At 32.3% G+C, this 72,089-nt stretch overlaps 1 protein-coding gene and 1 pseudogene across 1 annotated transcript; one reads left to right on the top strand and one right to left on the bottom strand.

Moving 5' to 3' along the window:
* Positions 1-23,073: 23,073 nt before the first annotated feature.
* Positions 23,074-62,488, bottom strand: LOC119611653 (dynein heavy chain 7, axonemal-like; the record flags this gene model as incomplete). The annotated part of the gene is given in 12 exon segments (XM_037967307.1): positions 23,074-23,650; positions 25,107-25,258; positions 35,170-35,199; positions 35,202-35,255; positions 35,258-35,417; positions 35,852-36,565; positions 36,567-36,620; positions 36,622-36,680; positions 36,683-37,229; positions 58,474-58,652; positions 61,715-62,130; positions 62,201-62,488. Coding segments are annotated over 12 exon segments (3,160 nt in total), but the record flags the coding sequence as incomplete, so codon positions are not given.
* LOC119611654 lies at positions 33,105-35,151 on the top strand (annotated as a pseudogene).
* Positions 62,489-72,089: the final 9,601 nt, after the last annotated feature.

Here is a 72,089-nt window from a genome sequence, read left to right as displayed (position 1 = left end):
TTTTTTATGCATTTAATTTTTTATAACTTTGTTTTATAACAATCTATATCCCTTTTATAAATATTGAAGAAAAGTGAAAATAAATATTTATCAACATTTTATTCTTTTTATTTTTGAAACACAAATAATGGGAAAACGTATGTATGTAAAAGGGTGGTTTAAGAAATTTTCTATTTTTAATATAATTTTCATCATCATCTTTTGAAACTACATTATTATCGACATTGTAACTTTGGGATACAGTTTGTAATTTATATAGAACAATATGACAAAACTAATTCCACTCTGAAGGCGTAAATATGTCACATGTGATATTATGGAATTGTTTAAACTGTTCCTCTTGTGTACCTGCACAAGAGGATTCTAAGGATTCTAATGAGAGGTAGATAAAATTCGTTATTGCCAATTAAAAATATAATTTTATATTATCTCTTCTTGCATATTTTACTTTAAACTGCATATTAAAAGCTTATATTTTCTTTTTATACATACCCTCCACCACCATCAGTGGTGATAGAGGGTATATATAACTTTCTCATTTCGTGTGCAACACCAAGAAATATTCATCTGAGACCCGTCTGTCTGTGTAAAACACGCTCACGATAAAACGAAGCAATAGAGTTTAACCAAATTGCATAACCAAACGTGCATAACTCTTTACTAAATTAAGATATCCATATAAAAGTTGGTACAGGTATTGCCCATATGTATAGAAATATTACTGTGAAAGTTTTTTCGGATCGGTCAATAATTGGTCTTAGCTCCCATACAAGGTCTCCTCCCGAAAATCACTTAAACACGCATAACTCATTACAAAATTAAGATATCCATATAAAATTTGGTACAAGTATTGCTCACATATACGAAAATATTACTATGAAAATTTTTTTTTGGAACGGTCCATAATTGGTCATAGCTCCCATACAAGGTCCCCTCACGAAAATCATTTAAACGAGCATAACTCATTACTAAATTAAGATATCCATATAAAATTTGGTACAAGTATTGCTTATATGCACAGAAATATTACTGAGAAATTCCGATCGGTCCATAACTGGTCATATCTCCCATACAAGGTCCCCTCCTGAAAATCACCTAAACGCATATAACTCATTACTAAATTAAGATATCCATATAAAGTTTGGCAGAAGTATTGGTCATATACAGAGAAATATTACTGTGAAATTGTTTTCCTATCCATAATTGGTCAAAGCTCCCATACAAGGTCCTTTTACGAAAATCTCTTAAACGCACATTACTTACTCATTACCAAATAAAGCTATTGATACAAAATTTGCCACAAATATTAGTTTTGTATACAAAAATTATATTTCAAGACTTTTCCACGATCGGTTCATAACATGGGTTCGGCCGATCCCATACAAGGTTCCCTTCAGAAAATCACTTAAACACACAGTACTTATTACAAAATTACGATATAGATACAAAATTTGACTGAAATATAGCTTTTATGTACAGAAATTTAGCTTAAAGAATTTTTTACGATCGGTCTATATTACATAACCGTATTTAACTAGCTGCATTATCATTTTGTGTAGAACAAAATTATATATATGTATTTTGAAAATCCTTAATCTTTCATACACATGTATACATGCAAATTACTAAATATTGCTAAGCGCTATAAAAATTAAAAAAAAAATGTCGTTTGTAATGTCCAATAAATCTTGGAATTGTAATAGATTTAAGTTGTTTAAATCTTGAGATTTTTCTATTTAAGATATGAGAAAACTTATTTCTACAAATATTTGATCAATTAGAAAAGTATTAATATAAAAGTAGCTGGTGGAGGGTATTTAAGATTCGGCTCAGCCGAATATAGCACTCTAACTTGTTATTAATTAAATCCCCAAGCATTTTGGTAATTCCTGTGATAACAACACCCTTCTTAAATGCAGATCTTGTGAATTTTTTCATAATTTTGCATATTCATGAATTAAAATAAACTGAACTAATTTATCACTTTAAAAAATTTGTAAATGTGTCAGATTTTAAAATTAGTAGTTAAAAATTATTTCTGAAGTCTTAACAGTTACTGAAAATTCGTTACTGTCCGAAATCATTTAATTTAAATAATATTTAAGTACATTCATTAATATCCATATAAAATATACTACGATGTATCTACTATGTTGTTTTATTATGTAAGACTTTATATATTTTAATAACCTTAAAATAATCCCACTGCTTAATAAAGTATTAATTTTATATACATTATTTAAATTTTAATTTTTCGAAAATAATTATGCCATATGGTTATTTTATATTGAATTAAAATACCAAAAATATTTGCTGCTTAAAACCACGAAAAATGCTATTTTTGTGAAAATTAATACAGGTTTCAAAATTAATCTCGTTCAGTTCTAGTTCAGTTCTAGTTCAGTTCTAGTTCAGTTCTAGTTCAGTTCAGTTCTAGTTCAGTTCTAGTTCAGTTCTAGTTCAGTTCTAGTTCAGTTCTAGTTCAGTTCTAGTTCAGTTCTAGTTCAGTTCTAGTTCAGTTCTAGTTCAGTTCTAGTTCAGTTCTAGTTCAGTTCTAGTTCAATTCTAGTTCAGTTCTAGTTCAGTTCTAGTTCAGTTCTAGTTCAGTTCTAGTTCAGTTCTAGTTCAGTTGTAGTTCAGTTGTAGTTCAGTTGTAGTTCAGTTGTAGTTCAGTTCTAGTTCAGTTCTAGTTCAGTTCTAGTCAGTTCGAGTTCAGTTTTAGTTCAGTTCTAGTTCAGTTCTAGTTCAGTTCAGTTCAGTTCTAGTTCAGTTCTAGTTCAGTCTAGTTCAGTTCTAGTTCAGTTCTAGTTCAGTTCTAGTCAGTCAGTTCTAGTTCAGTTCTAGTTCAGTTCTAGTTCAGTTCTAGTTCAGTTCTAGTTCAGTTCTAGTTCAGTTCTAGTTCAGTTCTAGTTCAGTTCTAGTCAGTTCTAGTTCAGTTCTAGTTCAGTTGTAGTTCAGTTCTAGTTCAGTTCTAGTTCAGTTCTAGTTCAGTTCTAGTTCAGTTCTAGTTCAGTTCTAGTTCAGTTCTAGTTCAGTTCTAGTTCAGTTCTAGTTCAGTTCTAGTTCAGTTCTAGTTCAGTTTAGTTCAGTTCTAGTTCTAGTTCATTCTAGCTCAGTTCTAGTTCAGTTCTAGTTCAGTTCTAGTTCAGTTCTAGTTCAGTTCTAGTTCAGTTCTAGTTCAGTTCTAGTTCAGTTCTAGTTCAGTTCTAGTTCAGTTCTAGTCAGTTCAGTTCTAGTTCAGTTCTAGTTCAGTTCTAGTTCAGTTCTAGTTCAGTTCTAGTTCAGTTCTAGTTCTAGTTCAGTTCTAGTTCAGTTCTAGTTCAGTTCTAGTTCAGTTCTAGTTCAGTTCTAGTTCAGTTCTAGTTCAGTTCTAGTTCAGTTCTAGTTCAGTTCTAGTTCAGTTCTAGCTCAGTTCTAGTTCAGTTCTAGTTCAGTTCTAGTTCAGTTCTAGTTCAGTTCTAGTTCAATTCTAGTTCAGTTCTAGTTCAGTTCTAGTCAGTTCTAGTTCAGTTAGTTCAGTTCTAGTTCAGTTCTAGTTCAGTTCTAGTTCAGTTCTAGTTCAGTTCTAGTTCAGTTCTAGTTCAGTTCTAGTTCAGTTCTAGTTCAGTTCTAGTTCAGTTCTAGTTCTAGTTCAGTTCTAGTTCAGTTCTAGTTCAGTTCTAGTTCAGTTTAGTTCAGTTCTAGTCAGTTCTAGTTCAGTTCTAGTTCTAGTTCAGTTCTAGTTCAGTTCTAGTTCTAGTTCAGTTCTAGTTCAGTTCTAGTTCAGTTCTAGTTCAGTTCTAGTTCAGTTCTAGTTCAGTTCTAGTTCAGTTCTAGTTCAGTTCTCAGTTCTAGTTCAGTTCTAGTTCATTCTAGTTCAGTTCTAGTTCAGTTCTAGTTCAGTTCTAGTTCAGTTCTAGTTCAGTTCTAGTTCAGTTCTAGTTCAGTTCAGTTCTAGTTCAGTTCTAGTTCAGTTCTAGTTCATTTATAGTCAGTTCTAGTTCAGTTTCTAGTTCAGTTCTAAGTTCAGTTCTAGTTCAGTTCTAGTTCAGTTTCTAGTTCCCTAGTTCAGTTTTCTAGTTCGTTTAGTTCAGTTAGTCTAGTTCAGTTCTAGTTCAAGTTCTAGTTCAGTATAGTTCAGTCTAGTAGTTCAGTTCTAGTTCAATTCTGTTCTAGTTCAGTTCTAGTTCAGTTTCTAGTTCCGTTCTAGTCAGTTCTAGTTCAGTTCTAAGTTCAGTTCTAGTTCAGTTCTAGTTCAGTTCTAGTTCAGTTCTAGTTCAGTTCTAGTTCAGTTCTCGTTCAGTTCTAGTTCAGTTCTAGTTCAAGTTCTAGTTCAGTTCTAGTTCAGTTCTAGTTCAGTTCTAGTTTCAGTTCTAGTTCAGTTCTAGTTTCAGTTCTAGTCAGTTCTAGTTCAGTTCTAAGTTCAGTTCTAGTTCAGTTCTATTCAGTTCTAGTTCAGTTCTAGTTCATTCTAGCTTCAGTTCTAGTTCAGTTCTTAGTTCAGTTCTAGTCATTCTAGTTCAGTTCTAGTTCAGTCTAAGTTCAGTTCTAGTTCAGTTCTAGTTCAGTTCTAGTTCAGTTCTAGTTCAGTTCTAGTTCAGTTCTAGTTCAGTTCTAGTTCAGTTCTAGTTCAGTTCTAGTTCAGTTCTAGTTCAGTTCTAGTTCAGTTCAGGTTAGCTAGTTCAGTTCTGTTCAGTTCTAGTTCAGTTTTAGTTCAGTTCTCGTTAGTTCTAGTTCAGTTCTAGTTCAGTTCTAGTTCAGTTCTAGTTCAGTTCTAGTTCAGTTCTAGTTCAGTTCTAGTTCAGTTCTAGTTCAGTTCTAGTTCAGTTCTAGTTCAGTTCTAGTTCCGTTCTAGTTCAGTTATAGTTCAGTTTCTAGTTCAGTTCTAGTTCAGTTCTAGTTCAGTTCTAGTTCAGTTCTAGTTCAGTTTCTAGTTCAGTTCTAGTTCAGTTCTAGTTCAGTTCTAGTTCAGTTCTAGTTCAGTTCTAGTTCAGTTCTAGTTCGTTCTAGTCAGTTCTAGTTCAGTTCTAGTTTCAGTTCAGTTAGTTCCGTTCTAGTTCAGTTCTAGTTCAGTTCTAGTTCAGTTCTAGTTCAGTTCTAGTCAGTTCTAGTTCAGTTCTAGTTCAGTTCTAGTTCAGTTCTAGTTCAGTTCTAGTTCAGTTCTAGTTCAGTTCTAGTTCAGTTCTAGTTCAGTTCTAGTTCAGTTCTAGTTCAGTTCTAGTTCAGTTCTAGTTCAGTTCTCGTTCAGTTCTAGTTCAGTTCTAGTTCACTTCTAGTTCAGTTCTAGTTCATTTCTATAATCAAATTATAATTTAATTTCTTTAAATTGTGTTTCTATACATAGAATTGATAAAGTTTCTAAAACTGGCAAAATTCATAATATTTAATTAAAGTCCTTATTGTTGTTGACTAAATTAAGTAAACATAGAGATATGTTTAATAATGAAATTTGTTTAATTATGTAGAAATATATTCTCTTTAAATTCATTTATTTATTTCTCGTTTTCATTTAACTTTCCTCTAGCATTCATTAACATGTTTTTGAACTTTAATTAAGTTTGTTTGTCTGTTTATGTTTGTAAAAACCACTTGGTTTTATTAAATCTAAATGAATAATAATACTCTTTATTAAATTTTTCTTTCGTAAAAGTTTTATGTACAATATGTTTATATAAAAATTTTATTTACACAAGTGTGTGTATATTACACATATAGTTATACACATACAAAATTGGTAATATCTATATCCATATATTGTAAGGATACCATGTATGTAAATACTTTGAAATACATTTATTCTTCTTCTTTTTTTTTGGTAGCTAAGTATACTCGAACAATAATTCAATGTAATCTCAAATATTTGTTTGTTAAATAATCGAATTTAATGGAAATTTGCATATAAATACTTTGTAATAACACCCACAATCGCAAAAATGTGAAATGATGTGGTTGCGAAAGATGTATGATGATATCGGAGGAAAAAAAATACAATAATAAAACCAATAACAAAATTTTCTTTTGTGAATGGTTATTCAAAATAAATTAACTTTAATATTTGCATAATACTTAATAGCGTCCATACAAGGTCCTCATCTAAAATTGTCTATAATGTTCATAATTGACCTATAAATATCTATATACCCACTATCAACCATTTCGTCTAAGAAGAGGAACAACAATTAATCAATTCGAAAACACAATCGTGTGAAATATATATCACCACTAGTTCTTGAAATGCTCTCTCTCTCTCGATCTCGAAATCCGAGATATGCTACAAAATGAACATGATTCAATCCGGCTGGATTTATATCGATCTCAGTTAAGTGCTCTAGTAATCGTCAAATTCTGCGCCTGTATCAAACACATTCTGTGTACTTATTCTACTCTGGAAACTGAAGAACACCAGATATTGAAACCAGACGTTTTATTTTATTATATGTTTATCGTTTTAGATTTCTTTACTAATCTTCTTGTTAAACTATTTGTCTTGACTTCCTTTCTATTACATTTTTATTTATTTTACTTCTCAAATTCTTCTCTTATGTACTTCAATATTCTTTAAATTCTCCTCTTACAGAAGGTCACAAACAGACAGTGAAGCGGTCAAACAGTGGTATAGAAATAAAAAAGAGGGAAATAATTCTGTAGCTTCTAAACGGATTGTCCAATTCAAATAACATGCGTCAAGAGGAAAATTGAATCCAAAGTTTCTAGGAAAGGTCGTAAAAAAATTGAAGATGGTTGCTTTTGTTTCTATACCCCTCATATGTAGATCAGTTCGTACACATAGACTAAAAGGACACAGACTAATCCAGGATAAAGGCTTTGAGAAGTTTAGAATGATCTAAACTTTCATTTTCGGTAGGACCATATTTCTTCAAGTACATATCGCTTATTAACTACAAGACTGGCACAATCCAAAATTGTCTTTCATATAGATTTATCAAAATTCAAAAATGTCTATTATTTTAGGTGTGAGATCGATTTTTTGTTATGAACTCATATTTTCACGAATATTATTAATTAATAATAATTAAATTTTAATTTAGATTAGAAACGTATTAACCTCTACTATCTGAATCTGGTTTAATTTTTCAAATTCCTTGAATTGTTTAAAAATTATTTAAAAATAGTAAAAGGCCATTAAACATTCAAAGCCATTTTTCTCGAAACATTTTTTTTTATAGCCTCCACCACCATCAGTGGTGATAGAGGGTATACATAACTTTGTCATTCCGTGTGTAACACCAAGAAATATTAATCTGAGACCCAGCAAAGTATATATATTCTGGGTCCTTAACAAATACTGAGTCGATTTAACTATGTCCGTCTGTCTGTGTAAAACACGCTCACGATAAAACGAAGCAATAGAGTTTAACCAAATTCACCCAAAATATTCTTCATTTTCCTAAGTTGTTTCGTATTGAAAATGGGCAAAATCGGTTTACACCGAGAAAAGTTATGAATCAAAATTTAAAACAACCTCGAAAAAAATAAGCATTTTTTACACATTCTGATGTAATTTTCTCGAAAACAAGATAATTCCATGAAAATCACCATACTTTCGTTTCTGCACAGGAGCTTGATCCCCGCTGAAAATTTTCTGAATCGTTCCACAATTTCATATAGCTCTCATACAAAAGTACATATTCCCGGAAAATGGGTTTTTTGTTAATAACTTCCGTCACAATGTCGATATCTTCACAAAATTTTACAAATTAAAATCTTATGTCAATAGAATTCATACAGAGAAAAATTTTCTGGATCGGTCCATAATTGGACATAGCTCCCATACAAGGTCCCCTCCCGAAAATAACTTAAACGCGCATAACTCATTACTAAATTAATATATCCATATAAAATTTGGTAAAGTATTGGCCATATGCATAGAAATATAACTGTGAAATTTTTTTCCGATCGGTCCATAATTGGTCATAGCTCCCATACAAAGTCCCCTCCCGAAAATCACTTAAACGTGCATAACTCATTCCTAATTTAAGATATACATATACTATTTGGTACAAATATTACTCATATGCACAGAAATATTACTGTGACATTTTTTTTTCCGATCGGTCCATAATTGGTCATAGCTCCCATACAAGGTCCCCTCCCGAAAATCACTTAAACGCTCATAACTTATTACTTAAATAAGATATCCATATAAAATTTGGTACAAGTATTGCCCATATGAATAGAAATATTACTGTGAAAGTTTTTTACGATCGGTCCATAATTGGTCATAGCTGCCATACAGGACCCCCTCCCGAAAATCACTTAAACGCGCATAACTCATTACTAAATGTTTATATCCATATAAAATTTCGTACAAGGATTACCGATATGCACAGAAATATTAATGTGAAAGCCTTTTCCGATCGGTCCATAATTGGTCATAGCTCCCATACAAGATCCCCTCCCGAAAATCTTTTAAATGCACATAACTCATTACAAAATTAAAATATCCATATAAAATTTGGCACATATACAGAGAAATATTACTGTGAAATTTTTTTCCGATCGGTCCATAATTGGTCATAGCTCCCATACAAAATCCCCTCCCGAAAATCACTTAAACGTGCATAACTCATTCCTAATTTAAGATATCCATATACTATTTGGTACAAATATTATTCATATGCACAGAAACATTACTGTGATATTTTTTTCCCGATCGGTCCATAATTGGTCATAGCTTCCAATCAAGGTCCCCTCCCGAAAAACACTTAAACGCGCATAACTCATTACTAAATTAAGATATCCATATAAAATTTGACACAAATATTACTCATATGCACAGAAATATTACAGAGAATTTTTTTTCCGCTCGGTCCATAATTGGTCATAGCTCCCATATAAGGTCCCCTCCCGAAAATCACTTAAACGCGCATAACTCATTACTTAAATAATATATCCATATAAAATTTGGTACAAGTATTGCTCATATACAGAGAAATATTACTGTGAAATTTTTTTTCGATCGGTTCATAATTGGTCATAGCTCCCATACAAAATCCCCTCCCGAAAATCACTTAAACGTGCATAACTCATTCCTAATTTAAGATATCCATATACTATTTGGTACAAATATTATTCATATGCACAGAAATATTACTGTGATATTTTTTTCCCGATCGGTCCATAATTGGTCATAGCTTCCAATCAAGGTCCCCTCCCGAAAAACACTTAAACGCGCATAACTCATTACTAAATTAAGATATCCATATAAAATTTGACACAAATATTACTCATATGCACAGAAATATTACAGAGAATTTTTTTTCCGCTCGGTCCATAATTGGTCATAGCTCCCATATAAGGTCCCCTCCCGAAAATCACTTAAACGCGCATAACTCATTACTTAAATAATATATCCATATAAAATTTGGTACAAGTATTGCTCATATACAGAGAAATATTACTGTGAAATTTTTTTTCGATCGGTTCATAATAGGTCATAGCTCCCATACAAGTTCCTCTCCCGAAATTTACTTAAACGCACATAACTCATTACTAAATTAAGATATCCATATAAAGTTTGGTACAGGTATTGCATATTTACACAGAAATATTACTGAGAAATTTATTTTCGATCGGTCCATAACTGGTCATAGCTCCCATGCAAGGTCCCCTCCCGAAAATCTGTTAAACGCATATAACTCATTACTAATTTAAGATATCCATATAAAGTTTGACAGAAGTATTGCTCATATACAGAGAAATATTACTGTGAAATTGTCTTCCTATCGGTCCATAATTTATCATAGCTGCTATACAAGGTCCCTTTCAGAAAAACACTTAAAGGCACATAACTCATTTTACGATCGGTCCATATTTGGTCATAGCTCTCATACTAGGTCCCTTTCAGAAAATCACTTAAATGCACAATATTCATTACCAAATAATGATATAGATACAGAATTTTGAAATTTTGTCTTTATATACATAATTGGTCATAGCAAGATTTTTTACAAGGTTCCCTTCAGAAAACCGTATTTAACTAGTTGCATTATCATTTTGTGTAGAACAAAATTATATATATGTATTTTGAAAATCCTTAAATCTTTCACACACATGCATACATGCAAATTACTAAATATTGCTAAGCGCTATAAAAATATAAATGAAAATGGCGTTTGCAATGTTCAATAAATCTTGGAATTGTAATAGATTTAAGTTCTTTAAATCTTGGAATTTTTCTATTTTTTCTAGTTTCACCAATTTTACTTCCTTTCATCTTATAAAAGTTTTAACTTTAATTTAAATTTAAAATGTATTTTGAGGCTATTTTTACATCGTAAATTCTAATAGAGATAAACGTTAAATTTAAAAGCTTTTAAAGTGTAAATCAATACCAAAGCAATTATACTACATATTTTAGAAATACAAATTTATAAAATATTTGCTTTAATTAAATACAGATAAATAAACAAAAGCTTTCAAATTAGAAAACACAAAATTCATATCGGTGTATTTATTGAAAAAAAAAAAAAACATTTTAATAATAAAATACCAAAAATAAATACAAAATAATTGTAGTTTTTACATTTCCATTATCTGTTTAATAATAATTCATGTTGATACCATAGTAACATGAAGCCCAGTACTTGTAGAGCTTGTACTTCAGTTGTATCATATGAAAATGCACTCCACCACCGCCCCTTATATGTTTTGGGGCAGATACTTACTATATACATGCCAGAGATTTATAATACACATAATGTACAATATATAATCCATGGCAACTTATTTACCTGGTCGGAGTACGAGCGTACGAATGTACTGTAGTTAGTACACATCCTTGTAAAACCACCTGTACATTTTAAGAAATTGCTTTTCGAATACGAAACAACAATGCATTTGATAAATTGATGTTGCAACATGATGTTGTATGTTTGTATGTATATTTATAATTGTGTGTGTATGTACATTCAACTCATTCTTACTCGTATTTACAAACTCATTCTAGCTGGATTCCATTCCGTTCTATTGGTTTCTATGGTTTCCTTGTAATTTGTGGGTGTGTGGGTGTATGTGTTTGCCATGAATATCCTGTGCAGTTGTTACTAATGACAACAAAAATATAAAATTCTATTTAATAAAGATATGAATTTTATTTTTATTTATTTTTCTGCATATAAATTGATGCTGTTGTATACATATTGCGTAAGGAATTTATTATTAAATTGTAATTTTTCTATTGTTTTATATTTTTTGTAATTTATAAGCTTATAAATGAATCGTAACGATATATTCGTAATGTCTGAAGATGGAAATAATGTTCTTTGTTCTCAAATTTAGAGAAATGAAAATATGCATAAGAGCATTAATTATTTATCAGTTATATAAAAAGTTTATAGGTAACTTATCCATACCCTTACATTTTTCAAAATATTATTCGATAAACTTAAAATGTATTAAAATTTTCTAGAAAATATTTCAACAGAAACAAGTAATATTGTTATATTCGGCTATGCCGAATCTTATTGCTCTACTCGCATTTTTAAGTCATTAATGATCGTTAAAGTAATTTTCTGAACCTTATATGGGGGATAGGGTCAAATATGGACCGATCCCAAAAAAAATTCGTAGAGATATTTGGGGTCATAAGAAACTTGTTTATGTCGAATTTCGTCGCCATATAGTTATTTTGTAGCCGGTAATTAGCGTTATAGTAATTTTCTAAAGGGACCTTTTACGGGGGTAGGGTCAAGTATGGTCCTATGTCCGCCATAATTCAGAATTTAATTTCAGAAGTCAAAAAGCTGACATATGCAAAATTTCGTAGCATGTGCTTCATAAACAACGAATTTGCGAATTTTTTTAATCTTTTTACTAAATATTCAGGGCGATACATTTGTATGGTGGCTATGGTGGACAGATTTTGCCCATTTTCAATACCAAACATTTCTGATTAATAAAGAATATTTTAGGAAAATTGTATCTCCCTATCTCTTTTTTTGTGGACGGTAATGTACCAACAACAGCCAGACGGACGGACATAGCTAGATCGTCTTAGAATCTTACGAGGTCTTAGAATATATATATACTTTATGGGGTCTGTGAACAATATTTCGATGTGTTACACACATAATAAAGAAGATTTTAACAGACCTTTTAACAAACCTCTGCCGTACTTCTTAATATTAAAGAATACAGTTGGAAAGGAACGACACTTTTTTAAAATAAATTTCAAAGAAGATATAATTCAGAATATGATCCAATAGGTGAAGCATAGTCGACAAAGAAAAGTTTTTTTTTGACATTTAAAGTGACGATCCCAATGTATTTTTATGATCCAAGAATTGACTGAACTAGAACTAGAACTGAACTGACTAGAACTGAACTAGAACTGAACTAGAACTGAACTAGAACTGAACTAGAACTGAACTAGAACTGAACTAGAACTGAACTGAACTGAACTAGAACTGAAACTAGAACTGAACTAGAACTGAACTAGAACTGAACTAGAACGGAACTAGAACTGAACTAGAACTGAACTAGAACTGAACTAGAACTGAACTAGAACTGAACTAGAACTGAACTAGAACTGAAGCTAGAACTGAACTAGAACTGAACTAGAACTGAACTAGAACTGAACTAGAACTGAACTAGAACTGAACTAGAACTGAACTAGAACTGAACTAGAACGGAACTAGAACTGAACTAGAACTGAACTAGAACTGAACTAGAACTGAACTAGAACTAGAACTGAACTAGAACTGAACTAGAACTGAACTAGAACTGAACTATAACTGAACTAGAACTGACTAGAACTGAACTAGAACTGAACTAGAACTGAACTAGAACTGAACTAGACTGAACTAGAACTGAACTAGAACTGAACTAGAAACTGAACTAGAACTGAACTAGAACTGAACTAGAACTGAACTAGAACTGAACTAGAACTGAACTAGAACTGAAACTAGAACTGAACTAGAACTGAACTAGAACTGAACTAGAACTGAACTAGAACTGAACTAGAACTGAAACTAGAACTGAACTAGAACTGAACTAGAACTGAACTAGAACTGAACTAGAACTGAACTAGAACTGAACTAGAACTGAACTAGAACTGAACTAGAACTGAACTAGAACTGAACTAGAACTGAACTAGAACTGAAACTAGAACTGAACTAGACTGAACTAGAACGAACTAGAACTGAACTAAGAACTGAACTAGAACTGAACTAGAACTGAACTAGAACTGAACTAGAACTGAACTAGAACTGAACTAGAACTGAACTAGAACTGAACTAGAACTGAACTAGAACTGAACTAGAACTGAACTAGAACTGAACTATAACTGAACTATAACTGAACTAGAACTGAACTAGAACAGAAACTAGAATTGAACTAGAACTGAACTAGAACTGAACTATAACTGAACTAGAATTGAACTAGAACTGAACTAGAAATGAACTAGAACTGAACTAGAACTGAACTAGAACTGAACTAGAACTGAACTAGAACTGAACTAGAACTGAACTAGAACTGACTAGAACTGAACTAGAACTGAACTAGAATTGAACTAGAACTGAACTAGAACTGAAATAGAACTGAAATAGAACTGAACTAGAACTGAACTAGAACTGAACTAGAACTGAACTAGAACTGAACTAGAACTGAACTAGAACTGAACTAGAACTGAACTAGAACTGAACTAGAACTGAACTAGAACTGAACTAGAACTGAACTAGAACTGAACTAGAACTGAACTAGAACTGAACTAGAACTGAACTAGAACTGAACTAGAACTGAACTAGAACTGAACTAGAACTGAACTAGAACTGAACTAGAACTGAACTAGAACTGAACTAGAACTGAACTAGAACTGAACTAGAACTGAACTAGAACTGAACTAGAACTGAACTAGAACTGAACTAGAACTGAACTAGAACTGAACTAGAACTGAACTAGAACTGAACTAGAACTGAACTAGAACTGAACTAGAACTGAACTAGAACTGAACTAGAACTGAACTAGAACTGAACTAGAACTGAACTAGAACTGAAACTAGAACTGAACTAGAACTGAACTAGAACTGAACTAGAACTGAACTAGAACTGAACTAGAACTGAACTAGAAACTGAACTAGAACTGAACTAGAACTGAACTAGAACTGAACTAGAACTGAACTAGAACTGAACTAGAACTGAACTAGAACTGAACTAGAACTGAACTAAGAAACTGAACTAGAACTGAACTAGAACTGAACTAGAACTGAACTAGAACTGAGACTAGAACTGAACTAAACTGACTAGAACTGAACTAGAACTGAACTAGAACTGAACTAGAACTGAAACTAGAACTGAACTAGAACTGAACTAGGAACTGACTAGAACTGAACTAGAACTGAACTAGAACTGAACTAGACTGAACTAGAACTGAACTAGAACTGAACTAGAACTGAACTAGAACTGAAACTAGACTGAACTAGAACTGAACTAGAACTGAACTAGAAACTGAACTAGAACGGAACTAGAACTGAACTAGAACTGAACTAGAACTGAACTAGAACTGAACTAGAACTGAACTAGAACTGAAGTAGTACTGAACTAGAACTGAACTTCAACTGAACTAGAACTGAACTAGAACCGAACTAGAACTAAGATTTTAAAGTATGAAAAGTTCGCCTTTCAACAATTATATGTGGAATTTAACATAACAAATACATATATATTTCAAATTATAGCTTACTTTTCCAAATTATTGCATACTTATAGGATGTCTTTAATGAATCATTTGTTTTGTTGCAACCAATTTTATCAACATATTGGAATTTTTTTATAAAACATTTTATAATTTTGTTACTTTATCCTCTAAACAATGTCAAATTTTGCAATTTTATTGTATTACCTTTGTGATAATAAACTGTGCATTGTTTCTTGTGATACATTTGATGATTATGAAAATGTCACAAAAAAATACAAGGAACCAAAAAAAATCAAATAAGAAAATTTGGCAGAACCTAGCAAATCATGACACCCTGTGGATATATTAAATGTCGCTTTTTAAAGACTTTCAGTAATTTCAGTAATATTGTGTCGAAAGATCGAGTATACTGATCGAAAGAGGTATACTGATTGTTTAATCGATTCAGAAAATATTACCGACAGATGTATGTAAATATGTCCATTATTACCGTGTCACTACCGTGCTGCTATTTAAGCATAACAGCACTATACATACATATATAGGGTGTTAGGAAGAGCATAACAATAACAATTGAAATGCGTAATAAAATCCTGGATTTTGTTATTGTTTAATCCTGCACACGATAGTAATCAAAACAGGTTTTTTATATTCGTTATTTTTTAAAATAAAAGAAGCCACAAAAAATATAATAAAAATTCATTAACAGCAAGAACAACAGCAAATGTCTATCAGCAGAAATAAACAAGTAAGAGTGTTATATTCGGCTGTGCCGAATCTTGTATACCCACCATCAAATCATTGCCAAAAAGGAATGCTTCCTTATAAATAAACTTTGATATTTAAGAATCGATGCATTTGTTATTATCAAAACAATTTTCTCATTTATTACATCTATGTATGTATAGGGAAATTTTTGTCGAATTTTGTCGCTGTCCTTGTATTTTTAAGGTAGCAAAAAGCGTTAAAGTTGTTTTCTGAGGGGACGTTTGGTCAATTATGGACCGATCCTCGTCAAATTTTCTATAACGATTTTAGTTTAGGCTAGTAATGAGCGTTAAAGTCATTTTCCGAAGGGGACCGTATATGGGGGTAGGATAAATTATGGACCGATCGTTATAAAATTTTACAAAGCGATTTAGGTTTCTATAGAATAAGTTTATGTCAAATTTCATCGCTATAGATGCTTCTTTTAGACCATTCTGAGCGTTAAAGTATTTTTCCGAAGGGGACCTTATATGGGGAGTAGGGTCAATTATGAACCGATCCATATACAATTTTACAAAGCGATTTAGGTTCCTATAAAATATGTTCATCTCGTATTTCATCGCTATAGATGCTTCTTTTGGACAGTTATGAGCGTTAAAGTCATTTTCTGAAGAGGAACTTATATGGGGGGTAGGGTCAGTTATGGACCGATCCTTATAAAATTTTACAATGATATAAAGGTTCTTATAAAATATGTTTGTGTCGAATTTCATCGCTATAGCTGCTTTTTTTAATCAGTTATGAGCGTTAATGTCATTTTCTGAGGAGGACCTAATATGGGGGATAGGGTCAATTATAGACCGATCCTTATAAAATTTGACAATGATATTAAGGTTCCTAAAAAATATGTATATGTCGAATTTCATCGCTATGGCTGCTTTTTTTAGTCAGTTATGAGCGTTAATGTCATTTTCTGAGAGGGACCTTATATGGGGGATAGAGTCAATTATGGACCGATCCTTATAAAATTTTACAATGATATTAAGATTCCTATAAAATATGTTTATGTCGAATTTCATTGCTATAGCTGCTTTTTTTAGTCAGTTATGAGCGTTATTGTCATTTTCTGAGGGGGACCTTATATGGGGGATAGGGTCAATTATGGACCGATCCTTATAAAATTTTACAATGATACTAAGATTCCTAAAAAATATGTTTATGACGAATTTCACCGCTATATCTGCTTCTTTTAGTCAGTTATGAGAGTTAATGTCATTTTCTGAGGGGGACCTTATATGGGGGCTAGGCGAAATCGTGGACCGATATTGCCCATTTCCAATACCAAACAAACTGCATCAATATAAAATATTTGTGCAAAATTTCAGCTCGCTAGCTGCTTCCGTTTGGACTCTATCGTGTTTTCAACAGACGGACAGACAGACGGACAGACGGACGGACATGGCTAGATCGTCTTAGAATTTAATGAGGTTCCAGAATATATATACTTTTATGGGTCTTAGATGAATATTTCGATGTGTTACAAACGGAATGACAAAAACAATATACCCCCCATCTTTTTTGATGGTGGGTATAAAAAATTTGATAGTACATATACATATGTAGTAAATTTATGTGTAACGTTTGAATTGTGCCTGACAGTCTGATAGAATTGTGTACGAGGAAAGCACAAGGGATGATTCTAGTTGAGATCACCGTTCATAATGTACAATCATTCATTCACAATTCATTCGACAGAAATAAAACCAAGGAAAGTAAAAAAGCATCTAAAAGAAATGCAAATTGTATGCGAAGTATGTTGGGTATTTGCTTATATACACAAGAAGAAATAAGGGGGTAGTTCGGTTAATGTTCAGTTATAGTTCTACTGTCGTTGTATTCCAGTTTTAGTTCTGTTCTAGTTCTGTTCTAGTTCTGTTCTAGTTCTGTTCTAGTTCTGTTCTAGTTCTGTTCTAGTTCTGCTCTAGTTCTGTTCTAGTTTCTGTTCTGTTCTGTTCTAGTTCTGTTCTAGTTCTGTTCTAGTTCTGTTCTAGTTCTGTTCTAGTTCTGTTCTAGTCTGTTCTAGTTCTGTTCTAGTTCTGTTTAGTTCTGTTCTAGTTCTGTTCTAGTTCTGTTCTAGTTCTGTTCTAGTTCTGTTCTTGTTCTAGTTCTGTTCTAGTTCTTAGTTTCGTAGTTCTGTTCTAGTTCTGTTCTAGTTCTGTTCTAGTTCTGTTCTAGTTCTGTTCTAGTTCTGTTTCTAGTTCTGTTCTAGTTCTGTTCAGTTCTGTTCTAGTTCTGTTCTAGTTCTGTCTAGTTCTGTTCTAGTTCTGTTTTTAGTTCTGTTCTAGTTCTGTTCTAGTTCTGTTCTGTTCTAGTTCTGTTCTAGTTCTGTTCTAGTTCTGTTCTAGTTCTGTTCTAGTTCTGTTCTAGTTTCTGTTCTAGTTCTGTTCTAGTTCTGTTCTAGTTCTGTTCTAGTTCTGTTCTAGTTCTGTTCTAGTTCAGTTCTAGTTCAGTTCTAATTCTGTTCTAGTTCTGTTCTAGTTCTGTTCTAGTTCTGTTCTAGTTCTGTTCTAGTTCTGTTCTAGTTCTGTTCTAGTTCTATTCTAGCTTTGTTCTAGTTCTGATCTAGTTCTGTTCTAGTTCTGTTCTAGTTCTGTTCTAGTTCTGTTCTAGTTCTGTTCTAGTTCTGTTCTAGTTCTGTTCTAGTTCTGTTCTAGTTCTGTTCTAGTTCTGTTCTAGTTCTGTTCTAGTTCTGTTCTAGTTCTGTTCTAGTTCTGTTCTGTTCTAGTTCTGTTCTAGTTCTGTTCGAACAATATTTCAATGTGATATAATAGTACATATAATATGATGTAATATAATAACAGAATATAATAAGATTTTCTTTTAAGTGTATGGACCACGTTCTGCAGCAAATAAGCAAAAAGATGTTTAAATTCAAATTGGAATTTAATTCAGTTTTTTATAAAATTATTTGTTAAATCACAAATGAGAAGCAAATTTTCATAGGAGACTTTTGGTTGGTAAGTCCATTGTTTACCGACGGCAAGAACAACAAAGAAAAAAAAGTAAAATTTAATAATAAAACCAATCGATATAGCATAAAAAAAGCAGCTGTACTTTATCAAAACACAAAGGACACGCATTAAACTCGTGCTATTGTATGCGTTAAAATCTCTTCCTTTCGCATATTTTGTTGCCTAATGTTGTTTAGCTTTGTGTCTGTGAAAATCGTAGCTGTCAAGAGTATCGGTTAGAGTCAGTCGAGGTCCAAACACCATTAGACCATTAGTCATTTTGCATTTATTAACATTTTTGATGAAGCAATTCTCTATCCTGTTCTTTTCATTCATTCATATAAAATGAAGAATTTTTTTCTGCTGTTTTTATCACTAGCCAAGAGCAAAATTTACGAAAATAAAAAATGGCATATGAATGAGCTTGAAATGTAAATATTATGAATGTGAGTATTTCTACACCATCCACCACCATCAGTGGTGATAGAGGGTATATATTACTTTGTCATTCCGTGTGTAACACCAAGAAATATTCATCTCAGACCCAACAAAGTATATATATTCTGGGTCCTTATCAAATTCTGAGTCGATTTAGCTATGTCCGTCTGTCTGTGTAAAACACGCTCACGATAGAACAAAGCAATAAAATTTAACCAAATTCACCCAAAATGTTCCTCATTTTCCTAAGTTGTTTTGTATTGAAAATGGGCAAAATCAGTTCACACCGGGAAAAGTTATAAATCAAAAATTAAAACAACCTGGAAAAAAATAAGCATTTTTCACACATTCTGATGTAAAATTCTCGAAAACTATGCAAGATAATTCCATGGAAATCACCATACATTCGTTTCTACACAAGATCTTGATCCATGGTGGAAATTACTAGAATCGTTCTGCAATTTTATGTACCTCCCATACAAAAGTACATATTCCCGGAAAATGGGTTTTTTGTTAATAACTTCCGTCACAATGCCGATATCTTCACAAAATTTTACAAATTAAAATCTTATGTCAATAGCATTTATTCTGAGAAAAAATTTTCTGGATCGGTCCATAATTGGACATAGCTCCCATACAAGGTCCCCTCACGAAAATCACATAAACGCGCATAACTCATTACCAAATTAAGATATCCATATAAAATTTGGTATAAGTATTGTCCATATGCATAGAAATATTGCTGTGAATGTTTTTTCCTATCGGTCCATAATTGGTCATAGCTTCCATACACGGTCCCCTCCCGAAAATCACTTAAACGCGCATAACTCATTACTAAATTAAGATATCCATGTAAAATTTAGTATAAGTATTGCTCATATGCATAAAAATATTTTTTTCGATCGGTCCATAATTGGTCATAGCTCCCATACCGAAAATCACTTCAACGCGCATAATTTTATATACATAATTGGTCATAGCTCCCATACAAGGTCCTGTTACGAAAATCTCTTAAACGCACATTATTCATTACCAAATAAAGCTATTGATACAAAATTTGGCACAAATATTAGTTTTGTATACAAAAATTCTATTTCAAGATTTTTTCACGATTGGTTCATAACATTGGTTCAGAAAATCTCTTAAACACACATTACTTATTACTAGCATTAATATAAAAGTATCTGGAGGAGGGTATTTAAGATTCGGCTCAGCCTAATATAGCACTCTAACTTGTTTCACAGTTAGAATGTGTACTGGGTCCATTTACTTTCCCTCCCCGATATGTTTGTATTTTAAGGATTGTGTGAGTACTCTTTTGTTGGTTTTGTCGAATTTGCATTTATTAAATGCATAAACAGATATAGAAGAGCAACAACTCTACAGCAGACGTAGTACAAAAGAATGATTATGTATGTCAACATTTTGATTTGATTATTGTAATGTAAATGGAACAGGGAACGTTAAAGTAAATTTGTAATATTATTATTATTTTTTTCAATTTTTTGCATTTGTTTATTCAACCAAGAAATTTAATTTAAATTTGTGTATGAACACTCATGAGAGTTTGCTTTTTAATCCGATTTTTCCCTTAGAGATTTAATTTGAAAAAACTTATACTGTTTTGTTGATTGAGAACGAAATTAAAGTACAGATATCTTTAAACGAAATGTAATGTTTCGGATTAGACGTTAATATCAGATAATATAGTGACATTATTTTGGTATACAAATCGAAATATAACAGTTTTTTGATTAGATTTAAATGTGCGGTTTGCTCAGTTGATTAGATTTATTCTAAGTGTGCCGGTTTTCATTCTAGTTCAGTTCTAGTCTGTTGGTCTTAGTTCAGTTCTCGCTTTTAGTTCAGTTCTAGTTCAGTTCTAGTTCAGTTCTAGTTCAGTTTCGTTCAGTTCTAGTTCAGTTCTAGTTCTAGTCAGTTCTAGTTCAGTTCTAGTTCAGTTCTAGTTCAGTTCTAGTTCAGTTCTAGTTCAGTTCTAGTTCAGTTCTAGTTCAGTTCTAGTTCAGTTCTAGTTCAGTTCTAGTTCAGTTCTAGTTCAGTTCTAGTTCAGTTCTAGTTCAGTTCTAGTTCAGTTCTAGTTCAGTTCTAGTTCAGTTCTAGTTCAGTTCTAGTTCAGTTCTAGTTCAGTTCTAGTCAGTTCTAGTTCAGTTCTAGTTCAGTTCTAGTTCAGTTCTAGTTCAGTCTAGTTCAGTTCTAGTTCAGTTCTAGTTCAGTTCTAGTTCAGTTCTAGTCAGTTCTAGTTCAGTTCTAGTTCAGTTCTAGTTCAGTTCTAGTTCAGTTCTAGTTCAGTTCTAGTTCAGTTCTAGTTCAGTTCTAGTTCAGTTCTAGTTCAGTTCTAGTTCAGTTCTAGTTCAGTTCTAGTTCAGTTCTAGTTCAGTTCTAGTTCAGTTCTAGTTCAGTTCTAGTTCAGTTCTAGTTCAGTTCTAGTTCAGTTCTAGTTCAGTTCAGTTCTAGTTCAGTTCTAGTTCAGTTCTAGTTCAGTTCTAGTTCAGTTCTAGTTCAGTTCTAGTTCAGTTCTAGTTCAGTTCTAGTTCAGTTCTAGTTCAGTTCTAGTTTCAGTTCTAGTTCAGTTCTAGTTCAGTTCTAGTTCAGTTCTAGTTCAGTTCTAGTTCAGTTCTAGTTCAGTTAGTTCTAGTTCAGTTCTAGTTCAGTTCTAGTTCAGTTCTAGTTCAGTTCTAGTTCAGTTCTAGTTCAGTTCTAGTTCAGTTCTAGTTCAGTTCTAGTTCAGTTCTAGTTCAGTTCTAGTTCAGTTCTAGTTCAGTCTAGTTTCAGTTCTAGTTCAGTTCTAGTTCAGTTCTAGTTCAGTTCTAGTTCAGTTTCTAGTTCAGTTCTAGTTCAGTTCTAGTTCAGTTCTAGTTCAGTTCTAGTTCAGTTCTAGTTCAGTTCTAGTTCAGTTCTAGTTCAGTTCTAGTTCAGTTCTAGTTCAGTTCTAGTTCAGTTCTAGTTCAGTTCTAGTTCAGTTCTAGTTCCGTTCTAGTCAGTCAGTTCAGTTCAGTTCTAGTTCAGTTCTAGTTCAGTTCTAGTTCAGTTCTAGTTCAGTTCTAGTTCAGTTCTAGTTCAGTTCTAGTTCAGTTCTAGTTCAGTTCTAGTTCAGTTCTAGTTCAGTTCTAGTTCAGTTCTAGTTCAGTTCTAGTTCAGTTCTAGTTCAGTTCTAGTTCAGTTCTAGTTCAATTCAGTTTCGATATTTAATTTATAACCCCTAATATTCATTCCACTAAGTTGTTAATTATTTTTTTCACTATCTCTTTTTCGTCATAAATATTTTCGTTGCGTTAACATTAAGTATAATCCCTAAAATATGTATTTAATTAAAAAATACTTTTCCTTTTGCAATTATCAAAAGTTTATTTTTCTTCTTGGTTCACCAATAAAAAGTGAAATTTAATTAAAATAAAAATTTTTGTGTAAAGTAAGCACAAATAAATGGAAAATGAACGAAATAAAGAAAAAGTAAAAAAATAAATTAAATGTAAAGTTGTTACATAAATTTTCAAACATTTAAATAAACCTCCACTCTACGCAAATACACATACCTAACCACCCACATACACATTCAAATAAAGTTTGTATTTAAATAAAATTCTTACATATTTACATTACCGTACATCAATACTTTGAGATATTTGCATATTTCAAGTGACACAGTTACAACCCAAATAACCACCCACTAAAATTAAACGTAAAATAACAAAATGTTTTCAGCACAGCTAGGGCAATACCACTGTTATTGTTTCTTGAACTTTGGAATAAGCCACTTCTTTTTTACCATTTTTCTCCACAAATCGTTTTTGTTTTATTCTTCGTTTAATTTTTATAAAAAGTTATTTTTACCGTTGTCATTGTTCAGTATTGCTAAAGGTATTTTCATAATCATATACCCTACACTATATTTTCTTTAGAAACGTAACGGCAACTTTTTGGAAAAATCCATATTCTGCAAATGTATCAAACTTAAAATCAGCCTCAGAAATTTCTCAAGAAAATTGTCTGCTGAAAACAAAAACACAATTTTCCATGGAAAGTTCTCCACATTATAATAGACATAAATTTTTTTATAGAAAACTGTCTGCTCAATAGAAGACACACAGTTTTCAAAAGAAAACTGTCTGCTCTATATCAGACAAAAAGTTTTCTATAGAAAACAGTCTGACCTGTAGCAGATGCACAGTTTGCAACAGCTGTATAAAATTCACACAATTTTAAATAGCAGACACAATGTTTTCTATAGAGAGCTATAAAATACTTCATTATTTTAATAAAAACAAATTCAATATTTATTAAAAAATAAAATAATTTGTTAAAGAAAACAAAATACACTGAAAAATTTGAAACTAAAAACTCAACTGACACAACAAAGCTGTCCCCCTAATAATCCAATGTGAAGTATCTGTGTTTGGATTACATTCCAAAAGCATGCCAACCACAAAATTTGTACTGTGACCCGTGGTAGAGAGTACACCACGCCTTTCGGCCGTTTTGTAGAGAGGACATACATAAATATGTCTAGCTTTAAGATCGGATTTCTTTACTGGTTTCATCCATATTAAAGGCATACGATCGAACAGTTCACGTGGATGTGATTCAGCTAAATAGTTTTCAATGCGATCCCATCTGGCTCCTTCTAGAAATATACCATAAACATAAACACCATCTTCGGGTGCATTTACACCGGCAATTTGATCTTCTTCAATACGCAAGACTTCATAGTCGAAAACGAGTAAATCGATGGGTATAACATATTTTCGGGCAAAATTCTGTTGTGCTCCAGTTAGGAATGCTTGAGTAAAGAAAAATCCCGAAAGCCAATAGGTGGTGGGTGGACCTTCTTCGTACCATTTCTAGAAAGACAATCGAAAAGTTTATTGTTATGTTATTGAAAGTTCAAAAAATCTCAAGTTCCTTTTGCAAAGGTAATACAATATAGATAGATAGATAGATAGATAGATAGATAGATAGATAGATAGATAGATAGATAGATAGATAGATAGATAGATAGATAGATAGATAGATAGATAGATAGATAGATAGATAGATAGATAGATAGATAGATAGATAGATAGATAGATAGATAGATAGATAGATAGATAGATAGATAGATAGATAGATAGATAGATAGATAGATAGATAGATAGATAGATAGATAGATAGATAGATAGATAGATAGATAGATAGATAGATAGATAGATAGATAGATAGATAGATAGATAGATAGATAGATAGATAGATAGATAGATAGATAGATAGATAGATAGATAGATAGTAGATAGATAGATAGATAGATAGATAGATAGATAGATAGATAGATAGATAGATAGATAGATAGATAGATAGATAGATAGATAGATAGATAGATAGATAGATAGATAGATAGATAGATAGATAGATAGATAGATAGATAGATAGATAGATAGATAGATAGATAGATAGATAGATAGATAGATAGATAGATAGATAGATAGATAGATAGATAGATAGATAGATAGATAGATAGATAGATAGATAGATAGATAGATAGATAGATAGATAGATAGATAGATAGATAGATAGATAGATAGATAGATAGATAGATAGATAGATAGATAGATAGATAGATAGATAGATAGATAGATAGATAGATAGATAGATAGATAGATAGATAGATAGATAGATAGATAGATAGATAGATAGATAGATAGATAGATAGATAGATAGATAGATAGATAGATAGATAGATAGATAGATAGATAGATAGATAGATAGATAGATAGATAGATAGATAGATAGATAGATAGATAGATAGATAGATAGATAGATAGATAGATAGATAGATAGATAGATAGATAGATAGATAGATAGATAGATAGATAGATAGATAGATAGATAGATAGATAGATAGATAGATAGATAGATAGATAGATAGATAGATAGATAGATAGATAGATAGATAGATAGATAGATAGATAGATAGATAGATAGATAGATAGAGAGATAAATAAATAGCAGAGATTGGATCATAAAACTGTAATTCTTAATGCAAACACATAGGTGTATTTTCTTAATTTTTTTCAGTGTATTATATCTTTAATATTTGACAACTAACAGAAATGTGTTTATTTCCTTTTTATGTAACTCTTTTTTCCTTTTTATTCAACTTACATGATTACCCAAATATTTTCCATTCTGCGAAAGGTCATGTACCTATAAACATTTCATATACTATCCTACCAATTCTAGCCCACTTTCTAAATAAAATGTTGCCTAGTTACAGTCAAAAAATCCTTTTTTTTAATACAATAGGAAAAGATATTAGCTTACCTGTAAAAATGCTAAACGACGCAGGAAGTCAGTGATGTAAGCACCTAAAGGCTTTAGACTGGGGTAGGATTTGGAAGCCCACATAGCAGGAATTTTACTGATTAAAATCGATTTGTAAACCGATTCATAAGCGGCAGACATTACAACTAAACCTGCAAACAAAAAAGTAACAAAAATAAATATTTACGATAAAAATGGATAAGACGAAAATGTAAACATTTTTTAAATTAACGAAATAAAAGTGAAATTGACATTAAAAAGGGAGAAAGGAAAAATCTAAAAAAATGTCATTAAAATAAATTGAAATTTAAATAATTTATTTTGGACCAATAATCTATACAATATATTGGTTTTATAAACTAATAACGTGACGTAAAAACAAGAAACAGCAAACGTTTTAAAAAATTAAGGTCATTGAAAACCTTTCTCTGTGAATGTTACAAAAAAAGAAAAATACTCATTGGCTTATAAAGGTTAACGAAGAAAATTGATACAAAAAGTACAACAATCTAAAGAAGAAATAACTAATAATATAGCAGCAACAATGACTTTAAGAACTCAACGAAATATACCATTAAGGGATACCAATTATTCAACAACTCCCCATAGTGGTACAGTTCAAATAAGGAATAATAAAACTGCTTTAAGTAGCAGTAATAGCAATGGACAAACAACCAAAACTAAAATGTTGACATCGCCATCAAGCTCTTCAGCAAAATCAGCAAAAATGTGTGTAAATTTTAATAACATGTTTTCGCTGATGATGATGGTCCCCCAGTTGATAAGAAAATTTCAAGTACTACCACTACCGCCCAACAGGCCATACCACAATACTTGCAGTACACTACTCGTAATAGTAATGATAAGGGAGGCGATGATTGGATGAGCATGAAGAGAAGAAGAGGTCGGGATATAACGGAAGAAGAATGTCAGGAGGAAGGAAATGAAAAGAAAGGAAGGGGTTTAAGATTGAGAGGGGGAAGTTAAGACCATTCTAAAAGGCAAAAATAAAATCTTCATGGAAAAGAAGAGATGGAAGGCAAGGTTAAGGCCCGACATACAAAGTGGGCGAAGTGGGAGCGAAAAGGAGGGAAAGGGCCACGAGGAGAACGAGACAGAAGGGCAACGCGGGGACAGGAGGAGAGAGAAAGCGAGCAGCGAGCGAGCGACGAGCGAGCAGCGAGCGAGAGCGAGCGAGCGAGCGAGCGAGCGAGCGAGCGAGCGAGCGAGCGAGCGAGGAGAGCGAGCGAGCGAGCGAGCGAGCGAGCGAGCGAGCGAGCGAGCGAGCGAGCGAGCGAGCGAGCGAGCGAGCGAGCGAGCGAGCGAGCAGCGAGCGAGCGAGCGAGCGAGCGAGCGAGCGAGCGAGGCGAGCGAGCGAGCGAGCGAGAGCGAGCGAGCGAGCGAGCGAGCGAGCGAGCGAGCGAGCGACGAGCGAGCGAGCGAGGAGCGAGCGAGCGAGCGAGCGAGCGAGCGAGCGAGCGAGCGAGCGAGCGAGCGAGCGAGCGAGCAGCGAGCGAGCGAGCGAGCGAGCGAGCGAGCGAGCGAGCGAGCGAGCGAGCGAGCTAGCGAGCGAGCGAGCGAGCGAGCGAGCGAGAGCGAGCGAGCGAGCGCGAGCGAGAGCGAGCGAGCGATGAGAGCGAGCGAGCGAGCGAGGAGCTCGAGCGAGCGAGCGAGCGAGGAGCGAGCTAGCGAGCGAGCGAGCTAGCGAGCGAGAGAGCGAGCGTAGCTATCTATCTAGTCGATCTAGTCGATCTATCTACTATGCTATCTAATGCTATCTAGCTAGCTATCTAGGATGCGGATCTATTATTCGATAATTCTATCTACAAAAATCTTACAAAATTTTTTAATAGGTATATTTACTTTTAAAATTAACAAAAACTTCTTCCAATTCACTCCTAACAGGTACCCACCGGCACGAAGTCGATAAATTATTTTATCACCAAGTCAATGTAAACTGCAACCCGTGGCTTCAAATTCTTTGATCCCAAGAAACAAGTTAATGTCATCAACTTGCAACTGAACGATAATCAAATAAAAGCAAATGGCGATTGTCAGATGTTGATGCTGCCACAACGACGCAATGTTATAAAGCAGGACACGTGCCACACACACACTGTTTCGGTGAGTTATTATTCAAATTCAAAAGATTAAAAACAAAAAAAAATTGTATAAGAAAACATAAAAACACAATCAAATTGAAAGTAAATGCACACGGATATGAACAACAACAAAAATATGTATGTGGCAGAATGATGTTGTATGATGTATGATTTGCTGAGAAGTTCTTCCCAATGCTTTTAACAAATTTGATATATATAATCTGTCGATGATAGATATAAAATGTATTATTTTATTTTTAGTAACAACTCAACAGGGAGTGGAATGGGGTGGTGGGTATGTCGGAAAGTTTACCAGATGCCGACAAGATAAAAGCTTTGGCAACACAACTGTGTACAGGTTAAATTGCGTTTTTAAACATTCTAAAATGATTAAAAATTGTATTAAATGAAGCTTAGTAAAGTTGATTTAACTAGGATTTTAAATATGAGTAAGTTTTTTAAATACAGTTTAATTCAGATTTGGGCAATTCATGATAATTTCGGCCTTTAAAACGATTAGATTTTCATGAGGGCCTACGATAGATCTTTATGAAAACTATACCGAAATTTGGACATAAGGACAAATAAGACTGAAATCGTAAGAATCTTTAAGGACCCAGAATATATTTCTTAATCTACGACCACTAATTCAATATTTTACAAACAAAAAGATAAAATCACCACCCATGTTTTCTTAATGGCGTGCATACAAATTACAAACTATTTATTAAATCCTGTCAGGTTTGAGCTTAAAAGTTAAGAAAGGAAATATTTTATAATCCCCATTTAAAATCCTTCAAAATAACATCAACCTACGCATTTAACTTTTACACTCCACCAGAACTAAGAAAACAGAATGGAATGTAGCAGGGATGGAAAATTCAATACTATTGTAGTTTTTGTTCAGTAATAAAAATACAGCAGTAAACTTCTCTTAGTTATACATAGACTAGTCCGTAGATTATCCAGTATACTAATCAATAGACCAATCCATAGGAAAGACTGGACTGTGTAATATTTAATGAACTAGTCATAGACTGGTCATTGACTGGATAATGAACCAGTCAACTAGTCGTCAATAGAGTGGTCCAATAACTATATCGGTAATACTATACAATAAATAGATTAGTCCAAAGACTAGAAAAATAGACTGATCTTTGGACTAATCAGGATTCAATAGACTAGTGTGTATACTAGTTAGTGTGTGGACTAGTCAATTGATAATAGTGTGAACTTGTCAATTGATAAGTCTGTTTACTACTTAACAGACTAGTTTATGAACTATTAGTTAATAGACCAGTCAATAGATCGGTCCAAAAATCACTCGATACACTAGACCATCCAATAAACTTATTCATAGACTAGTCTGTGGACTAGTGGTTAATAGAAAAATCAATAAACTTATCCACAGACTAGTCAAATGTTTGATTTATGGAGTGGTCAATAGACCAGTCTGTGGTGTAGTATATAATAGACTAGCCCATAGATTACTAGAAAGATTAGTTAAACAGTGGACTAGTACCATATTTATATATATATAAATGAATATGTGTTTGTATGTTTGTTTGGACTTTATAGACAGCTAAACGGCTGGACGGATTTTTCTGAAATTTTCACAGTGCATTCCTGTATGTCTGGAAGGAACTATAGGCTACTTTTGAGTTCAAAATTTCAAGTGGGCGACGTGCCACGCCCACATTCAAAATAAGTATTAAAAGTCGCATATCCCAGAAACTGCAAGAGTTGGAGTCCTCAAATTTTGTATGTCCAACTTTGACATCCATAAGAATATTTTTGGATAAAATGGGAGGAATGACGATAGTGGGCGTGCCACCTTCCATATGAAGAAAATCTAAAATCAGTATATCTGAGAAAATATAACAGATAGAGTCCTTAAATTTTGTAGGACACACTTTAGAATCAATATGATTATATAAGAAAAAAGAGGGCATACTAGCAGTAGGGGCGTGGCACCCCCATATGAATGAAATACAAAAATTCGCTTATCTGGGAAACTATTAGAGTTAGAACCTTCAAATTTTGCACTTTAGCATCCATGTAAACATTTTGTGTAATAAATTGGCGGACTACCAATGGGGGGTGTTCCTCCTCCCATATGAATAAAATATACAAAATTCGTTTATGTGGGATACTAATAGAGCTAGTTTCTTAAAATTTTGCAAGAAGAACTTTAATATTCATCTGAACATTTTGGGGAAAAAGGGCGGATTTTATCAAGGGGACTTGGAACTTCATATGGGAAGTAAATAGAAAAATTCGTATATTTGAAAAACTATTACAGCTAAAATACTCAAATTTTGCAAGAACAACTTTAACATCCATGTAAATAAATTGGCGTTGTCGTTAGTGTGAGAAACTAATAGACCTAAAATCCTCAAATTTTGCACGATGAAATTTAAAATTTTGTTTGAACATTTTGGCGAAAATGGGCGGACTTTCATTAGGGGGGTTGGAACCTCCCATATGAAATAAGTATAAAAAATCGTATTTCTGGGCAACTATTAGAGCAAAAATCCTTTGAAGTCAATGTGAACATTTGGGTAGTATATATAGTATATTGGAATCTCCCATATGAATTAAATAAAAAATTCATATATCTGAAAAAATATAAGAACTAGAAAATTTTACATTTATGTGAACATTTAGAGAAAAATGGGCGGATTATCAATAGGATCTTGGGATCTCCCATATGAATTAAATACAAAATTTCGTACATGTGTGAAATTATTAATTTATATTAAAATTTCACAGATTTTATTAAAATCTAAATTAACGTTTGGAAAAATTGGCGAACTTGCAATAAATTGCGTGACATTCCCAAAGTGTAGAAAATGTATATCTGGAAAACTATTACATTTAGAATCTTCAAATCGTAAAGTGTTTTTATATACATTGATTTTAGGGTAGCAAAGCACACTGGGTATAGCTAGTACTAGTATAAACTAGTAAATAATATGTAGACCAATTATTACTTTTAATCCTAAAGTACTTTTTTTTAGAAACTTGTACCATTTTAAAATTTAAAATGTCCATATCTGCAGCAAAGTCTTTGTTCAATTTTAAATTATCTTTATCAAACTTCATCATTACGCCGATAATAGTGATGATGGTCGGCAGTCATCTACAGTCTTTGATAACAAGGGCCATTAAGTTGAAAAAAATAACAACAACTGCAGTAAATAAGATAATGTTAAATGAAGCTCTATAATTACCCTGATAAAAAAATATACCGCCTTGTAGCTAATGTTATTGTTGTTACTCATCATCATCAACATCATCCTGTCTGTCCCTCATCTTCGTTTTTCTTTCCTACGTAATTATAATAATCATGATTTGTATGATAATGATGAGGTTGATAGCTGATGTTACAAGCAAAAATATCCAGTCAAGTGGAAATTATGCTTAAAATATGAAAGGAAAATTTTTAAATCACAAAGAACCATTAAAAATAGATGTATGAACATAAATTCATTTAGATTAATATTAATAACAAAAACATTTTTTTTCCGTTTTATACAAAAGAATCATTTATCTTTTTTCAAATTTACTATAGCGAATCATCAGCTCAAACTTTGCCCTATTTACCGGGTGTTTCTAATCATCCTGAAGAATTGGAAAATTTAGAAATTTTTAAATTACCCACCATTTTAGCAGGAGATGGCCCTCCCGGTTTATATGAAGTGGAAGTTTTAGAAAGAGCACGCAAACGTTGGTCATTTGCTAAAGCTTTAAAAGAGAACTTTCGCAAGCAACTGCAGGAATCTAAAGAACAAGCTAAGCTGCAAAAGCATGAACATATTTTGGAAGCTTTTGAATGGGAGCACTGGATTGAGCGGGAGGAAGACATACAAGAGTGTCAAATGTTAAGATTGGAATTATTAATACGTATGTTTGATAGAAGAGAACGAGAAATGCAGACAGCTTCCCAAGCAAGAATACAAAAGAGCTGTGAGTTGATAGAAGCCAAAGAAAGGCAGCTCTTAAGAAAAATGAAATTGAGTATAATAGAGCTTTAAGACGTCTGGAGAGCAAACATAATAAACAGCCCCGAGTATGGCGTAAAGAACATATTACCCAGGAACTGGGAGATCCAAGTTCCGAATTTTATGCCCCCAAAATGCGCTATGGCGTAAATCCCAGCCGTAGACATTTTACTGCTTATAAAAAAGGTTTCAATATGCGTATGGATGATTTGGAGAAGAGAGCCGTTAAAATGGATGCTAAAAATCTAAAGTGTCCCTTTGCCAAACTCAGAGAATGGTCTAAGCCCAAAGAGGTCTTGCAGGAAGTGGAACAGAACTTTTGTTCGGAAAGCAATCTCAAAAAGTTATATGAAGTTTAAGGGTTAGTATTAAATTTCCAAAATACAAAGAATTTAGAATATTGTATTCGGCTATGATGAGTCATTTTAGATCAATTCACTAGAAATTTATTAAAATTATAGTAAATATCGAAATTCGGATTAAAATTTAAGTCACTTTCGGAAGAGTGCATTTCATAAGGTCTCGGGGTTATATCGTTTTTTTCAAATTTCATTAGTTAGTTAGTTAGTTAGTTAGTTAGTTAGTTAGTTAGTTAGTTAGTTAGTTAGTTAGTTAGTTAGTTAGTAGTTAGTTAGTTAGTTAGTTAGTTAGTTAGTTAGTTAGTTAGTTAGTTAGTTAGTTAGTTAGTTAGTTAGTTAGTTAGTTAGTTAGTTAGTTAGTTAGTTGTTAGTTAGTTAGTTAGTTAGTTAGTTTAGTTAGTTTAGTTAGTTAGTAGTAGTTAGTTAGTTAGTTAGTTAGTTAGTTAGTTGTTAGTTAGTTAGTTAGTTAGTTAGTTTAGTTAGTTAGTTAGTTAGTTATTAGTTAGTAGTATGTTAGTTAGTTAGTAGTTAGTTAGTTAGTTAGGTAGTTAGTTAGTTAGTTAGTTAGTTAGTTAGTAGTTAGTAGTTAGTTAGTTAGTTAGTAGTTAGTTAGTTAGGTAGTTAGTTAGTTAGTTAGTTAGTTAGTTGTTAGTTAGTTAGTTAGTTAGTGTAGTTAGTTAGTTAGTAGTTAGTTAGTTAGTTAGTTAGTTAGTTAGTTAGTTAGTTAGTTAGTTAGTTAGTTAGTTAGTTAGTTAGTTAGTTAGTTAGTAGTTAGTTAGTTAGTTAGTTAGTTAGTTAGTTAGTAGTTAGTTAGTTAGTTAGTTAGTTAGTTAGTTAGTTAGTAGTAGTTAGTTAGTTGTAGTTAGTTAGTTAGTTAGTTAGTTAGTTAGTTAGTTAGTTAGTTAGTTAGTTAGTTAGTTAGTTAGTTAGTTAGTAGTTAGTTAGTTAGTTAGTTAGTAGTTAGTTAGTTAGTTAGTTAGTTAGTTAGTTAGTTAGTTAGTTAGTAGTTAGTTAGTTAGTTAGTTAGTTAGTTAGTTAGTTAGTTAGTTAGTTAGTTAGTTAGTTAGTTAGTTAGTTAGTTAGTTAGTTAGTTAGTTAGTTAGTTAGTTAGTTAGTTAGTTAGTTAGTTAGTTAGTTAGTTAGTTAGTTAGTTAGTTAGTTAGTTAGTCGTTAGTTAGTTAGTTAGTTAGTTAGTTAGTAGTTAGTTAGTTAGTTAGTAGTAGTTAGTTAGTTAGTTAGTTAGTTAGTAGTTAGTTAGTTAGTTAGTTAGTTAGTTAGTTAGTTAGTTAGTTAGTTAGTTAGTTAGTTAGTTAGTTAGTTTGTTTTGAAGGAAAGTTACATCAGGTCCGAAGATAACCATAATAAAACGAAGGCCATTATCGATCACATTTACACTCTGTTAAAAGAAAATCTGGCTCATAACATTAATACTGACAGACTATTAACTGTACTACGGAGACATCCAAACAAAATATACCGCAATTTTTCTGAAATAAATTACACTTCTTCTTTCCATTTCAGAATCTCAGAGAATCCTCCCGAATGCAGAAATACACACCATTATGCTTAAAAGCGAAAGAGTCTGTTAAAACCGTAAAGCAAACAGTGGAAAATCCCCGCAAGCTTTACTAATACACATACCAAAAGACAATGATTCAACAACTAGTGCCAGCTCTTTAGCTGCAGATTCGAGATTTGCCTGGAAGGAAATGGAACATATAGAATCTATGGAAATATTACGCCGACAAAAACAAACTGAACGTCTGCACATGGAAATGGTGCAAAAGGAAATGCGTAGTGAAGAGTTAGAAAATTTAATAAGCTCGTATGAGGGCAATACAATGGTTGGCTAATGCGTTTTCTGTCCGAGGAAATGTGTCGCCTAAAGGAGCAACGAAAATTACACTTTTTCACCATGCTGGCTAAAAGAGAGCGTTGGCGTCGTGAGGCGGCCGAGGCAGGTTTAAGGCAAAAGAGAATTGCATGCGTGAGGAATATGAGAAACTCTATGAGGAATGTGAGCAAATAAATAAAGAAACAACAGATAAGTTTTTGGAATCTATAGTCGAGGTAGATATCAAAGATTATGCCGAGCAAAAAGCCGATCAGCAAGTTACAGCAATTGCCCGAGAAATGGATAAAGAAATTGCCGGTTGGCTAGAGTCCTTAAAGGAAGTTCAAAACCCTATGAACTATCATGCTCTTAGACACGCATTGAAAGATATTGTTATGCCCGATGTGGAAAAAATTATGTATCGCTTGGAACGAGATGACTGCATAGACTATATCATCAATGATGTTTTATTATGTAAAGTTTATCGTGCTTTAGAGTCTTATGATGTGTCATTTGGTATAGCCAATGAATTTGTAGATCGTCTTATAGACAATGATCTTTATCTTAACTCCCCCGATTGTAGTTCGGATTGTGAGTGCACAGATTATTGCTGTTGCTCTAGATCCCAACAAGAAGCTGCAGCTATTATAAGAAAAGTCATACGCTATGCAGTGCCCGGAAGACGTTGGCGCACCGAAGACGAACGTATAGCCTTTGAAAATGTTCGCGATTTATTGGATGATATTTTTGAAAAGGTCATACCAAAAGGTTCCATTATTTCTCTGGATATGCCAAAACCTTGCAGTTTTCATCAACATCAAGCTCACACCAATTTGGTGTGTTCAGAAAATGATATGATCATTGAAGATCTTTCCGAAGACAAAATATCTCTGGAGTGTTGTGAAGAGGTAAAAATTAAACGTTTAGGATCTTTGTGTAAATCTATGTCTGCAGAAGTTACCAAATGCTTAAAGAGTGGTGAAAGGTTATTGCTAGTAGATCCCGACCAGTTATCAGCAGATCGTTCGTTATTGAATATGGATGAATTTGAGGAACCAGAACCTCAGCCAGAGCCACGTAAAGTTCATATTGTACCCAGTACCCATTTTATTTCAAGTGATTTGAAATTTGCTAAAACTCCAATATTTGCACAAACCTCTTCGGAAGAACTTTTAGAAAGAATGCAATTAGAGCAGGAAGAAGTATGTGAGGAAGCAGTGAGGAGTGAATCTTCTCCTCTCTCCTATGAGGTTTACGAAGAGCAATCGGAGAGTTTGGAGGAAAGAGAAGATTTTGAGGAAGTGAAATTGAGGAAGAAGAAATAGAACTTGAAGAAGAACTTAAAGAGCCTTTGGAGCCACTTGATAAATCGCCAACTGTAAGTTTTATTGAAGAGCCAGAGGAGAAAGTCATAGAGGTGGATTCCATACAAGAAGAAGAAATTAAAACTATAGCGCCTTCTGGTGTACGTTTTATGGAACAGCCAGAGGAGAAAATCATAGTGGAAGAACCCATACAAGAAGATGATGCTTGGCGGTGTAATGGAAGTAGCTTTCTCCTATGATCCCACTGTTAAATATTCCGTTCCGGTGCCCTCCACTTATGACATTACGCTAAACGTTGAAAACGTTAAAAGATTCTGAGACAGACAATGAAGATAATTAGACATTTTTCGAAATATATTTTTAGTTTTTAATTAATTTTGTAATTGCTTATTTTTTCAATAAATGTTTTGAATATTTTGAATTCCCAAATTTCACTTACCTTTAATAGCTTTGCGTAATGTAACCAACTGGAACGTATTGTCGATAAGAGGACATTAAAACGTACCATTTCCTGAACTAACACCGATTCATGCTCTGATGATAACTGGTAGGATAACGATAGAGCGCTGCATCACGATCAAAATCTTTGGGTAAACGTTGCAAAATATCGGTGGCTACATTTATGACAACCTCTTCGGGTGACAAACGTTCTCCGCCGCCCTCGGCATCATCATTAGCATCGGCCCGCTGTATCCTTGTGAGAGTAATAGAGGGAAATAAATTCAGGACAAGTAGGACAGGTGGGTAGGAACATGTTTTCTGGATAACGTTTCGCTAGTGTTTCTAGGTAATAGGGTTGGGATTTTTTATATAACTGTGTGTATGTTTGTGAGTGTGTGTAAGGCCAGAAGAGAAAGCATGTAAAGAAGCATTAAAACATTAGTTAAAGCTTTATTATTAAAAGCTATAATAAACTTACCCGTTTTTCATGTAAATCCTGGGAGAGTTTAAAAATAGAAAAGGATTAAATGTTTAAAAATTTAAATTACAAACTAAGCTGAAACTTACCACACGATCCTGGAGAGCAGTGGAAATAATTAAGTAGATTATTTAACAATAACAATAAAACTTTTATAACTTGTAAGTATTGGGAGCTAAAGTAAACCAAAATTTCCACTTACCTGTGTTAATAGAGTATGACTTAACAACATATCCGTTTCCTGTTGATCCTTCATAATATCCGCATTAGCATGAAAACCAAATATGGCCGGTACAGTCTGTTGCGGTAACTCCTTGGTATAGTTGATATAATTTTCCACTTCCTTGAACACTGGTATATAATAAATCTGCTTATCATCAAAATAAAATGGCGTCTCTAGATCCAACACCTCCGGACAATAATATCTATTAAGTATAGTCTTCAAAGTACGACGATCCCAATCATCGGTAACACGGCCACCATAATTACATTCTCCCGTTAAATATCTCAAGGCATCATAGTTGACCCCCTCATATTGATCCAAAAACATTTTCAGTTGCATTAAACTTATACGCAAATCGGTTTCATTGAATTCATAGGGTATATTCCAGCCTATGGGCCCAAAGTAGCGACGCTCTTGTATAACCGCATGAAAGAAGCATAGGGAATATATGAGCTGCTTAAAGGTTTGATTTTGTTTACAAGACTCATACCACTCCGGATCTGAAATGGGATCTGACAGCATAGAACGCACCACATTGGACCTTAAACCTTTGGGTGGTTCATTGGTCATTTTTATGCCATTTTGCAATACCACAACCGGGAAATGTTCTGCCGGATAGGAAGTCAGCCATAAACGAAAATCGGGATGTGTGGAATCGGGTACCATGCCCTCACAAATCTTTTCCAGTTGAGGCCATAAAGCTTTTGGCTAAATGACAATTTTGTAAAACCACCCAATTGCCCAATTTTTACACCTTCATCTATCATTTTAACCGCTATGGGTCCCTGACCTTGGCCCAAAGATAAGAAAACAAACGATTACTGCCAAAACCCTGTTCATCAGCGAATTTCAATAAGGTAGCAGTAGGATCTGAACCAGGAGTCAATATAAATATCAGAGGTATACAGCAATGAGAATCAGCAAATGAGGCGGCCAAATCAAATTGGGGAGGTTCTACAAACTTTTCACCCATTTCCGAGGCCACAAAACCCAATATAGCAGGCACTAATTTATCGGGTCTAAAAACTCTCAGCAGCAATAATTTCTGAAACAAAGTCAAACGTTTTTGCCATGGCACAGGAATGGCCTCATTATCTTGTGGTGTGGCCGAGTCAAATAGCAATTTCCATTGCTCTATATTAGTCACCACATCTTCACGTAATCCTTTGAAATTACTCAACTCCGATAAACGGCATATTTCATTCCAACTTTGTATGCCCAACCATTTGGCTGGATTTTTGTGTGGGTTGTCCAAACCTATGCCGCCCGTTAGCAGAAACATCCATTCGGCATTATCGATTTTACCCTCTGATTTCATAAGATTTATATTCAAAATTAATGAAAATAATAGTTTATCCTAAAAGGAAATGAAGCAAAAATATTGCTATAATTTAAATGTTCTAAAAGGAAGTTAAAAAGGGAAAAAACTAAGATGTGTTAAAATACAAGCATAAACCCACTGTCCCTGTATGTTTAGCTCTATTTCTAGAGATAAAAGGCAAAGAAAAGGAAATAACGTTTTTTTACACAAAAAATTGTAAAGCCAATAGGGATTATTTTTGACTTAGTAGTGAATGATAGATAAACATTTTAAATCCCAACAGCTGTTGCCGTACTAATATACTTATGTAAAAGTATACGACGCATCCCATCTAGTTAAGACGAATGTTAAAATGGACATTATTAAATTGTATACTATATGTACGTATTTACGTTTAATAAGATGCTTAAGGTATTAATAACAAAATAGAAAGAGAAATAAAGTTTCATTGATGGTATTAAATTGTAAAATTTCTAGAAAATAAACTACAAGAAATCTGATATGGCCAATAATAGAAAGCAATAGTTTTTAGATCTTACTGCAAAGTATTCTTTTCTATTTATTATAGATTATTAAAGAATATTATTATTAGAAGATAAAGTATATTTTATACCTCACACCACTACACATCTATCCCAAAAATATGGACTTGAATTAGATGTTGAACTTAATCGCTATACTAAACCAGTTATGAGAGTTAAAGTAATTTTCTGAAGCGGACCTTATATGGTATGTAGAGTATATTATGGTCGGACATGCAGCAAACATTGCAATATAATTTCTGAATTGTGCAAAATTTTGTCACGATTGCTGAATATTTTATGACTTTTTAAACAGTATATTGAGGGACAACTTGTATGGGGGCTAGGTGAAATCATGGACCGATATTGCGCATTGTCCAAACAAACCGTAAAAATTGGGAATATTTATGCAGATGGACGGTCATGGCTACATCGCCTTAGAATTTAATACGGACCAAGAATATATGTAGACTTTTGTGGGTCTACGGCATGTACTTACTACAAACGCAATGATAAAATCAATATATCTCCCATTTTTTCTGATAGTGGGTATAATAAATGTAAAAGAAATAGCCGAGTGTGCCCGACCTTATGATATTCTTCAAGGGAGGGCTTTGTATGGACCTAGGTCCCAGGTTCTTCTAAGAAAAACTATCGATATCAATACGATAATTACGTGTGCTCGATGGATATTGATAGAAGGGTCTTAAGACATTTGAACCGATGAAATCATGAAACGATTTCAATAAAATTTATCGAGTTGTGTTTCAAATTGCTTTAAATAGTTGTCGTTTGTAAACACGTCCATGTAGGACGTTCATAGCTTTGTTGGTTAATGATCGTGGTAGTTTAAATCGCGCAAAATGTCAAGTAGAGTCGAAGGAACTCCGATTTGACAAGATCATATCACTCGTCCGTTGTATTGTATTAGACCAAACCTGAAGCAGTGAGATATCTCAGTAGGTCATTGATTCTAGATCCAGATAACTCTCCAAGGTAGGATATAGTGTAGTTGCCAAGGAATCTAAAAGTCGATTATTTTTTTCCTAGCATTGCGATTGCGTTAGTATTCATGGAAGGGAAGTTCAAGTCGATTTGCATGTCTGTGTAACACTCAATGTCTATTTATTGCTCCAAACAACTTCGATATGTCCCTTCGGTGACGGGTTGGGTTTTTATCGTAAAATCACTACACTAACTTGGCCAATTATTACACCTATTTTATTTTAAAGAAAGAATCTCAAGATATTAGTTATAATAGAAAGAAATAGAAAGAGTTCGCTGTGGAAATATTCAGATCAGATACTGTTCTTGCTAACTGTCTGCTTTACCAATAATGTCAGACAGACGACCCAACTACTAACATATTAGCAGTAAATATATTTCCAGGACTGTATTTTTTTATCTCCAATATACAAAGGGACTACCAAAATTTATATTGTTTTACTCAGCTCTAGAAAATCTTATATTCCCATCAAAACATGTGTAGTAAATTTCATATTAACATCCGAAGGTGGTCTATATATGGACTTATATTTGTTTTTATGGATAGATCCTTTTAGCATTTCCAAAATTTCCGGAAATGAGCCCTTTATGAAGCTTGCATTATTTAAGAACCGATTCCTAATGAATTTGAATGAGTGATTAATTTCATATATTATTTTATTAAGGATTGTTTAAAATGTTTTCCGGGGACTCCACCGGGGGCATGTCATCTCAATAATCTTCCCCATCTTGGTCTTATTCCAATTCCGGGGAAAAGATGTGCTACCAATACCTCTAGTTTGCCTGAACTATAAACTGGTGGAGTCAAATATATCCTCGGCCCCACAGGACAGAGTTTCGGACTTTGGTTTGTTATTGGGGAGTTTCCTTCGGGATGCACGTGGTGGCTGTGGTTTAAACACAAACTCGTGGGAAGAGAATGTTGGTTAAATACGGTAATGTATATAATTCGGAATAAGTTCGGAGCTGTTGCCGAGATAACAGATCTCGCAGAGAAGTGACTGTGAGACGAAGCGTTAAAAATTAGTTGGTCAAGTGTATATGATACGGGATGGATGTAGGCTGTGTTTGCCGGATGAATGAGAAGTGTGCTGGGTTGAATGGTGATCTTATACAAATGATACCATTAAGTTTCTGTTGCCCGGCTATGTTCAGGCTCTAAAAGTACCATTGTGAAATAAGGCCAACACGGCAGGTGTTCACGTAAAGCACTTCGACTTTTTGTATTCCGAGGACGTTTGGCAAATAGGTGAAATTGTTTACCGAAATTGCTTATAGAAATTAGTTATATTGAGAAAAGGTAATATTTATGGAAAATGTCTCATTTAAGACCTACTGAACTTTCTTATTGTCTTAGAGCCTTAGAATGTCCACGACCAATATTTCGATGTGTTGCAAAAGGAATGACAAAACTAATATACCTCCATCTCTTTTGATGATATAAAAAAAGTATACATACCTTAAGTTCTAAATTAAAAAAAGAAGAATATTTATCATATAAACCTTATAATTCCTTCAAATATTTGCTTCTCAAAAATTACAAAATTCCATGCACCCTCATCAAGTTTTCGTTAAAGAAAGAATACCACAAGAGAAATCTACATACATATGTGTTTTTTTCTCTCTGGCACAATACCATCCCAATAAATATGTACAATTAAAATTCTTTTGAAAGCTTTTTTCCATTTCATAAATCTCAAACAATAAATGAGGCAAGCAATGAATATAAAAATAGAACCCCAAAAAAAGGTAAGAAAATACACAAATGTCTTAAGTTTATCTCTTTTGTGTTCATAGCAAATTTGGGTAAAAAATGGAATGATTACATACTTCACTGCCTCCTTTTGGCTGTTGCCATTTTTCCTTTCAAAGGTAGAAAAACTTTTTTTTCTTATTAAAAACACTTATTTATACTCAAATAAATAGGATTTCTTTTCAACTATAGGAATCTGCAAATATTGGCATATTGAAGGAATGAATAATAGAATAAAATGAAAAACACCTTCGTATCTTTATAATGTCAATCATTAAGTTCTTCTTTTTAAGTTCGCTTTTATATCTTATAGATATAAATGAAAAGACATTTATCTTATTACTCGTATAATAATAAATCTCATTAATTTTCTGCTTTTTTAACACTACTACACTTCTTTTGATTTACGTAGAAAGACACTCAAATGAACCATTATATTTATTCACTGTATGTCACTTCGAGCGATACACATAGACATAGTAGTAAGTATTTATTTAAATAATTTAAGAATGAGTAAGAAGTTGGTATATTATTTCATACACTCTAGGTTAATTGATTGAAGAGAAGTGTTTAAGATTAAACAGAACAAAATTTTTAAATTAATGTTAGCAGAACCATAAATGACCTATAATCGGTAATCAGTTTTAGTTCTCATGTTCTATTCTTGTTTTAACACATAGAAACATTGGTCATAGACCCACAGAGATATAGATATTTTTGGTCCTTATTACATTCTAACATGATTTAGCCATGTCCGTTTGTATGTTGAAAGCACTATACGGTCCGAACAAAAAGAAGTAGGGAATTCAAATTTTGAAATATTCCCTATAGGCAAGATTTATTTGGTATTGAATATAGGCAATATCGGTACACGTTTCCATAGAGCCGCCATACAGGTGGCCCCTTTCATTCATAGTTATATAGTTAGTTTTAAAGGAGAATGTATATACATCAAATCCGAATGCGTGGAAATCGAACCCACCACCTCCGGTCTACCAGACTAGAACACTAACCACTAACCTACCGGAGGCCACATTCATAACTGTTCTAAAATTAATGTATAGCAATGAAATTCGGCATAACCAGTTTTATACAAACCAAAATCTCTTTACCAATCTTTGTGGGGATCGATCTATAATCGACTCCACCCCCACATATAAGGTTCCCTTCAGAAAATGGCTCCAACACTCATTACTAGCTTAAAAATTAAAGTACAGATAATAAATTCGATAAAAACTTGTTTTATAAGAACCGAAATCTCTCCTACAAGTTTTATGACGATCGGTCCATAATTGACACTACATCCTATAAAAGGTCCCCTTCTGAAAATAACTTTAACGTGCATTACTGGCTTAAAACTATGAGAACAGCTATACAATTCAGCTATGAATAGGAAGAAAATTCCTCTACAAATATCTCTAAGAAGCTTTATGAAGATCGGTTCATAAATGACCCATTCTCCTATATAAGATCCCTTCAGAAAATGTCTTTAACACTCATTACTGGCTTAGAACTATGAGTACAGCAATGAAATTGCTGTATTATTAAACAAGTTTAATACGAACGAAGATCTCTCTACCAAATATTATAAGGATCGGTTCACAATTGACCCAACCCCTCATATAAGGTCCCCATAAGAAAATTACTTTAACACTTATTACTGACTTAAAAATACGAGAGACGAGCGATACGTGCGACACAAATAAGTTTAATATGAACTTAAATCTCTCCAATAATTTTAGATCCTGCTCCTCATATAAGGACCCCATCAGAACTAAAAATACAAATACAGCGATTAAATTCGACATAAAGTAGTTTCATAGTAACTGACAACTTTCTACAGAATTTCATGAGAATCGATTAACAACTGACTTTACTCCCGACTTAGAAATTCGAATATAGCGATTAAAATTGACATAAACAAGTTATATATAAACAGAAACCTATTTATAACATTTTGCGATTATCGGTCCATAACACAGGCTGACAAATTTTTATCCCAGTGACAAAAGTATACTTTTCTAAAGGATTGAGCCGTACTGTATCCGAATAAGACCTCAGATTTTTTCCATTACATTTGGGATTTGAGATATCGTGTCCTACAGTTTGAAAGGACCTTTTTGAGATGTTATAGCAGCGCGAAGACAACTTTACTTATAAAATGTTGTATGTCTTCAGAAAGTCCAATCAATTAACTGACATATCTTCACTCTTCTTCACCTCAAGCTTGATACAACAATACATTGACAAAAACTGTATTTTTAATTTTTCCTATAAAAATGCTTCTTGAATTTTTAAAAATCTGCTGTAGTTTCTGAGATATCATCCGTTAAAATTGACGGACGGACAGACATCGTTAAGTCGGATCAAAATGTGAATTAGAGTCGATTAGAGCATCGTTAGATAGGTGTGGATATAAACGTGATATAAACTTGACATAATGGTCTTTCAGATGGCATATAACATTTTATAAATAAAAATGTCCTGGCGCTACTATAACGTCTCAAAAAGAGCCAAAAATGGAGTTTTTGACCCTAACCCCTTGAGCTCTACTCTAAACATTTCTTTTAAATGTGTCTTTTATTAAATCCTGCTGACTGTAATTTCTTTGCAGATGAAACGATATAAAATTGATGAGATGAACGAGAAAATAGGAAACAAAACTTAATTTATACTTCAAGTCTGTACTATAATTTTTCTTTCCTTTCTATCTGTACCCTAATGGGTTAAAAATATTGATTTTATTTTTGGGTCTGGGATTTTCTTTTCATTTGCAATTTAAAATATTTGTTCCTTTTATTTTCGGTTTGTGGCATCATATGTGTGTATTTTCATTTTTTCTCTTTTTCTTATTTAAACGCGTGAATGCGTTATATTGAGTTGTGTCAAATTAACTTTATTTGCCAAATGAAAAGTAATATAAAGAGACATGATATTTTCATGTGTATGAAAATTTTTCTGAATTAATTTTCGGGTATATAAAGGGAAGTAGAAAAGAAACTTTAAATTCAAGTAAAATTTTAAGAATATTTTTCAGATAAACAAAAATGTTAGAAAGTATTTCAGAAGACGGCTCATAATATGGAATTGTGCTCATTATAGATCGATCCTATCGGTCTTAGATCAGTTATGGACCATTTAAAAGAGTGATTTATTTCTTACAAGAAATCTTTCATAATCCAGAAATCGAGAACATACATATACCCATTAATTGCATTTTGAACAAATTTATGATCCTTTAAATATTTTGCTCTTTATCCCTTTAACAAACTAATTCATCAAGTTAGTTACTTATACACCCATAAAACTTATTTCTAACAAATATATTCAAAAATTTCCTCCACGAATGAGTTATTTAAATCAGTCATAGACATATAGCGTTCCAAAATAAAAAAAAAATATACAAACTTTTCATCTGTATGTATTTATGTACTAGTGACTACAAAATAACTTAAAACTTGCAACATTTTCATTTTGTATAGTCGCAATGTTTCCATTAAAACCACTTATATACCAAAGTAACCGTTAACATCATTTGCTGCAATTAAGACTTTAAAGTGCATAAAATGGCGCACATCCGTTTTTAAACGCCCATACTAATGTGAAAATGGAGAGAAGATGAATAAATACACAACAGCAACAAAACAAAACAAAAAAGTTAAATAAAACACAACGAACAAAAACAGAAAAGATACAAAATAAAACTACACATCATGCTCCTGAAGTATGGAGTTAAACACTAACACATCATTACTAATGGTACTGGAAACTAACGCACAATGGGACGAAAGTTTCATATTATGCATTCTGACAAAACCTCTGAAATGTTGACAATATGATCATGTCCGATTTATGTTTCTGGTTCTGTTCCCACTGTGCATTGAACTAAATCATATAACAGTATATTTGCATATATTGTGAAGTGAATGTATTCCATTTGTGTGTATTTATGTATTAGAATAAAAACCACACCATTTATAATTGTATTTCAGAAATTTCATATGAAGTATATTTCAGAAATGAAAAAGTACCAAAAAGTTAGCTTTTATAGACTTTGTTCCATTTTATAGGATATTCAAAAGGTGCACTTTAAACAAACACCATAGAAATTTTCATCTCATAGTTTTTCATTCACACTGGATCCTTTATATTAAATGTCAGGGACCTAAGTTAAATGTAATATTTCAGAAATATGTAGAAAGAACGAAAAAGTACCAGCGAATTGATTCACTCAGAGACCTGCAATTTAAAATTGATGTTTCTAAGTTCAATATTGGAAGATATACATATATACAAAAAGTAACATTTGAGGAACGGACAAGTTCCAAATAGTTTTCTCTCATAGCATTTTTATAGTTCTCTCTCATAAATATTAGTTAGTTAGTTAGTTAGTTAGGTAGGTAGTTAGTTAGTTAGTTAGTTAGTAGTTAGTTAGTTAGTTAGTTAGTTAGTAGTTAGTTAGTTAGTAGTTAGTTAGTTAGTTAGTTAGTAGTTAGTTAGTTAGTTAGTTAGTTAGTAGTTAGTTAGTTAGTAGTTAGTAGTTAGTTAGTTAGTAGTTAGTTAGTTAGTTAGTTAGTAGTTAGTTAGTTAGTTAGTAGTTAGTTAGTTAGTTAGTTAGTTAGTTAGTTAGTTAGTTAGTTAGTTAGTTAGTTAGTAGTTAGTTAGTTAGTTAGTTAGTTAGTTAGTTAGTTAGTAGTTAGTTAGTTAGTTAGTTAGTTAGTTAGTTAGTTAGTTAGTTAGTGTAGTTAGTAGTTAGTTAGTTAGTTAGTTAGTTAGTTAGTTAGTTAGTTAGTTAGTTAGTTAGTTAGTTAGTTAGTAGTTAGTAGTTAGTTAGTTAGTTAGTTAGTTAGTAGTTAGTTAGTTAGTTAGTTAGTTAGTTAGTTAGTTAGTTAGTTAGTTTAGTTAGTTAGTTAGTTAGTTCGTTAGGTAGTTAGTTAGTTAGTAGTAGGTTAGTTAGTTAGTTAGTTAGTTAGTTAGTAGTTAGTTAGTAGTTAGTTAGTTAGTTAGTTAGTTAGTTAGTTAGTTAGTTAGTTAGTTAGTTAGTTAGTTAGTTAGTTAGTTTAGGTAGTTAGTTAGTTAGTTAGTTTAGTAGTTAGTTAGTTAGTTAGTTAGTTAGTTAGTTAGTTAGTTAGTTAGTTAGTTAGTAGTTAGTTAGTTAGTTTAGTTAGTTAGTTAGTTAGTTAGTTAGTTAGTTAGTTAGTTAGTAGTTAGTTAGTTAGTTAGTTAGTTAGTTTAGTTAGTTAGTTAGTTAGTTAGAGTTAGTTAGTTAGTTAGTTAGGTAGTTAGTTAGTTAGTTAGTTAGTTAGTAGTTAGTTAGTTAGTTAGTTAGTTAGTTAGTTAGTTAGTTAGTTCGTTAGTTAGTTAGTTAGTTAGTTAGTTAGTTAGTTAGTTAGTTAGTTAGTTAGTTAGTTAGTTAGTTAGTTAGTTAGTTAGTTAGTTAGTTAGTTAGTTAGTTAGTTAGTTAGTTAGTTAGTAGTTAGTTAGTTAGTTAGTTTAGTTAGTTAGTTAGTTAGTTAGTTAGTTAGTTAGTTAGTTAGTTAGTTAGTTAGTTAGTTAGTTAGTTAGTTAGTTAGTTAGTTAGTTAGTTAGTTAGTTAGTTAGTTAGTTAGTTAGTTAGTTAGTAGTTAGTTAGTTAGTAGTAGTTAGTTAGTAGTTAGTTAGTTAGTTAGTTAGTTAGTTAGTTAGTTAGTTAGTAGTTAGTTAGTTAGTTAGTTAGTTAGTTAGTTAGTTAGTTAGTTAGTTAGTTAGTTAGTTAGTTAGTTAGTTAGTTAGTTAGTTAGTTAGTTAGTAGTTAGTTAGTTAGTTAGTTAGTTAGTTAGTTAGTTAGTTAGTAGTTAGTTAGTTAGTTAGTTAGTTAGTTAGTTAGTTAGTTAGTTAGTTAGTTAGTTAGTAGTTAGTTAGTAGTTAGTTAGTTAGTTAGTTAGTTAGTTAGTTAGTTAGTTAGTTAGTTAGTAGTTAGTTAGTTAGTTAGTTAGTTAGTTAGTTAGTTAGTTAGTTAGTTTAGTTAGTTAGTTAGTTAGTTAGTTAGCTAGTTAGTTAGTTAGTTAGTTAGTTAGTTAGTTAGTTAGTTAGTTAGTCTAGTTAGTTAGTTAGTTAGTTAGTTAGTTAGTTAGTTAGTTAGTTAGTTAGTTAGTTAGTTAGTTAGTTAGTTAGTTAGTTAGTTAGTTAGTTAGTTAGTAGTTAGTTAGTTAGTTAGTTAGTAGTTAGTTAGTTAGTTAGTTAGTTTAGTTAGTAGTTAGTTAGTTAGTTAGTTAGTTAGTTAGTTAGTAGTTAGTTAGTTAGTTAGTTAGTTAGTTAGTTAGTTAGTTAGTTAGTTAGTTAGTCTAGTTAGTTAGTTAGTTAGTTAGTTAGTAGTTAGTTAGTTAGTTAGTTAGTTAGTTAGTTAGTTAGTTAGTTAGTTAGTTAGTTAGTTAGTTAGTTAGTTAGTTAGTTAGTTAGTTAGTTAGTTAGTTAGTTAGTAGTTAGTTAGTAGTTAGTTAGTTAGTTAGTTAGTAGTTAGTTAGTTAGTTAGTTAGTTAGTTAGTTAGTTAGTAGTTAGTTAGTTAGTTAGTTAGTTAGTTAGTTAGTTAGTTAGTTAGTTAGTTAGTTAGTTAGTTAGTAGTTAGTTAGTTAGTTAGTTAGTTAGTTAGTTAGTTAGTTAGTTAGTTAGTTAGTTAGTTAGTAGTTAGTTAGTAGTTAGTTAGTAGTTAGTTAGTTAGTAGTTAGTTAGTTAGTTAGTTAGTTAGTTAGTTAGTTAGTTAGTTAGTTAGTTAGTTAGTTAGTTAGTTAGTTAGTTAGTTAGTTAGTTAGTTAGTTAGTAGTAGTAGTTAGTAGTTAGTTAGTAGTTAGTTAGTTAGTAGTAGTTAGTTAGTTAGTTAGTTAGTTAGTTAGTTAGTTAGTTAGTTAGTTAGTTAGTTAGTTAGTTAGTTAGTTAGTTAGTAGTTAGTTAGTTAGTTAGTTAGTTAGTAGTTAGTTAGTTAGTTAGTTAGTTAGTTAGTAGTTAGTTAGTTAGTTAGTTAGTTAGTAGTTAGTTAGTTAGTTAGTTAGTTAGTTAGTTAGTTAGTTAGTTAGTTAGTTAGTTAGTTAGTTAGTTAGTTAGTTAGTTAGTTAGTTAGTTAGTTAGTTAGTTAGTTAGTTAGTAGTTAGTAAAATTGCAAATTGTGTTAGAAATAACTTTGTCCATCATTTACCACATTGACATAACACAAATGTGTTTTAAACATATCTGTATACGCCAGGATGTTGGTTGTTTCGTTACTGTTACTGCAGAAACAGTTCTCTGCTGCTTCAATTCCTGGTATTACAGTTGGAATATAATGTGCCAGCTGGGTATGAAATAAACATTTTTCAAATGAACCAATGTGTTTGACTGTCAAAGCCACGTTAATATTTTGGTACAAACAGCATTTGTCTGAATTCATTCAATATACAATTTGTCCATGTTTGGTTTCATGGAAAGTTTGTTTATTTTCAGTGAACTCTTGAAATATATGAAGAGTGCTTCTTTGGCGTTTATACAATTTGAATTTCTTTAACGAAATCGTAATGTGTAAATTAATTAATTTATATGCGGAGTAATACATTTAGAGAAAAGAGGACCTAACACAGTACTAGTTATGAGTAACGATCGATTTCGGCAGGCACGATATGAAGAGCCGTTCTAATAAGTTAACATTTTCAAAAAATATTCTCTTCTGTTTGGTATAGAAATTTAAAAATATCGTCCACGAATTCACTCCAATCCCTATACAAATGCCCCTAGGAATACAAAAGATTTAACTTCTATACTTCTTCTTCTCCTTTTCAGATTTATTTGTGAAGGTCATTCAAAAGTCTTTTCAGATTTAAGCACTTCAGATATTTGTTTTTATTACATACATATTTTGCTGACATTGATGAAAATTGAATTTTGTTTTAAATTTTTATGCAACAATACACGCAGCATGAAAGTGATTGCTTTTTGTATTTTAAAGAAAAATAGAAATATTCCACAGAAAAATAATTCCTTTTAAAAGTTTGTATGTATTAACATTTCAACACGAGCGAAAATGTTATTGACTGATTTGACCGAAAAATACAGTTTATATAAAACAGAAGCTGTGGCAGCTGTTTTTTTAACATTATTTTCAACAATTAGATTTCGTTAGAAAAGTACTTTTCATGCACATCTTAATTAAATTGCAGTGAAATGGTAAAAACTATAAATTTATATGAAAAAAACTTGATCTGTATATTAAGAGCATTTCAAATAGAAATAACAAATTTCACGAAAATTCCATTATTTTTTTCTCTCCACACAAAGAAAACTATCATTAATATCAATTCAATGTTAATTAACTTCATTTAAATGAAAAAACGAAAAAGTATTCATTCATGTTCTATAATCTCTTTAACTCCTTTTTTCCCTAAACGCTACACGTTACGAATACTAATGAAAACTAAAACAAGTAAGAGTTTATATTCAGCTGTGCCGAATCTTATATACCCACCATCAAATCATTGCCGAAAAGGAATGCTTCTCTATAAATAAACTTTAATATTTAAGAATCGATGCTTTTGTTATTTTCGAAAAAATTTTTTAATTTATTAGATCTCTGTTAAATTTTACTATCATAATTCGATATAAATACGAACATCAGGGTAATATTTGGAAGAAGGCCTGTAATGAGGGCTTAAATATGGACCGTGCTCTTCGGAATTAAAAATATTAATTTTTAAAAATGAGCGTTAAAGTTATTTTCTGATGTGGACCTTATATGAAGAGAAACTTAAATGGCCGGTAGGAACTGTTTTCGACTGATCCTAATCGAAGTCGGTTGGAAAGTTTCAATTCCCATAAAACTTGTTTGTGTCGAATTTCATAGATCTACTCGTATTTTTAAGCCAGTAATGACCATTAAAATCATTTTCTGAATGGGAAATATGTCAATTATGGCGCGTTTTTCGTACAATTTTGCGGTACGATTTTCTTTTATACAAACTTTTGTATGTCTAATATGATCGCTGTACTACATTTTTTAAACCAGTAATGAGCGTTAAAGTTATTTTCTGAAGTGAACTTTATATGGGGGGTAGGGTCAAATATGGCACTAACCTCGTGGAATTTTGTAGTATGATTTTGGCTCATACAAAACTTGTTTATGTCGAATTTTATAGCTGTACTCGTACTTTTAAGCCAGTAATAAGCTTTAAATTAATTTTCTGAAGGGGACCTTATATGGGGAGTAGGGTCTAAGGGTAAAAGTTGGTAGAAAGATTCTAGTTTGTATAAGACTTGTTTTGGGTATTTTTATCCAATTATGACTGTTAAACTTGTTTTACGGGAGGGCCACTTGTATGGGGGCTATGCGAAAACGTGGACCAATATTACCCATTTTCAATACCAAACAACTTGCATCAATAGACTTGACTATAGACTAGACTATAGACTAGATTATAGACTAGACTATAGACTATACTATAGACTAGACTAGACTAGACTATAGACTAGACTATAGACTAAACTATAGACTAGACTATAGACTAGACTATAGACTAGACTATAGACTAGACTATAGACTAGACTATAGACTAGACTATAGACTAGACTATAGACTAGACTATAGACTAGACTATAGATAGACTAGACTAGACTATAGACTAGACTATAGACTAGACTATAGACTAGACTAGACTAGACATAGACTAGACTATAGACTAGACTATAGACTAGACTATAGACTAGACTATAGACTAGACTATAGACTAGACTATAGACTAGACTATAGACTAGACTATAGACTAGACTATAGACTAGACTATAGACTAGACTAGATATAGACTAGACTATAGACTAGACTATAGACTAGACTATAGACTAGACTATAGACTAGACTATAGACTAGACTATAGACTAGACTATAGACTAGACTATAGACTAGACTATAGACTAGACTATAGACTAGACTATAGATAGACTATAGACTAGACTATAGACTAGACTATAGACTAGACTATAGACTAGACTATAGACTAGACTATAGACTAGACTATAGACTAGACTATAGACTAGACTATAGACTAGACTATAGACTAGACTATAGACTAGACTATAGACTAGACTATAGACTAGACTATAGACTAGACTATAGACTAGACTATAGACTAGACTATAGACTAGACTATAGACTAGACTATAGACTAGACTATAGACTAGACTATAGACTAGACTATAGACTAGACTATAGACTAGACTATAGACTAGACTATAGACTAGACTATAGACTAGACTATAGACTAGACTATAGACTAGACTATAGACTAGACTATAGACTAGACTATAGACTAGACTATAGACTAGACTATAGACTAGACTATAGACTAGACTATAGACTAGACTATAGACTAGACTATAGACTAGACTATAGACTAGACTATAGACTAGACTATAGACTAGACTATAGACTAGACTATAGACTAGACTATAGACTAGACTATAGACTAGACTATAGACTAGACTATAGACTAGACTATAGACTAGACTATAGACTAGACTATAGACTAGACTATAGACTAGACTATAGACTAGACTATAGACTAGACTATAGACTAGACTATAGACTAGACTATAGACTAGACTATAGACTAGACTATAGACTAGACTATAGACTAGACTATAGACTAGACTATAGACTAGACTATAGACTAGACTATAGACTAGACTATAGACTAGACTATAGACTAGACTATAGACTAGACTATAGACTAGACTATAGACTAGACTATAGACTAGACTATAGACTAGACTATAGACTAGACTATAGACTAGACTATAGACTAGACTATAGACTAGACTATAGACTAGACTATAGACTAGACTATAGACTAGACTATAGACTAGACTAGACTAGACTATAGACTAGACTATAGACTAGACTATAGACTAGACTATAGACTAGACTATAGACTAGACTATAGACTAGACTATAGACTAGACTATAGACTAGACTATAGACTAGACTATAGACTAGACTATAGACTAGACTATAGACTAGACTATAGACTAGACTATAGACTAGACTATAGACTAGACTATAGACTAGACTATAGACTAGACTATAGACTAGACTATAGACTAGACTATAGACTAGACTATAGACTAGACTATAGACTAGACTATAGACTAGACTATAGACTAGACTATAGACTAGACTATAGACTAGACTATAGACTAGACTATAGACTAGACTATAGACTAGACTATAGACTAGACTATAGACTAGACTATAGACTAGACTATAGACTAGACTATAGACTAGACTATAGACTAGACTATAGACTAGACTATAGACTAGACTATAGACTAGACTATAGACTAGACTATAGACTAGACTATAGACTAGACTATAGACTAGACTATAGACTAGACTATAGACTAGACTATAGACTAGACTATAGACTAGACTATAGACTAGACTATAGACTAGACTATAGACTAGACTATAGACTAGACTATAGACTAGACTATAGACTAGACTATAGACTAGACTATAGACTAGACTATAGACTAGACTATAGACTAGACTATAGACTAGACTATAGACTAGACTATAGACTAGACTATAGACTAGACTATAGACTAGACTATAGACTAGACTATAGACTAGACTATAGACTAGACTATAGACTAGACTATAGACTAGACTATAGACTAGACTATAGACTAGACTATAGACTAGACTATAGACTAGACTATAGACTAGACTATAGACTAGACTATAGACTAGACTATAGACTAGACTATAGACTAGACTATAGACTAGACTATAGACTAGACTATAGACTAGACTATAGACTAGACTATAGACTAGACTAAGACTAGACTATAGACTAGACTATAGACTAGACTATAGACTAGACTATAGATAGACTATAGACTAGACTATAGACTAGACTATAGACTAGACTATAGACTAGATAGACTAGACTATAGACTAGACTATAGACTAGACTATAGACTAGACTATAGACTAGACTATAGACTAGACTATAGACTAGACTATAGACTAGACTATAGACTAGACTATAGACTAGACTATAGACTAGACTATAGACTAGACTATAGACTAGACTATAGACTAGACTATAGACTAGACTATAGACTAGACTATAGACTAGACTATAGACTAGACTATAGACTAGACTATAGACTAGACTATAGACTAGACTATAGACTAGACTATAGACTAGACTATAGACTAGACTATAGACTAGACTATAGACTAGACTATAGACTAGACTATAGACTAGACTATAGACTAGACTATAGACTAGACTATAGACTAGACTATAGACTAGACTATAGACTAGACTATAGACTAGACTATAGACTAGACTATAGACTAGACTATAGACTAGACTATAGACTAGACTATAGACTAGACTATAGACTAGACTATAGACTAGACTATAGACTAGACTATAGACTAGACTATAGACTAGACTATAGACTAGACTATAGACTAGACTATAGACTAGACTATAGACTAGACTATAGACTAGACTATAGACTAGACTATAGACTAGACTATAGACTAGACTATAGACTAGACTATAGACTAGACTATAGACTAGACTATAGACTAGACTATAGACTAGACTATAGACTAGACTATAGACTAGACTATAGACTAGACTATAGACTAGACTATAGACTAGACTATAGACTAGACTATAGACTAGACTATAGACTAGACTATAGACTAGACTATAGACTAGACTATAGACTAGACTATAGACTAGACTATAGACTAGACTATAGACTAGACTATAGACTAGACTATAGACTAGACTATAGACTAGACTATAGACTAGACTAGACTAGACTATAGACTAGACTATAGACTAGACTATAGACTAGACTATAGACTAGACTATAGACTAGACTATAGACTAGACTATAGACTAGACTATAGACTAGACTATAGACTAGACTATAGACTAGACTATAGACTAGACTATAGACTAGACTATAGACTAGACTATAGACTAGACTATAGACTAGACTATAGACTAGACTATAGACTAGACTATAGACTAGACTATAGACTAGACTATAGACTAGACTATAGACTAGACTATAGACTAGACTATAGACTAGACTATAGACTATAGACTAGACTATAGACTAGACTATAGACTAGACTATAGACTAGACTATAGACTAGACTATAGACTAGACTATAGACTAGACTATAGACTAGACTATAGACTAGACTATAGACTAGACTATAGACTAGACTATAGACTAGACTATAGACTAGACTATAGACTAGACTATAGACTAGACTATAGACTAGACTATAGACTAGACTATAGACTAGACTATAGACTAGACTATAGACTAGACTATAGACTAGACTATAGACTAGACTATAGACTAGACTATAGACTAGACTATAGACTAGACTATAGACTAGACTATAGACTAGACTATAGACTAGACTATAGACTAGACTATAGACTAGACTATAGACTAGACTATAGACTAGACTATAGACTAGACTATAGACTAGACTATAGACTAGACTATAGACTAGACTATAGACTAGACTATAGACTAGACTATAGACTAGACTATAGACTAGACTATAGACTAGACTATAGACTAGACTATAGACTAGACTATAGACTAGACTATAGACTAGACTATAGACTAGACTATAGACTAGACTATAGACTAGACTATAGACTAGACTATAGACTAGACTATAGACTAGACTATAGACTAGACTATAGACTAGACTATAGACTAGACTATAGACTAGACTATAGACTAGACTATAGACTAGACTATAGACTATAGACTAGACCAACGGTTCCCAAATGGGGGTCCGCGGACCCCTAGTGGTCCGTAGTAAAATCCTAGGGGTCCGCGAAGACGAACGAAAAAAAAAAACATGAATATGTATGTACAAATATCTCCAATTTTTGTGCAATAATCCCAAATTTTTTTGTGACTTTTTGAATTTTATTGTTTCGGTTGTTTATCAGGAAGAAGCTAGGCCCTACAAATTTATTGTATAACTTTTATAAAGTAAAGTATTGCGTGATTTGTAATTTTTATTTCCTGTATATATACTGAAATAATGGTTTTTATTTCAGACAAATAATACTCTGCCTTACAATTAAATTAGGGATACTGGTATTCCGGAGTATGAAGTTCAATTCAAAGACAAGCTTATTACAGATTTAAGTTTATCAAATTGTAAGCAAAAGTGTTCTTGTTTGAAAGGACTAAAAGTATATATATCCAAAACAGAGGTGACTCTTTATGCATCTCTTTATAAATATTCCAATACGACTTGATACACAGATTTTATCTTGATTTTGTCGACCAATACATATTATTAAATTAACATCAGAAAATCCATAGCGTTTCGGGTAAATATGTAGCCAAAAACCATGAAGTAAAATAATTCGTTGGTATTTTAAAATTCAAATTTAAGTTCCAAATTCACAGTACTTTAACAAAGAGTTCAAATCATATATTATGCGGATAACGCATTCCGCAACAACATAGAAGAAGTCCAACTTTATTATATTATTTTCCCGAAAACATAGCTCACTTACTCAGTTCACCCTTTGCAAATTTTTGAAACGTGACTCCTTAAGCACATGTGACAATATTTGATAAAGAAACCTTTTCGCTACCTTGAAGAAAAATGAACATGAAAGATCTCACGATCATAAAATTAAACATCATGGTAACATATCAACAAAGAAGTCATTCTATCTTTAAAACATGCAATTGAAAACCTATCTGAAATATTATATATTCTCAATCAGAGATGGGGGTAGTGCACTAATTTTTAACTATCACTAATTATTAGTGGTAGTTCAAAATTATTCACTACTTTTATTTTTGTTTAGTGATGAATTGAAAAATATAAGCCTCATTCAATAATAGTGATAGTGATATTTAAAATTTTTAACTAAAAATAGTTAAAATATTTGTTTTTACAGCCTAGTGAAATCATTTTTTCTACACTAAATTATTAGTTCAAAAAATATTCCTGCACTATTTTTTTTTCAACAGAGAAATGTTCCACTCATTTGAAAGTTTAAGTTAATAGGACAGTCTAGAAATGGTTTAAGTCAACCAAAAACTCATTGGACGAATATTATTAATAAGTAAAACGTTCATTATTTACAAAGGTTCCAAGCTATTGCCTAAAAAACATCCAGTAACCACATCATTTTGGCAACTGGCAACGCAGATGACGTGGCAATCGAGGTACAAAATTAACCAATTAATTTAATTTTCCGAGGAGAGTTCACCAATCCGCTAAAGAAAACATCGTTATACTTGAGCAGAAGAAGGCAAAAGTTTTGTTTTAACCATTTCTTTTTAAAGCATGAGATGTTGTTGGGATAACTGCATATGTAGGGTCTATCATAGTGCCATCGCTAACAAAATCTGTATTTTCCATTTTAATAGATGTACCTTTTAAAAAATTGAATCATTTATTGTCTTACAAATTCTTTCATCTTCATAAAAAAAATAGTGCAAAGAAAATTATTGAAGCCTTTTGTTAGTGACTGTTCAAATTTTTAACTATTTGAGTGTATTGCTTTTTTCTACACTACCACTCAATTGAGTTATAGTTAAAAAAATAACATTATCACTAAAAAATATTAGTGCTAAAAATATAAGCTTCACTACCACTAAGCTCCTGAAAATTAGTGAAAAATATATTTTTTGAAATAATATTTAGTGCTAGTTAAATATTGATTTAACTAATAATTTAGTGCACTACCCCCATCTCTGTTCTCAATATACGGGAATATTTTATAGATATGACATCGCTACATTTATTAGACCTAGGGATTAATGAACTAGGTCAATTTTCGGATGGACAATTATTTAGAACAATAAGATATCAAAATATGTATGGGGGTCCGCGAAATTAAATAAGTTCTTCAAGGGGTCCGCGAAGTAAAAATCGGTGGGAACCGCTGGACTAGACTATAGACTAGACTATAGACTAGACTAGACTATAGACTAGACTATAGACTAGACTATAGACTAGACTAGACTATAGACTAGACTAGACTATAGACTAGACTAGACTAGACTAGACTATAGACTAGACTAGACTAGACTATAGACTAGACTAGACTATAAACTAGACTAGACTATAGACTAGACTAGACTATAGACTAGACTACAGACTAGACTAGACTATAGACTAGACTAGACTATAGACTAGACTAGACTATAGACTAGACTAGACTATAGACTAGACTAGACTATAGACTAGACTAGACTAGACTAGACTAGACTAGACTAGACTAGATAGACTAGACTAGACTAGACTAGACTAGACTAGACTATAGACTAGACTAGACTATAGACTAGACTAGACTATAGACTAGACTATAGACTAGACTAGACTAGACTATAGACTAGACTAGACTATAGACTAGACTAGACTATAGACTAGACTAGACTATAGACTAGACTAGACTATAGACTAGACTAGACTATAGACTAGACTAGACTATAGACTAGACTAGACTAGACTATAGACTAGACTATAGACTAGACTATAGACTAGACTATAGACTAGACTATAGACTAGACTATAGACTAGACTATAGACTAGACTATAGACTAGACTATAGACTAGACTATAGACTAGACTATAGACTAGACTATAGACTAGACTATAGACTAGACTATAGACTAGACTATAGACTAGACTATAGACTAGACTATAGACTAGACTATAGACTAGACTATAGACTAGACTATAGACTAGACTATAGACTAGACTATAGACTAGACTATAGACTAGACTATAGACTAGACTATAGACTAGACTATAGACTAGACTATAGACTAGACTATAGACTAGACTATAGACTAGACTATAGACTAGACTATAGACTAGACTATAGACTAGACTATAGACTAGACTATAGACTAGACTATAGACTAGACTATAGACTAGACTATAGACTAGACTATAGACTAGACTATAGACTAGACTATAGACTAGACTATAGACTAGACTATAGACTAGACTATAGACTAGACTATAGACTAGACTATAGACTAGACTATAGACTAGACTATAGACTAGACTATAGACTAGACTATAGACTAGACTATAGACTAGACTATAGACTAGACTATAGACTAGACTATAGACTAGACTATAGACTAGACTATAGACTAGACTATAGACTAGACTATAGACTAGACTATAGACTAGACTATAGACTAGACTATAGACTAGACTATAGACTAGACTATAGACTAGACTATAGACTAGACTATAGACTAGACTATAGACTAGACTATAGACTAGACTATAGACTAGACTATAGACTAGACTATAGACTAGACTATAGACTAGACTATAGACTAGACTATAGACTAGACTATAGACTAGACTATAGACTAGACTATAGACTAGACTATAGACTAGACTATAGACTAGACTATAGACTAGACTATAGACTAGACTATAGACTACACTATAGACTAGACTATAGACTAGACTATAGACTAGACTATAGACTAGACTATAGTCCAGACTATGGGCCAGACAATAGTCCGGGCTATGTGCCAGACAATAGTCCGGACTATGTGCCAGACAATAGTCCGGACTATGGGTCAGACAATAGTCCGGACTATGGGCCAGACTATAGTCCAGACTATGGGCCAGACAATAGTCCAGACTATGGACCAGACTATAGTCCAGACTATGGGCCAGACAATAGTCCGGACTATGGACCAGACTATAGTCCAGACTATGGGCCAGTCAATAGTCCGGACTATGGGCCAGACAATAGTCCGGACTATGGGCTAGACAATAGTCCGGATTATGGACCAGACTATAGTCCAGACTATGGGCCAGACAATAGTCCGGACTATGGGCCAGACGTCAATTATTGGCACAAACTTTAGTGTGTAGGGAGTAAAAAAAAATGAAAATGCAGCATAAACATATGTATGTATATCTCTGATACTTACTCTCTCAAACAAACTGCGACATATATTCACGTACAGACTATATGTAAAATGTGCCCGTAAATCGTTTAGACGCTCCGTTATGTCATCAACTTTTTCCGTATTATCAATGGATGCTGTGAACAGTGAGACAAACCATGCCAAACTGTACTGATACATTGGATCAATATTGGCCAATTCAACTGTAATGAAAATTAATGAGATTTTGTTAGTTTTTACTATTCATTCGTTTTTGCCTTTACTCTTTGTTTTTTTTTAACATTTTTTATAATTTCAAAAAAATGAAAACCATTTAGTGAAAGGATTGTTTAAAATCTGTATTATGTATGTATGCGCAAGTGAGTATGTTTTTGGTTTTGATTTTGTAATTTGGCATAAATGGTCGGATGGATGGATATATGGATGGATTCAATCATGTCATTGACATGTTATTTAAATGATAAAAACCGCAGACATACAGATGTTTATTCTTTGTTTCCATGTACGTATATAATAATGTGTACATTAAATAAATTGGAGATTATACGTTATTAAGCTGCTCTCTATTGCTATTTTTAGCTAAATGTAAATTTTAGGAATTTTTTGTGCAAAAATTAAATATGTTAAAAATAACGTAATAAGCTTTCAACAAAGTGTAACAAAGTAAAATGTTAAAACCTGTATTAGTAGGGAATTATTATTTGTGTTTGCTATGGTTTAAATTTAAAATGTTGTAATAGTTTTAAATGAATAAAAATAAGTTTTTCTAGTAAGTGGTCATAAAATAGAGCTAAGAATGAATGAATTCTCTTTAGAATTTATTTATAGTTCAATTTCCTTCTAAGTAAAAGAGCCGAAATAACTCAATAGAGGCATTGCATTCATCGTCATAATATGGTGAAGTATAGAACTACTTCTGTCGATATCAATGTTAAAGACAAATACCTCGTATTCAGATCGAGGTCAACCGACTAAAATCTCTATAATGACTATATTTCACCAGTGACCGATTGTCCATTAGGATACCGTCCAGATTTCAGGGCCCTTATAAATGGTGATATGCATCTGGTCCTTAGGGACTCCAAGACTCACAATTTGCTGTGACAGTCGAATCTAGGGAAGACCAAAAATCGTGTAATAATTTAAGAGTCCACTGCGCTAGCTCTTCAAACATAAAAATCACGATTCCTGGTCAAGCATCAGACCATCGTTTGTCTGTCTTTAAACACCGAAATCATAGCAACCAAAAGAAAGCATCTTCGATTTCATCTTCAATGATCTTTCAGATCCCATCAACGTAGATAGATTGAACAAACTACCACCTTATATCACTTCTAAAGTTTCAGAGTTCAATTCCTATACTAAATCATTTAAGTCAATTGACCCCAACGTTATACGCATGCTGACACTATCATACTTCTGCGAACGGACAATGGTTTTGAACCTATCAACGATTATCATGAAGGAGTACGCTTTGTAATTGGGGAGAGCTTTCGACACTGTCAGTCCACAATGTCCAAAAATCAAAGTTATAAAGTTATGAATAGTTAATAATCTGAGTGCACATCTTTCGATCGTAGATTTTCGGAACAAATGGTCAATTTCTCTTGTATTTTGATTATACATGGCAGTGTCATATTCCCTAGTTTGTAACTCCTATCTTGCTAAACTCTAAATACATCCACTGGTTGTGGAAGGAATCTTATATGCGGACTATACGTGTTAAAACGTCTATAAACAATCAGAGATTATAACTTCTTCATTGTATGTAAACCAATAATTATCACCAGCAAAGACTTCCGGAATGACTCGGAGTTCAACGAACATCGTCCAAATATTGTCAACTTACAAGTGTCGCTGCTACAACAACAACACTTGGACGTTTCCAGAACCGACCCGAATCATACTCGGCTAAATATTGTCAGCTCAGCGACAGCTGTACCACAACTGACAGCTTTAACACTCGGTAGTTCTTTCCCAAGGAAAGAGCAGTCGAACTGCTTTGTTCTAACTTCACCTTGAAGAAGGAAGATAAACTTAATCTTGGCATCGTAGTCGATGGAGTCCAAATTTCGATTATGGAACCTCCAACGCACAGATTGCGAGGTAGAAACGAGGTCCTCAAACTACGAGGATACAAACCGAAGGCGTATAAGTAATATCATATGCGAACGACTAAAGGGAAGCAAGAGGTTGATCAACTTTGCGATCCGCCTAATAGTTATATCGGTGAAATACTTCATCATTGCGCTTAAGCCGAAATTTTTACCGGTGCAGACATTAGCACTTATTGGCGTTATAGTCGAAAATTCCGACTACGAACCATTCCCACACATGGACAATTAGCCGGCAAGTGGTCAGTGAATAGAGTAACGAGTTTAACGCCTCAAGTCCTGCATATTTCACAGACCAGCCCACCTACTTTGCTTAGACATATATGTATGTATGTAGATGTAAACTAGTTGGTTACCTACACGACAATTAGTCGATTTGTGGAACAACATGCTTAAAGTCTACTGGTATTTAATATATCATACTGTCGCTAATGAAGTCAGTCACTCTCTCCAACTTTGGTTAGTCCTTTGAATTTATGGACTCGTCCAGTATAAGAAGCGCAATTGTAAGCTTAACTAATGATTACAAATTTTACTGTTTTCCATGTTAAAACACCCTCTTGTATTAAATTCTTTTCATTGAAAGCATTTTTTACATTATTTCTACACATATTAGAAACATGTTTGGTATACCAATTTATCCGGCGGTGAAGTATTTAAAAATAAAATTCATTTTTTTATGACCACAATATAAAACGGAAATTAAAACTATAAACTCCTATACAAAAACAGTTTTGGATTTTATTTTGGTAGAGACTGTGTTGAAATACAATAACCAAATATAAGAGTGCAATAAATGCGGATATTAGTTTGTATATACGCATTCTCACACACTCGACCATATATACAGGAGTGACCCAGCAGTTCTCTATAATCATTTCGGATTAACTGTTTTAACTACAATATTTCCAATATTATCATACATTACTTTAAAGATAATTATTTTAAGGTCCAACAAGTAATGTGTAAAAGGGACTCATACGAATTCTCAAAACTGAAGGGACATGAAATAAACATTCAACTAGTGACGTATTAGTAATTTGTATTTTGCCTTTTAACAATGATTTAATGAAATTTTTGATATTAGGTTCTTTAACATAATATAAGTAGAAAGTCGCTAAAATACCTATAATATCAATAATATCACTTACCAATAGTAAAAAATAATATTGTTGAATGCTCCGCTATTGGTACATAACTCAAGCGAGCAATATCAATTTGTTTTTCGGTGGCTTCGGTTATAATCTGTTTCTCATTGATGTCATTGGCCAAGGCCTTTGATGAGCTTAGAATTTGTACAGCAGTTTCATCCTCTAAAATGTTTTCAGCTGACGAAAGTACTTCCAATATTTGATCTTCAGTTTCTTTGAGCATGCGCTTATTTTCTGCACCCTGTACAATAAGTGTATTCTTTTCAGCCTCCAAATCGGGTCGTTCTCTAGCTACCGTTATGCCCAATAGCTGATCTTGTAAACCTTGTGTGGTAATCATAAAATTAAGTAGCGTTACCTTAACCGCGACTTCTGGTAAATAGTGGGGATTGCGTAATTTCGTAGTCATATAGAATCTGCATATTAAAATTGAAGGTTCATTATTTCATCATTACTTCGTCAAAAAGTTTATTAACTTATACTTACTTAAAACTGTGATTATATTCTATAACCGAGTCGCCCAGTTTAATACATAGTGTACCGCCTTGCTTGAATAGTTGCTTAAGTAAAATCGATTCAAGTAATGGATCTAATTCTTCTCCTATATTCTCTAGAAGCACAGGCAAACCAAATTGTATAGCATTTTCTAGTACTCTGGTATAATCGGGTTGATTTAGACGTATTACACATAGACGATTATTCTTTTCAAGATTTTTAATCCATTTATTGGCTTGTCCTTGCGGATCTATCATAAGAGGCCAACGGCGAGCGTTTCTGAAATTAAAAAAAAAAAATGTAATAAAAACGTAACCCAAGATGGCTGAACAACGATCAAGCAGCCAAAAAAAGAATTCAATCAATGTAATCAATATCCAAAATTAAAATAGTCATAGTCTAATATAGTATCTATCTATCTATCTATCTTCTATCTATCTATCTTCTATCTATCTATCTATCTATCTATCTATCTATCTATCTATCTATCTATCTATCTATCTATCTATCTATCTTATCTATCTATCTATCTATCTATCTATCGATCTATCTATCTATCTATCTATCTATCTATCTATCTATCTATCTATCTATCTATCTATCTTATCTATCTATCTATCTAGCTATCTATCTATCTATCTATCTATCTATCTATCTATCTATCTATCTATCTATCTATCTATCTATCTATCTACTATCTATCTATCTATCTATCTATCTATCTATCTATCTATCTATCTATTCTATCTATCTATCTATCTATCTATCTATCTATCTACTCTATCTATCTATCTATCTATCTATCTATCTATCTATCTATCTATCTATCTATCTATCTATCTATCTATCTATCTATCTATCTATCTATCTATCTATCTATCTATCTATCTATCTATCTATCTATCTATCTATCTATCTATCTATCTATCTATCTATCTATCTATCTATCTATCTATCTATCTATCTATCTATCTATCTATCTATCTATCTATCTATCTATTCTACTACTATCTATCTATCTATCTATCTATCTATCTATCTATCTATCTATCTATCTATCTATCTATCTATCTATCTATCTATCTATCTATCTATCTATCTATCTATCTATCTATCTATCTATCTATCTATCTATCTATCTATCTATCTATCTATCTATCTATCTATCTATCTATCTATCTATCTATCTATCTATCTATCTATCTATCTATCTATCTATCTATCTATCTATCTATCTATCTATCTATCTATCTATCTATCTATCTATCTATCTATCTATCTATCTATCTATCTATCTATCTATCTATCTATCTATCTATCTATCTATCTATCTATCTATCTATCTATCTATCTATCTATCTATCTATCTATCTATCTATCTATCTATCTATCTTCTATCTATCTATCTATCTATCTATCTATCTATCTATCTATCTATCTATCTATCTATCTATCTATCTATCTATCTATCTATCTATCTATCTATCTATCTATCTATCTATCTATCTATCTATCTATCTATCTATCTATCTATCTATCTATCTATCTATCTATCTATCTATCTATCTATCTATCTATCTATCTATCTATCTATCTATCTATCTATCTATCTATCCTATCTATCTATCTATCTATCTATCTATCTATCTATCTATCTATCTATCTATCTATCTATCTATCTATCTATCTATCTATCTATCTATCTATCTATCTATCTATCTATCTATCTATCTATCCTATCTATCTATCTATCTATCTATCTATCTATCTATCTATCTATCTATCTATCTATCTATCTATCTATCTATCTATCTATCTATCTATCTATCTATCTATCTATCTATCTATCTATCTATCTATCTATCTATCTATCTATCTATCTATCTACTATCTATCTATCTATCTATCTATCTATCTATCTATCTATCTATCTATCTATCTATCTATCTATCTATCTATCTATCTATCTATCTATCTATCTATCTATCTATCTATCTATCTATCTATCTATCTATCTATCCTATCTATCTATCTATCTATCTATCTATCTATCTATCTATCTATCTATCTATCTATCTATCTATCTATCTATCTATCTATCTATCTATCTATCTATCTATCTATCTATCTATCTATCTATCTATCTATCTATCTATCTATCTATCTATCTATCTATCTATCTATCTATCTATCTATCTATCTATCTATCTATCTATCTATCTATCTATCTATCTATCTATCTATCTATCTATCTATCTATCTATCTATCTATCTATCTATCTATCTATCTATCTATCTATCTATCTATCTATCTATCTATCTATCTATCTATCTATCTATCTATCTATCTATCTATCTATCTATCTATCTATCTATCTATCTATCTATCTATCTATCTATCTATCTATCTATCTATCTATCTATCTATCTATCTATCTATCTATCTATCTATCTATCTCTATCTATATCTATCTATCTATCTCTATCTATCTATCTATCTATCTATCTATCTATCTATCTATCTATCTATCTATCTATCTATCTATCTATCTATCTATCTATCTATCTATCTATCTATCTATCTATCTATCTATCTATCTATCTATCTATCTATCTATCTATCTATCTATCTATCTATCTATCTATCCTATCTATCTATCTAATCTATCTATCTATCTATCTATCTATCTATCTATCTATCTATCTATCTATCTATCTATCTATCTATCTATCTATCTATCTATCTATCTATCTATCTATCTATCTATCTATCTATCTATCTTCTATCTATCTATCTATCTATCTATCTATCTACTATCTATCTATCTATCTATCTATCTATCTATCTATCATCTATATCTATCTTATCTATCTATCTATCTATCTATCTATCTATCTATCTATCTATCTATCTATCTTATCGATCCTATCTATCTATCTATCTATCTATCTATCTATCTATCTATCTATCTATCTATCTATCTATCTATCTATCTATCTATCTATCTATCTATCTATCTATCTATCTATCTTATCTATCTATCTATCTATCTATCTATCTATCTATCTTATCTATCTATCTACTATCTATCTATCTATCTATCTATCTATCTATCTATCTATCTATCTATCTATCTATCTATCTATCTATCTATCTATCTATCTATCTATCTATCTACATCTCTATCTATCTATCTATCTATCTATCTATCTATCTACTCTATCTATCTATCTATCTATCTATCTATCTATCTATCTATCTATCTATCTATCTATCTATCTATCTATCTATCTATCTCTATCTATCTATCTATCTATCTCTATCTATCTATCTATCTATCTATCTATCTATCTATCTATCTATCTATCTATCTATCTATCTATCTATCTATCTATCTATCTATCTATCTATCTATCTCTATCTATCTATCTATCTATCATCTATCTATCTATCTATCTATCTATCTATCTATCTATCTATCTATCTATCTATCTATCTATCTATCTATCTATCTATCTATCTATCTATCTATCTATCTATCTATCTATCTATCTATCTATCTATCTATCTATCTATCTATCTATCTATCTATCTATCTATCTACATATCTCTCAAAATAAATTAAGAAATTAAGTGCAACATAATAAATATTTACGCTTTGGGAACTTTCACTAAATTCCAACATAACAAAATTACAGTGTGTAGAAAGGAAATTACATAAAACGACATAAGGTATAAATCCATCAGCCAATTTAAATTAGTTACATTAAACAATAAATAAAAAGGAAAAAATAAAATTAAAGCAGCATTCATTTGCTGACAATAGCAACGTGGTGAGTTTCAACAAATTTGATGTGGCATAAATAAAACTTTGCAATAAACAGCAACAGCAGCACCAACAATAATTCCAATCAATATAAAAAACGATTACGGTAATTTGGTTCGACAAAAACATAATTTGTTCCGCATGCATTAGTAATGGGAAACCAAAGTAATAATAAATTATAGGATGTGCTTGCTCAGCGCAGCACACTACTTTATTGTAGAAACGCACCCTACCACTATGTAGAATTAACATTCAATCGAAAATCCTTACGGCCATGAGGAGATTACTGGGGCAAATGTAAAGTGAAGGAAAAAGAATGAATAAAATAAAAATGTTATTAAAAAGGAACTAATTTACTCGATATAATCCAAAGAAAATAACGCACATGTTACCTATACACACACGAACATGGGCTTATAAATTCCATTAGCAATTCCAAACGTAAGGACATGGTATTGTGTGAGTGTGTTTTGGGTTAAAGCCCCCATATGATAAATTCCCTAACAAATTTTCTACAAATAAATATATATACACACATATAACATTCATACATAAGTAAATACGAAGGCATCGTGAAAGTTCAACATAGGCATCGTCTAGTCATAGTCTAGTCATAGTCTAGTCATAGTCTAGTCATAGTCTAGTCATAGTAGTCATAGTCTAGTCATAGTCTAGTCATAGTCTAGGTCATAGTCTAGTCATAGTCTAGTCATAGTCTAGTCATAGTCTAGTCATAGTCTAGTCATAGTCTAGTCTAGCTAGTCATAGTCTAGTCTAGTCTATAGTCATAGTCTAGTCATAGTCTAGTCATAGTCTAGTCATAGTCTAGTCATAGTCTAGTCATAGTCTAGTATAGTCTAGTCATAGTAGTCATAGTTTAGTCATAGTCTAGTCATAGTCTAGTCATAGTCTAGTCATAGTCTAGTCATAGTCTAGTCATAGTCTAGTCATAGTCTAGTCATAGTCTAGTCATAGTCTAGTCATAGTCTAATACTAGTCTAGTTCATAGTCTAGTCATAGTCATAGTCTAGTCATAGTCTAGTCATAGTCTAGTCATAGTCTAGTCATAGTCTAGTCATAGTCTAGTCATAGTCTAGTCATAGTCTAGTCATAGTCTAGTCATAGTCTAGTCATAGTCTAGTCATAGTCTAGTCAAGTAGTCATAGTCTAGTCATAGTCTAGTCATAGTCTAGTCATAGTCTAGTCATAGTCTAGTCATAGTCTAGTCATAGTCTAGTCATAGTCTAGTCAGAGTCAGTCATAGTCAGTCATAGTCTAGTCATAGTCTAGTCATAGTCTAGTCATAGTCTAGTCATAGTCTAGTCATAGTCTAGTCATAGTCTAGTCATAGTCTAGTCATAGTCCTAGTCATAGTCTAGTCATAGTCCTAGTCATAGTCTAGTCATGCTAGTCATAGTCTAGTCATAGTCTAGTCATAGTCTAGTCAGTAGTCTAGTCATAGTCTAGTCATAGTCTAGTCATAGTCTAGTCATAGTCTAGTCAGTCTAGTCATAGTCTAGTCATTCTAGTCATAGTCTAGTCATAGTCTAGTCATAGTCTAGTCAGTCTAGTCATAGTCTAGTCGTAGTCTAGTCATAGTCTAGTCATAGTCGTCATAGTCTAGTCATAGTCTAGTCATAGTCTAGTCATAGTCTAGTCATAGTCTAGTCATAGTCTAGTCATAGTCTAGTCATAGTCTAGTCATAGTCTAGTCATAGTCTAGTCATAGTCTAGTCATAGTCTAGTCATAGTCTAGTCATAGTCTAGTCATAGTATAGTCATAGTCTAGTCTAGTCTAGTCATAGTCTAGTCATAGTCTAGTCATAGTCTAGTCATAGTCTAGTCATAGTCTAGTCATAGTCTAGTCATAGTCTAGTCATAGTCTAGTCATAGTCTAGTCATAGTCTAGTCATAGTCATAGTCTATAGTCTAGTCATAGTCTAGTCATAGTCTAGTCATAGTCAGTCTAGTCATGGTTTATTCATAAACAAATATGGAATGATATTTACTACACTTCACACTATAATTTCAGGCTAAAATCGTGGACCGAATGTTTAATACGAGACCAACGTTAAAGAATATTTTCTGCCACTTTGATCCTTCCGTTCGAGACCTAACGTGTTTTCAAGAAGCAGATGGGACCTGATCATATCTGAGGAAGGAACATAACTTAAATGAATACAAGGAAGAGGATTTCTTGCTGTGATTAAAATTACAAAATTCAAGAACTTCTAAAACTACCCACGCTCACACACATGACACAGCAACAAATAAAAAGAAGAAAATCATGATTAAATTGAAATTGAAATGAATTTAATCGTATCTACAGTAAACGACAGACAACAACCGATGCTGCTGATGAAAACGAATGAATGACTGAATGCATGACTGCATGCATAAATGAACGTTCTAATGAATGATAGACTGTTGGCCTGCCTGGCTGCGTGGTTGAATGAAAAATAAATGATGCTGTTCTGTGCGAATGTTTGTGTATTTATAAATTGAAAATTTTGATGGATGAATAAATATGTACGATGTATCAATTCATAACTCAAAGTAGGAGTTATGAATTGGTCGGTGGTTCTAATGAGAAATTGAACGAAATATGAACTATCGGTTTTACTGTTATTTTGTTTGTGTGTTGTTTCAATGCTGCTACACATACATAAGTTTTCTTGGTCATTTTCAAACTTTATTATTTGTTTTTAATTTTTTCTTTCATTTTGCACGCACATTTATTTACTTCAAATTGACACATACTAAATAGAAACACTGAGACAAATTTTAGGTCTTAAATCGATTACGGGCATCGTAGTACGTATCATAGAGCTAATTCCCTATTATGAAAGTAATATTTGTTAAAACTGAATATTATTAATACCTTTATGTTCACCAATTATAAAATTCTGGGTCCTTATAATATTTTACATAGTTGGATCTAGCCATACCTATTCGTATACACATATGTATGTTGAAATCTCTATAGGGTCAGAACAGAAGCAGATATGTAAATCATGACTTGAAAATCATTTCGTTGTCAATGCATCCGTCAAAAGGGGTCCGAACAGAATCAACAAGGCAGCTAAAACAGAGTCCCAACAGAAACATATAGAAAGTCTGAAACTTTTAAATAAATATTTATATCGGGCAATATTTTTATCTTAAAACCCAGACTAGACTATAGACTATAGACTAGACTATAGACTAGACTATAGACTAGACTATAGACTAGACTATAGACTAGACTATAGACTAGACTATAGACTAGACTATAGACTAGACTATAGACTAGACTATAGACTAGACTATAGACTAGACTATAGACTAGACTATAGACTAGCTATAGACTAGACTATAGACTAGACTATAGACTAGGACTATAGACTAGACTATAGACTAGACTATAGACTAGACTATAGACTAGACTATAGACTAGACTATAGACTAGAACTATAGGACTAGACTATAGACTAGACTATAGACTAGACTATAGACTAGACTATAGACTAGACTCGACTATAGACTAGACTATAGACTAGACTATAGACTAGACTATAGACTAGACTATAGACTAGACTATAGAATCGACTATAGACTCGACTATAGACTAGACTATAGACTAGACTATAGACTAGACTATAGACTAGACTATAGACTAGACTATAGACTAGACTATAGACTAGACTATAGACTAGACTAAAGACTAGACTATAGACTAGACTATAGACTAGACTATACTAGACTATAGACTAGACTATAGACTAGACTATAGACTAGACTATAGACTAGACTATAGACTAGACTATAGACTAGACTATAGACTAGACTATAGACTAGACTATAGACTAGACTATAGACTAGACTATAGACTAGACTATAGACTAGACTATAGACTAGACTATAGACTAGACTATAGACTAGACTATAGACTAGACTATAGACTAGACTATAGACTAGACTATAGACTAGACTATAGACTAGACTATAGACTAGACTATAGACTAGACTATAGACTAGACTATAGACTAGACTATAGACTAGACTATAGACTAGACTATAGACTAGACTATAGACTAGACTATAGACTAGACTATAGACTAGACTATAGACTAGACTATAGACTAGACTATAGACTAGACTATAGACTAGACTAGACTAGACTATAGACTATACTTAGACTAGGCTATAGGCTAGAGTGTTTTACCAATAATCTTTCTGCAAGTGTCAGTGCACAATTTTATCAATTTTATTTTTTTGTCTGTTCTACAATCTGTCTCTTCATCACATGTGAATGTGTTCAATGAAAAATGGGAATTTTTAATAAAAGAAAATCCCTTAAAGTTATAGCAAACACCGATCACTGCACATGTGTACATTTACGACGATATCATTCCATGTATGTAACTCGCAGGAATTATAAGTCTCTCCAACCAATTGCAACAACATTCACATTTCATAAAGCGTAAAAGTAAAATTGCAAATTACAGCAGTAGTTGTGTAGTATATGTTGATGTTGGTACTCTGCCTTATTATACATTGTTTATATGAAACTGAAAATCATTGGTCGGCACACAGAGCACAGGAGAAACATTTTTGACATACAAAATTAAATATAACACGTTTTTTATAAAACTCTAAGACAAGTATTAAGAATGATTTTTTTAATTATTATCAGCTCCTGCTGGCTAGGAAAGCCTATCACTGTTTTCGATGTCTGTTTGTGTGGGTTGTATGTTTTAATAGCAAATGTGCTTTAATCTATCGTAGAACACATTAATCAATTTTTTTTGTTATTATTCCCAGTGTTGCCAACATTGGTCAAGCAAAACGCGCGCAAAAAAATTAAAAAGGGGTAAAAAAGCGTAATTTTCTAACTGAAAATGGGTAAAAAAGCACTAACGTTTTTTAGTCAAATATTGTTTATTTTAATAAAAATTGCACATTATTTCGCTCATTTCCTACAAGACTCCAAAATTCGTTTTTTAGAACATTGACTACAAAACAAAACATGCGTCATACTAAAGTCTTTCATCTGTGTGAGTTAGATTTTTAGTAACGTAAGAACTAAAACTAATGTTTGACGAATATTAGATAAATAAGATGAGAAATTTTCAAATTCCTTGATTTGTTTAAAAGTTATTTTAAAAATAGTAAAATGTCATTAAACATTCAAACTGACAGGCACACTACCAACTGGCGAACCGATGTAACCACACCCAAATTGTAAAATTGTGTGAAATATATTTTTTTTGCAAAATCTATATATATTATTTTTAAGTTTATATATCGATACCCATAAAATTTTGTACATAGATTTTGTTTTGTTGGTCAGTTATATCGTCATAAAATTCGGAATAAAGAATTATAATAAAAATCTTTTTATTGCGAGTACAACGATGAAGTAATCATGGAGGCTTTATATATTAGGGATAGGTTCAATTGTGTAAAAAAATTGTATAAAACTTATTTTTTGTCAATTTTCATCGCTGTACTCATATTTTTAAGGGGACCTTAATAGGGGGTAGGGTAGGTTACCGAAAAATCCGAATTAAATTCGGTAGGAAGATTACGTTTGTATAAAAGTTGTTTATTTCGAATTTCTCCGCTATACTCGTATTTTTAAGTCAGTAAAGAGCGTTAAAATCAATTTTTGAAGGTGACCATATGTGGGGGTAGGGTCAATTATGGACCGATTGCCGTAAAATTTGCTAGAGAGATTTTGGATTATATAAAACATATTTATGTCGAATATTTTTAAGTCGGTAATGAGTATTAATGTCATTTGGTAGAGAAATTTTGATGCATATAAAAGTTACTTATGTTGAATTTCAACGCTGCACTCATAGGGAGACCTTATTTGGGGTAAGGTCAGTTATGGACCAATTCCCATAAAATTTGGTAGAGACATTTTGCCTTATATAAAACTTATTTATGCCGAATTTCATCGCTATACTCGTATTTTTAAGTCAGTAATGACCGTTTAAATCATTTTCTGAAGGAGACCTTATATGGGGGTAGGCTCAATTATAGACCTATTTCTATAAAATTTAGTA

Source organism: Lucilia sericata, unplaced genomic scaffold (assembly GCF_015586225.1).
Source record: "Lucilia sericata isolate MDLA Ls3-8-SP2 unplaced genomic scaffold, ASM1558622v1 Contig001507F_arrow, whole genome shotgun sequence".
Lineage (NCBI taxonomy): Eukaryota > Metazoa > Arthropoda > Insecta > Diptera > Calliphoridae > Lucilia > Lucilia sericata.
The sequence above is the reverse complement of the archived record's forward strand: the minus strand, read 5'-3'. Positions and strand labels throughout refer to the sequence as shown.